Below are 72,089 nucleotides of genomic sequence, written 5' to 3'. Positions count from 1 at the left end.
AGGCCAAGAGGGGGATGGGGTAGGGGGTTTCCCTGGCGGTGAAGTGGAGGACCAGGAAAGGGGATAACATTCGAAATGTAAATAAAGAAAATATCAAATAAAAAAAGAAAAGAAAATGCCTCTAAATAATCAGATCCAGGTAAACCTGTAGAACAGTTTCTTAATTAGTGATTGATGGAAGATGGCTCAGTCCTTTATTGATAGTGCTAACCTCAGGCTGCTGATCCTTGGTTCTATAAGAATGCAGCTTAAAGTTATGAGAAACAAACCTGTTGGTGGCACTCCTTCATGCCTCTGCAAAAGTTCCTGCTTCCAGGTTCTGGCCCTTTGAGTTCTTGCTCTGAATTCCTTCAATGATGAATTAAAAAGTAGAAGCAGAAGCCAAAAAGAGGAAAAAAAAATCAATTTCCTCCACACCTTTTTTTGGCTATGGTCTTTCATGATAGCAAGAGTAGACCTAACAAAGAAGGATATCAAAGACTCAATTCCTATTTATGTGTCTATGCACCATTCTGTGCACCACTAGCTGCCTCACCATGCCTAAACATGGGATGCTAAATGTTCATGGTAAGGATTGAGTGTTCCTCATTCCTCAATTATGACCAAGACAGTGAAAGCAGATTCCTTCACAACCTCAGATTTTTGTCTCATCGGTTGTGATTCAACCTCTGATGCTCTACAATGCATTTCCTAGAAGACAAATATCCTACAACATTAACTATAACCATGTCAAAAAATATTCAAATTATCAAACAATGGAAAGTAAGACAAAACCCTAAATATGTGAAGTATGATGCTATTGTAAAGCAGTTGTTCTTGTCATTTTATGTAAGAGTTGCTTGGGAATTCTAACTGTATTTAATAAGACACATATGATTGATTGTATCTTAGGTATTTTTCTTTTTATAACGAGTAATAAAATGGTTTTTAAGTACTGACAGAAGTAGAAATGAGTATGTCACACAAAGAATATATTTCAAACTATAGATTAACTTTTAGAACAAAAATTAAGCAAGCTGATTTATTTCTGGTGATCGATTAAAAACTAAATTATAGTCTATGGTTTTATTGAATTTTAAGAAATGTTCCAGTTTATTTTAAATTCAATATGAGTCTTCCATTAGCAATTATTTCCATTGTAGACTCTAGAAAATTCCATATCTTTTACATTTTCACACACACACACACATACACACACACATACACACACACACACACACACACACACACACACACACACACACCGACCACACATATGCCATTACATGATAAGCCAGTGGTTTTACTTGCCTACAAGGTTTAATTTTTTTTTTTATTTTATCTATCTATTTACTTTATTTACTTATTTATTTACACTCCATATTCCCACCCACCCCAGTCCACCCTCTGACTGTTCCACATCCCATACCTTCTCCCCACACCCCTGCCTCCACATGGATGTCCTCACCCCCACACCACCTACCCTCTAAACTCTGTGGGGCCTCCAGTCTCTTGAGGGTTAGGTGCATCATCTCAGCTTGAACACAAACCCGGCAGTCCTCTGCTGTGTGTTTTGTTAGGGGCCTCCTATCAGCTGGTGTATGTTTTCACTTTGGTTGTCCAGTGTTTGAGAGACCTTGGAGGTCCAGATTAATTGAGACTGCTGGCCCTCCTACAGGATCGCCCTTCTCTTCAGCTTCTTTCAGCCTTTCCCGAATTCAAAAACAGGAATCAGCCACTTCTGTGCATTGGTTGGGGGCAAACAGCTGAAACAGCAGCTGAAAGAATCAATTATATTTTAAAAGTAATACACAGACATATCAATGATTTATAGTACAGGAAAGCATAACATATTTGATAGATGTGCACACCTTTTTCCCCTTTGGAAAAAAATTCATACTTTATATTTTAATTATGCTTTGCCCCCTTCTCAGATCCTCTTGGATCCTTGCTGTCCTCTCATCTCCCTCACTCCATGCTCTTTCTCAAAAAGGGTAAACAACAACAACAACAACAATAACCCAACCAAATGACAACAAAAAGCCCACAAGAAGTACAAACACACACACACACACACACACACACCTCAAACTATAAAAACACAAAGTTGGAAACCATAAATTATAGTCAAGCCGGATGTGGTGGCACACACCTTTAATCCCAGCACTCTGGAGTCAGAGGCAGGCGGATTTATGAGTTCAAGGCCAGCCAGGTCTACAAAGTGAGTTCCAGGACAGCCAGGGATATACAGAGAAACCCTGTCTCATCTCGAAAAACCAAACCAAACCAAACCAAACCAAACCAAACCAAACCAAACCAAACCAAACCAAACCAAACCAAACAAAACAAAACAAAAAAGTTATATTGAAAAGGAAAAAAAATGCGATATGACACAGTATACAAAAATAGTACAGAAATTTTCTGTATTTTGGCCATCTCCTGCTGAACGTGGACCTTCCCTGAAATGTGCGAGTCCACATGAGTTTCTTTGCAAGTAGGTATCCATTTTGCACAGCTTCTTAGTTAGGAATGAGGACCCATGTCTTTTTTCCAATCCCAATTTTTGAACCACTTTTTGCTTAAACATTTAAAGGCTCTGGTGTGCTGCTGCAGTTTCTGTGGGTTTGTGTGTGTATCACTCCAGGTTTCCCATGTAGAACTGCGTGTTTCAATATCTTTCACTTTCTGCACATGATCCAGTGTGGGTATCTGTCTTAGTTCCCACTTACCACAAGTGGAAGCTTCTCTGATGATGGCTGAGCAAGACATTTTTCTATGAGTATAGAAGAATGTCTTTAGGAGTCAGTTTATTAGTAGGCTCCTTTACAGGAGAACTATATTTGGGTTTCCTCTAGATCCATGGCCTATTTATCAGGTTTCTGGCCATCTCAACAGTGTCAAGCAGGAGCAAGCATTCAAGTTAATCGTAGAGTGGTTGGTTACTTCCACAATGCTTGTTCCACTGTTACAGCATCTTAACTTGCAGGCATTTCACTGTTGTATATAGCAGGCTTTGTAAGTGACTTTATGGTTACCTTTCTCCCTTGCTACCACACAGAATACCTTCCAGGATCACAGATGCTAATCAGGAGGGGGGAACGCTGCAGCTCATCTTCTCTGTGTTCAATGACATATGTAAGTAATTTCTTCAGCAACAGGGCCTTACCATCAGTTTGAGGAGAATTACCAATAATCTTGGCAACATTCTGATGTGTTGGAGGGTATCCATTGGGTCCCTTCAGCCAACAACTGAACTGGATACAGTCCATTTCTGGTACTGGGTATTTTGCTGGAGACATAAGATATCTAATAGGGGCATCATATGGTGATTACATTTAGATTGCTTTCACGAATGTACATATTTTAGGGTGCTTCAAAAGTAGAATTTAGAAAATATAAAGTACATAGATTTTATATTTTAACACCTTAAACACATTATATTATTTAAAACAATACACAGACATACAAATAGCTTACAGTAACAAGGAATGTATGACCAACCTGATACATATGCACAACATAAATATTCCCTTTATATTCCTTCAAATTAGTTTTCTCAAATCACTGGTTCCCTCATTAATGAATTGAATAAAATTTTTCAAATTATCCCTATTTACATAAGAATTGTGTTGTTAGCATTTTTAGAATTACATTTGACACATGATTGCTCTTGTGATATCAAATTCAAGGAGCAAAAGCCAGAATGAAAACTATCTCTGATACAGAACTCTGAATGTTATCTGTGTGTTAGACTCTTCCATAATCGTATCCAAACTGATACTTGCAAAATGTTCTTTAGGCACTTAAAAATGTTTTAGAAATCAATTTTGGGCAACCTAGTTTCTTGAAAATGTAATTACATTAGGATTCCAAATATTTAGGGTAAATAGTTATACTGAATTATAGACAAGGGACTTTCTGTGTAACATCTCAACTGCTTTGTGTGTGAGCTGTATCAGAAGGCAAGCAACGTAAAGTCCCTTGAGATAGAACACAAATAAAGGATAAAATGTTTTTTTCATCACTGAAATTCAAAGTGTCATGTCAAGCACTTGCATACTGTTAGCAATTATTGCTTTAGAAGTAAGCAAGTTTGTGACTGAAGCCACTTACAGTAAATACCTTTATAAACTAGATCATGAGAAAAGAGCTCACAAGTTTAAAAAGGTGTGTGATTATTTGAAAGCAGAGACCATGTTCACTACACAGGACAGCACAATTCTCACATTGTAAGATATAATATAAATCATGAAATTATGTTTTGGTAAACTAGCATTCATGCAAAATGTGAGTCTAGCAGGGGAAATGATAGTAAGAGAAAATCTAGAAGACACTGAGTTTTGAAAACAGCAAGCTGTTATGAAGAACTAAATCAAGAGTGGAATTTTGATAGTGTCAACACAAGCCCTGGACTTTGTTGGAGCATGAATAAACTACATACTATCTCTTCTTGGCTATCATTAGCTAGAAAATGTGAATAATAACTATAGTCATTATATAACATAATTAAAGATAGATTTCAATAATAAATATCAAATATTGTAAAGTAGTACTGGAATCAAATGTACCTTAGTATATATAAGTTACTGTTTTATTATTACATGTACATTGTTTATATAAAAGAATTGAAAAAAGAGGAATGATCATATCAGAAACAGGTGATATATTTGCTTCTGGGGTGAGAAAATTAAGATACAGAAATATGTATTCATATATAAATATGAATATATTTTAATAATCATAGATAGTTTAAACTGAGTTACACATGGAGCAATGATGCTTTATCCAATAACACTAGACTACCTAACAAAAATACAGTGTCTGGTACAGGAAACTCCCTTTGAGTTGTTCATGAGGTCTAAAGAGTATTAAAGCAATACAGGCTATTAAAGCAATACAGGCTATTGCTATTGTCCTTGTTACATCCCAGAATTTGGAATTAAGACCCTGTTTTAAAGAAAATGCACATATTTTGGACAAAGACTTCACCTAGAACAGACCTGCAATCCTCCTTCCTGAGGACTAGCTCTTGTTGTATGGAAGATACTGATGAAATTGTCAAGGGAGAAGAACAATGAATAGTTGTACCAAGGTAGAAAGCTTATAAACCACAACAATGACCGCTCCAGCAACATGTCACCAATAGTGTAATAGTGGTGCTTTTTTTTTTTTTTTTTTTGGCTGGCAGGGAACCAACGGCTGTCCCATGAGGTTTGTTAAATAAGTGAGGGTTTATGCCTGATATTATAAACTTGTCTGACTACTCATGCTTGTAGAGGTCATAAACCCTAAGCAGAACATACTTCTTCCATTTTCCTAATCCCTCATAATGAATGTTTAACTGTATTCTAAATATATAGCTACAGTCATGGGTGAATATAGCTCTTAAGTCTCAAAACAAAACAAAACAAATAGAAAACCCCCAAAACTTCTTTTTCAAGAAATTAGAGAGTATTACAGAGTTGTTAAACTAGTCAAAATACAAAAAATGTGATTATATGTCCCCAGCCACCACAGATATACCTACACTACAAGTCTTCTAGCTAAGGCTGAGACCACCATGGGGCAGAGCAAAGAATTAGAGGATTCTAATCTTTACTGCCAGCTATCATCTTTGAGACATGACAGAAATGATGCAGTCTTGAACTCTCATCAATATGGGTGCTTGTTAAGCCAGACCTGCACAAGAAAATGCTGTGACTTGCTGGGCATAGATGGGGAAATGTCACACAGGTTTCCAGCTTTGCATAAGGAGCTACAATCAATAGCTGTGGAGAGTTGGAAACTCTCTGAGAGGTTATTCAATCTCAAGTGGTCAACCCTAAACTTTTACACACACAAGCAACATTATGTTATATATGTTTTTGAGTGCGTGCGTGTGTATTTGCAAAATGAAAAAGTAAAGAATGAAGGGTCATTGACTTGAATAGAGGATGTGAGGACATGAGGCAAGCAAAGAGAAGGAGAAGGAGATGCAATTCAAATATGGTACTCATGAATAAAAGTCTCTAAAAAATTTAAATGACTGTTAGGTAAAATGGATTTTATAAAATAGTCAATGCTTTTCTCTTTCAGTGATGGTGAGATTGGTCTAAATAGATGTTTGGTGAGTTTGGAACTGGTGAAACTTTTAAACTCTTGTAACATAAAACTTCCAAATACATAGAAAGTCAGAATAGGAAGGATTCTAAAAATCCTTTATTAAATTCTAAATATTGGTTTGAATATGAATCAAAAACACAGTCTCAATCCTGGCGTGGTGGCCAACACCTTTAATCCCAGCACTCGGGAGGAAGAGGCAGGTGGATTTCTGAGTTTGAGACCAGCCTGGTCTACAAAGTGAGTTCCAGGACAGCCAGGGCTACACAGAGAAACCCTGTCTCGAAAACAAAACAAAACAAAAACAAAAACAGAAAACAACAACAACAAACCACCACCACCAACAACAAAAAACAACCAAACATACAAAAAAACAAAACCACAGTCTCTTAAAAGTACAGGTGCCTGGATAATCTACTTTCAAAATGACAAAAGCATGGAGCTGTCTTTTTCAAATTGTTGGAGTGTAGGTAAAATTTGAAGTTTTTTCGTTTAGTACATTGAAAATCGAACTAGATATGTATAAGAGGCCTTACACAAATGAAGATTCCCAGTGTCACCTTTGAGGCCAGATACCCTAGCCTCCTTTGTTCTCATGGGTGGCCCTCACTCCATATCACCATAGAGAATGTAGAGCACAAAGGTGACGTCATCCCTACCTTACACCCAGGTGGGTACAGAATTGAAGCATCCATAAGGATTCTGGTGGAATAGTCCTTATACCTTCTCATGCACCTGCAGCTTCCTAGACTATGTGTTGGTTAGCAATATCATTGCTGTGGATCTGAGAATCACTGCCATAGATACAAAGGGGGTGCCGGGGTACCCCTTACATCTCACTTCTGTGTTTCTTCCACGAGAATGCTTCACATTTAAATTTTCTACCAGTGAGAAAAGTGCATATGCTTGCAAAAGACAATTCTCACATGTTCCAACCGTCAGTTTCTAAAAACAGTTCCTTTGTGAGAACTGGGGAAAGGCAGATGATGAGGTATCAGAACATATGTTCCTCTTATTTATTTATTTATTTATTTTTTGTTCATTCTCATCAGAAAAAAATAAGACAGACCCTAGAAAATTGATGCACTTAGAAGCTATTTTCTGCCATTACTTTAAGTGTCCCCCCACTCTTTATTATCACTGTATTTGAAATCCCCTCTGCAGGGAATTCCACCCTGGGCTCCAGAAGACATCTGGCAGCAGTGCGGAGTCGGATTTGCCTTATGGACAGTCACAGGGATGATGTGATAATTCCATTTCCTGTCGAACAGCCGAGTGCATGTTGTTAAATGTCAAGCATTTCCACAAACAGCTGGAAAAATGAAGCCACAAAAAAGTCTTGTTTATTACCCTACCGTCTCTTATCCTTTACAGAAACAAGTTTGACCATGTGGTCAGAATATTAATAGCATTTCCATCCAGGAAAGATTTATTCTGTCTTTTAGCAGTAAAAATGTCTACTTTTTCTTTCTCTCATTTTTCTTCACACTATTTTAACCCGGCAATCATCTGAGGAGGGTTTTCCAAATCTGCCTTCAAACTGTCAGGGAGACAGTTGTCCTAAAGCTACTTCAGGCACAGAATGAGTTGTGTGTTCTATAGAAACTGATGAACAGTGTAACAAGACATTGAAGCTTGAATGGAGTCACCACCAAAGAGAGAATTGAACCAATGTTATGATAATGGGGTATCTCCTAAAATTTGGGAGGCAGACAAAAGGGGCCATTTCTAGAAATATCAATGCATCAAGTCTTAATTCTGTCTTAATGTTGTGATTTGCCTACCAGTCTGTAAGTTCTGAATACTGGTAAAAAGGACATTTCCAAATTTTCTTCTATATATGCTGTTTCATTTGGGAAAAAAATACTTCTGGAATAAGCAGCCCTTGACAAGTAAGATCATAATCAACTTTGAAAATTATTTATACATCATAACATTGAGATCTCAAGAAGTTTATTCCTGTGATAATATCATAGTCAAAGCTAGCAGAAGTTCCCCAGTTTAATCTCATGTTTTAATTCAGTCAGCTGAATGTGGTAAAATTAGCTAATTTAAGAGCAAGATCACTTGAGCAATGTGAACAAGAAGGAAAGTAAAAGGCCAGTAAGCTCAGATAGTCGAGGAAAGGGTGTTTGGCTTGGTCATGGAAACAAAGGGGCAACAAAGAAATAAAGAGAGACACCCAGGCAGATACACAGATACACAGAAAAGCTGGAGTCCGACTGGAGACTCCAGCAGCTACCAAGAAACTCAGCTGTGCTTTATTTCATAATCAGAATCGAAGAGATGATTTTATTGTACACAGGTGATAGAACAGGAGTGCTTGTGTTATACAGCTGCAAAAGAAGGCAGGTTTAGCTGGTCCTGATGGAGGACTCCTTAGAGGAGCAGTCTGAGCCTGCTGTCTTCTAGGAGGAAGCAGGAGTGGTTGATAGAAATGAGATGTCAGATTAAGAACCATTCGATATCACAGTTCTGTTTTCGATAGAGTTCTCTAAAACGAGTTACAGTGGTTATTCTGTTACGAAGCATAAAAATTTAGGGCAGTTGCTAATAAATCGAGGTAAAGAGCAGCATGCAAGATTCTTCAAGAGTAAGTTTGATATTTGGACATTCAGTCTGCCCCCTGTAAATATTATGTCACCTATAACTGTTCTCAAAGCACCTGGATTTATCCCCTCTTCCACATGCTAAGTTGTAAAAGTAGATTCTTGAGTAACACTGCATATAAATGGGTGATGGAGAAAGACTGCAGGTTTAAGCAGCTCTTAGGATCTGAGAGAATCTCTTTAGTTTAGCCTCCAAACGATGACACCATTGCATACACTAGCAAGCATTTGTTGAAAGGACCCTGATATAGCTGTCTCTTGTGAGACTATGCTGGGGCCTAGCAAACACATAAGTGGATGCTCACAGTCAGCTGTTGGATGGATCACAGGGCCCCCAATGGAGGATCCAGAGAAAGTATCCAAGGAGCTAAAGAGATCTGCAACCCTGTAGGTGCAACAACATTATGAACTAACCAGTACCCCGGAGCTCTTGACTCTAGCTGCATATGTATCAAAAGATGGCCTAGTCGGCCATCACTGGAAAGAGAGACCCATTGGACACACAAACTTTATATGCCCCAGTACAGGGGAACACCAGGGCCAAAGAGTGGGAATGGGTGGGTAGGGGAGTGGGGGGAGGGTATGGGGAACTTTTGGGATAGCATTTGAAATGTAATTGAGGAAAATACGTAATAAAAAAATATTAAAAAAAAAACCCAAGCAAAACTTTTTAACCTGGGAAGCACTTCTCTTCCTCTTATGGATAAGAATTTAATCAGAAAACAGCTATAGTTAGAAGCTCTTTAAGAAGGGCAGATATATTAATTCAGCACGGGGCTGGTGTGTGTGTGTGTGTGTGTGTGTGTGTGTGTAAAATAATGCAACAAATAAAATAAATCATGATTTAGTTAAAAAAAAATTTAGATTTTTTTTTTCTCCAGAATCCCTTCACTTTAAGATCATCATCAACATCAGCAATGTTTTAAATTCCACAATGAAATCTAGTACTGAGTATTATAGTTTAAAATGAAAACAAATTAGTAAAATATAGGTATACAGCTGTTGTGTGGTCTGCTACTTTGCCCCGCCCCCTCATGTCTGTTTCTTGAGGCAGTCATCACTCAGCCCAGAAAAGTAAGTTAGTACTAAACACATCGCTTGGAGATGCTCTGTGGGGTCTTGCCAAGGCCACCAATTACCAAAAGGGGAGAAAAAAAAGAAAACAAACAAATAAGATAACTAAGAACAATACCAACAAAAACCAACCAACTCCAATTCAACATAGTTAGGTGCTACATAGAACAAGCAACATCAACTTGAACTAAACATAGTTCAATCAGCTATTAAAACACGTGTTATTTTTATTTTTATACATTCGATTGAACCAAATGTTCATGTTAGATTCATAAATATGATTTTATTATAAATGTCAACAATATTTTGGATAGTTTGGTTTCTAATCGCATTTATTCACCAAAGAAAAAAATTCTGTTCTGCCTATACCCTGAACAGCTTTTCCCGACATCCCAAATCTTCATGGTTTGGCATGACAAGCATTCAACATGGAATCTGGAACAGAATGAAGACCCAGAGTGTATTATCTAAAACTCAATTCTCTCTATTCTAGTTCCAGGTAGAAAAATCATTATTTATTTGGAGATTCCTAAGCTGTTATCTAGAGTGACTGGTGGTGATCACAAGTTAGTGGAAGTCAGCTGTCTTTGTCAAGAGCACTTGGCATTGCTAAGTCTGTGCCAAGGGTGTCCAGGTGTGCATCATACTGAAGGGGCAACAACAGCTTCATACTGATCAGATTTATTTCTGGTTTTGCTGAGATGTTGCAGGAAAAAAAAAAAACCCGCCTTATGCCTCTGTCAGAGTTGAATTTCCTGTGAACCAGCCTTGGGTTCTTGCCAATGGACTACTGATTGAGATGGAAAGAAAAAGTCTTTATTATAAGTACAGAAAGAGAGAATGAAGTTAAATTCTCTCCCCATCCCATCTCTCCCCATGGAGGAACATTTCTAGGCACATTCCTTTTTTTTGTCAAAAAGATAGCTAACAGATTTTTGGGGCTATAATGAAATGAAAGGACATGTTGTGATATATCAATATATGTGTATACATTTTTATCAATCTATATATGTGTGTGTATGTATGTAACGGAATTTCATATAAAATATATACATTTATTTACATGTTATATATAAATTTTATTATATATAATAGGTATATAATTACATATTTTGGATATTCGTAGATATATATGAAGAGACAAAAAGTGTGTGTGTGTGTGTGTTTATGCACATGCATACATGTGACTATAGGTGACAACAGCATCCATAGTTACAGGCAGTTGAATGCTCAGCTCTTTGAAAGCACAGGATCAACTTTTAACCTCTGAACTATCTTTTAAGTCCTCATGAAAGAGATACTTTAAGGCAATTATTTTTTATTAGGCATTTTCTTCATTTACATTTCAAATGCTATCCCCAAAGTCCCCCATACCCTCCCCCCCAACTCCCCTACCCACGCACTCCCACTTCTTGGCCCTAGTGTTCCCCTGTACTGAGGCATATAAAGTTAAGGCAATTATTCTTAACTTATGATCCACGACCCTTTTGAGAGTGGAATGGCCCTTTAACTGCTGTCCTATTTCAGATATCCTTCATATCAAATATTTCCATTATGATACATAACAGTAACAAAATTACACTTGTGAGGGAGCATTGGAAATAACTTTATGGTTGGGGATCACCGCAATGTGGAGAACTGTATTAAGGGTGTGCAGCATTAGGAAGGTTGAGAGGTATTGTGAGGTTAGGGTTTTCCTCAAAGGCACCTGTTTCACTTACTCCCAGTTCCATCACCTGAATAAACCCTGCAACTTTTCCTATGAGCGTCTCAAAACTTTCACCACTCCTCTCATCGTGTTCCTATACATTGCCTAGTGCTGAAAGTCTTTTTAAAGATTTCCTAAAATAATCCCTTAAATGCCACTGTTTATAGAACATCCCCGTTGTCCTGTTGCTCTTCTTGTTGCCTATCAATGCTGCACCTAGATGAAACAGGCTCCTTCGAGCTCTCCCTGACTATACCCATGACCTGGATTTTCTTTCATATTTACAAAACTAACGCTACTGAGATGTCCTTCAACACATTTTAAACTCCCTCTTTTCACTGACGTTGGAGCAGTTTTTGAACAATTGGGTTTTTGTTGTTGTTGTTGTTTTTTGTTTGTTTGTTTTTGATACACATGTATGTACCTTTTCACGCCTGGTTGTATTGAAATGTTTCAAAAGAAGTAAGAATCATTTCTTCAAATCCATGCACCTATCTTTTGTATCTTGGAAATTCCTCTTCCTCTAAACATGATATTATGAATTTTGAATTTACCCATATATTTAAGTAGTTAATTACTGAGCTCTGTATGAGGCAGGGTCTAATTAAAATGATGATGATGTGTGTGGGTGTGTGCATGTTTATGTGTGTGTGTGTGTGTGTGTGTGTGTGTGTGTGCTCAAAGGCAGGCAGATCAATAATAATGTTTTGTTTTCCAGAAATGCTTACATCTTACCTAATCTAGGTAGTTTCATTTCTCAATTGTTAAATGTAACATTTGATATTTGATATGAAGTACACAGATGCTTACTAAAAGTCTTCTGCCATGAGACCCAATGAGATGTAATGATTCATACCCAATTGTTCATTTTCCAGATGTCTGTTCCCAGAGATTTCCAAAGGACTCACTCCCAGCTCTGATTTGATGAATTGAAGCAAAGTTATACATTTGTGGTTTCAGTGAATGCCTGTGCAGGGAGACACAGTGAGACAGCCCAAGGGAAGGGACTACTCATGTGGTTCTCATCTTGCTTTGGCTTAGATTGGTACATTATACATGTTATAATTAGTGCTGACATTGAAGTTGTGTAGTGGATGTTCTTGTCTTTATTTTAATGAAAACTTTAATCTTATTAAGATTAAGTAACTTGCCTGCAGTCACCTCTAGCAAATGACAGAGGTAAATTCCAAGTACAGATTTGTCAGGCTCCAAACATCGTGCTCATAAAAATATTACAGCATTGAAATAGTTGACCTATTGCAGAGATGAGAAAAGATAATTAATTTTTTGATCCAGTTTTAGAAAATTTCATTAATGGGTGAAGAAAAATTTTAAACTAACCTTTGAGGATGATTTTTAACCTATTTTATCTAACCTTGCATGTAGCTGGTTTTATCAACTATTTATATATTTATTAACTCACAAAACTTTTCTAAGGGTCTATTTAGAGACACTGTTCTCCGCACTGCTGGGATATATTAATATATATATATATATATATATATATATATATATATATATATATGAAAGAACTTTCCCTCACAGAACTGTCCAAACAGGAAATAAACACAAATCACAATTAATAGATGAATATTACGGCTACAACACACCAAATGATAAGTGCATATAAGCCTAGGTAAAAGAAGATAATCACGGTATAATGATACATGATACAGGTTGCATATTAAAATGCTAGATTAAGAGAATTCTCTTAATAGGAAAAACTGGAATCAAGGCATGTCTACACAGTGGAGGACCAAAAGGGAGCTAAACACAAGGAAAAAAATCTGGAAGACATCTAAGGAGATTCTAGAAAACTGCTGAACAGTGAAATGCATCCCAGATCATCCCTGGCTATCTCCTTTGTCCTACACAATCATGCATTGCATCAACTTTTGTCCTGTCAAGCTTTTGGTGAGGAAATAAATCATACCATATAAGGCCATTATTTCTTATAGTGTCAAGCACAAAACAGAAGTTTTAAGAAATGGTGAATGTCCAACTGTCAGATGACAGTATAGTAGTAGATTTCCTGAATTCCAATTTGATCTCTGAGTCCCCTTTCCTTGCATTCCACTAGATGTTTTATTGGTATTAGGGCCCTTTTAGTCCCTAGTGGTAAAATATTCCCACCTAAAACCAATGAAAGATCTGAACCCCTGGGCTTTCTAATTAAAATTAAAATACTTACAGAAAAGTATTCAAATTTCAGTTTCCGAAATGTCTAAGCTCATCAGCCTTAAAGGATATTTAATGCTGATGTTCTGTCCTCTGGTTTTCATTCCAATTAAACATTTTTTTTCCGAAAGCATTCTTCTGTTGAATGTTAGGATTTGTTATTGTGTCCTTAATGTTTTCTGTGTAACAAAGAATATGATAATTGCTCCATCACGATCGTGATCACTGAAAAGTCTGAAGTGAGCTCTGTTGATTGACATTCCCAAGTAAACAACGGTTTAAATCTTGGCCAGAATTGCTCTGTGATTATATGTAGAAGAAAACTCTGTGTGCATGCACATGCACACGCACACACATGCACATACACACACTCACATACTTTTCTCTCTTCTCATATACATATATATGTATATGTTTATTATACATTATTAAATTTCATATAACATAATTTGTATATAAAACATTTAAATAACTGCATATGTATTACATGTTTACATGTAATTTTTTATATGTGTGTGTATATAAATTTTTTTATCTGTTATCTATCTTCTTGGACAAAAACCAGAATGTGCCTAGCACTTGTTTATAGCCATTATTTTATTATCTCAGCCACATGCTCTGTGATGTTGAGCTTCAAACAACCAGATTTTCTTTCATCTTTCTTTCTGGAACTATACTCTTAAGCTATGATTCTTCAGTAATGACCATCTTAATTTAAGCATGGTCATGAATGTGTCCACCATCAAAGTGTTTTACTTTTTGGAATATGTGAAGGTTCCTAGAATGCAGTCCCAATGCATCTTTTGTTTGAGAAGCACATTATTTCAGACATTATTCTTGTGCTCCATTAATATTGTAAAGCTATGTATGTTCTTTAACTTAGTCTCTCCTCTCATTTTTTTAGGTGATCATTCAGTGTCAGCTATAACATATGGTCAGGTTCTGAAAGAAGAAAATCCAGGATTTGTCAGGAGGTTGCACTACATGTATAATTTCAAAGGCATATTGGGAGATTTGAAAGTACATTAACCCAGGAGGGAAGTTGCAGCACAAGATGAAGGCAGTAGCACAGCTTTAGTCTTGGAGTCAACATTGGCATGTTCATTATATCAGCACACCACAGGAAGCAATGACTTAGTGGAATTCAGGGATCAAGTTAAAAGATTTGGGATCTAGTCTGTAATTGAAGCTAAATAAAAACCCTAGAGTGAAGATCAGGTTTAAAGTAATTAATAATAACACTTTTTGCCAGAGGTCCTATTTTCATCAATACATATTAAACAAGATTATCAGAATAGTATATATTTTGTGATCATTGTGATTGCAATTAGTCTCTTGCATAATATTACTAGGACCAATTTTTCATCTATTTCATAAAATTCAGACTTGTTTACATTGAATATGTTTCTTCTGGACTTGACTCCTGCTTATTCTTGCCTTATTGCCTCATCTCTTGCCACTCGATGCTCATGCAACTTTTGAATCTCTAATTACATTTGATGCATAGTATATATTCTCTCACTACACATATTTTTTTCATATATGTGTTTGTGCATGTATATATATGTATATTACTGTATTTGTTATATATATATTATTTTATACATATTATATAATATGTATGTATATTACATATAATATATATGTATATATGTATATGTATATATACATATACATGCACACACACACACACATGGCCTTTAGTGATCTACTAAGCAGAACTACAAGAATATTCTAAACATATCTTACAATAGTTAATTTAATCAAAGTATCTTATACTCCCTTTGGGGCTTTTGACTTTTTTCTCTTGTTAGAGAAAGCCTTTTCTTCTCATTGTATGTGATGTTAGGTTATGTTAGGCTAACATGTTATACTGTTTTGATTTAAATATTATATGTGTTGTCATTTGAATGAAAAATGCCTTTCACAGACTCATGTATTTTAACACTTTGTCCCCAGTATGTGACACAGCTGGTGAGGGAGGGATTATGGAACCATTAGGAAAGAGAGAACATTGTCAGAGGAGGTATGCAACATAGAATGTGGTTTGAGATTTCATATTCTGTTCTACTCTGTTTTCTTTTTCTACATCTACCATGTAGATGAAATTTCATCAGCCAGCTTCCTGACTGTCAGGCTGCCATCACGTTCTCTCTTTCATGCCTTTGCAGACATGACAGATTACCTCTGGAACTGAAAGACAAAGTAATTCCATTCTTACCTAAGTGGATTTTGACTAACAGACTCTATTAAAGATACACCAAAATAACTATTAGAGTAAGATATTATATTTCATAATTAGAAGGATTCCATCTTTCCTTCACTATGGCTAAAATTAGTGTTAGGATCAGGGTTAAGGTTAGGGTTATGTTTGGTAATGTAATATGGAATCAATACAGTTATAGTTTAAAACAAAACTGTAGTTTTAAACTCCGGAGGAAATCTACTTCAGTAGTGGATATGCACTGTCCTTATATTGTGATGTACTTTTTTATTTATTCTACTCTCAAATATTACATCTGGACCACAGTTACCTCCCACTCCTCTCCTTGGCTTTCCCCCACAACTCCCTACTCTCTCAGATCCACAACTCTCTGGATACCTTTAGAAAAGTGTGAGCTTCCCAGGAGGATATTTCTTATTGTGAGGTATATTTTAAAAGGCGTACAGTACAATAACCATCTGTGTAGCATTTGCATCTCATTAATAACACTAGCTAATGAGTTAAAGTAAATGAGGAGATGTGTCTATAAGTGGATTTTTAGCTTTTAAGAACTCCTCCACCTAGTTCCTATGCATGCTAAGGGGCAATTACTCAAGAGTTGAAGAAATATATAGATAATTGTATAATGTTAAATATTTAGTTATGCAGAATATGCTTTTAAAACAGCAAAATATTCCTGAGATTTGCCAATTCCATTACTAGAAAAATACATACCTGTTCCAAAATACAGGGGAAGTTCTATCCATTTTCCAGAGAGTCATTCACCTAAAGATATCTGGATAAAATAACTTACCATGTTGATGTAATTTGTTTTATTTTTATTACATCAAATCATCAAATAGTCCCTCCATGCTTCCAGGAAATCCTGCTTCTCTAACGAATTCACTGGCCCACATTCCAGACTGGTAGTCCATATCGTCCTCAGTATCTCAGCTATTGCAGACCTCGTAACCTTTCTTCTAATACTGAGACTAATAACCTACTGATATCCTTCCTTCTAATTTTATTGAGAACATAGTCTTTCATATTAAAAATACCATGTCTGTACCTCTTTTCCACATTATCCATTTTTTCTTTATTCATCTCTAGAGTGCTTACAGATTCCAATATTCCACTGAATAAATTACTAGTTTATTTTGACTGTCACCATCCTAACCTACATGGTACTAGAAAGCAAAGTCACTGAGAACAAGATCCTTCCTAGGTTTTGTTCATTTCCGGGCTTCTTGTTCCTTGCCATACCCATGGAAAACCATCCAAATCCTTGATAGCATAAAATTATGAATGTCCCCATCGACAGATATGAAATTGTTTTCAGTTTCTGAAACTACACCAAGGTTTTGTCCATTCTATCTTAACAGGTTAACTACTTATTTTTAATGTCTAAGACCTATTTTCATTCTTATGATCCCAATATGAGGCCATTCTGCACAATGATGCCATTTATTCATAACACAACAGTGTGTGAACGAGAGGCCAAATGATAATTGAAATGCATCTACCCAGAGGAAAGGACGTTTACCGAATAATTGCAGTAGGCAAAAATTAACAGCTGTAATTAATTTTTATAATCTTTCATGTACTCAAGGACTTTTATGTGAAATTATTATAACAACTCCTATCATAGAACAAATAACTATCCTTGATTCTGCATTCTCTTCCAGCTATTGCTCCAGGTTTATGTGATCCTTCATAGGGAAGCATCCAGAGGGTGACATCATATTCATGCAGATGAACAAGTTACATTGTTGTAAAAATCAACATTCCAATATCAAATAGTAAAGAGTTTATGAGTGAGCGACATGTTCATAGAGTTTGAAATTCCCCTTTTATTGATAAAAGAAAAGAAGAACCTCAAGAATCAGATTGAGTGAGTTTCCTAAGAAAGGATGGTTAGTACTTTGGCTTATATTGCATTCACCAAGTCCTGTCACATGGTAATGCCGATGCCCATGGGGACAAAGAATTAAAATCATCATTTGTGTCTGAGAAAGCTGAAGTCAGGTATTATTGAACTATTATGAGGCATATTTACAGTGTTTCATTAGTTTATATTCTTTCAGTCTGTTATCTACTATAAACAAACTTTTTAATTTTTAGGCTGGATCTGCATCTTTTGTTGATGCTGTCTTTGCATAACTCTGCACTGACTGATTAATTTTTGAGTTAGGATCTAACTCAAAAAGTGTTTTTCTGACATGTCGAGAATTGGCTATGTAGGCTAAGGTAGTCCCAGACTTAAAGAGACCTTCCTTTCTCTGCCTCCAAGAGCAGAACTAATGGAGTGCAACATGAATCCCAGCCTGCAGCAATTTTGTAAATTAGCTTTAGTGAAGTTTACTTGTTGCAAACTACATAAAGTATAGTGTTTGACATATTTAATGTTTAGTACAGTTGACACAGTCTCAACACTTGTGCAGTTTGATTAATGCAAAGTGTGACTATTGCTCAGAAAATTAGTCAACCTAGGTAATTTGTTATCTCACTAAGACATGCTTCTCACACATTGCAGAGAGAAAGAAAAACATTGTTCTTCTTCACATTTCCTACTTGCACACATTTCTGTAGCGCTGGCTATTTTTATGTCCACTTGGCACAACTTGAGTTATCTGAAAGAAGGGAAAATTAATCGAGCAAATGCCTTCCTAAAATCTGGCTCTAGGGCATTTTCTTAATTAGTGACTGAAGGGGAGAGGGCCTAGACCTTTGTTGGTGGTGCCACTCATGGGTTAGTGGTCCAGAGTCCAATGAGAAAGCAGGCTGAGCAAGCCAGAAAGCATCACTCCTCCATGACCTCCCCATCATCTCCTGCCTCCAGGTCTCTTCCCTGTTTGAGTTTCTGTCCTGCCTTCCTCCTTCAGTGATGAATTTTGATATGGAAGTACAAGCTAAATATACTCTTTCTTCCCGAATTTGATTTGGTCATGGTGTTTCATCACAGCAAAAAAAGTCATAATTGAAACATCTGTCCACATCAGGGTTGATATTTATTCTTCTGACATATTTGGAAGTATGCAGGTCATCACTTCTTATACTAGTTGTAGCTCCTGCTTACTCTTTCTACCAACAATCAACTGTTCCACCAGTCTCCAATAACAAGCCTACTTTAAAATAAGGTACCTTTATCCTTTTCTTGAAGAAACTGAGCTTTTACTATGTCGTGTATTATTGAATTTGAAATAATAAAAAATCAACACCTCCATTCCTATTAGTGCTTGAAAAACCAAAACATAGATGTAAGAGTTTAATAGTCTTAGAATTAATGAACAATAAATCAGCAAATATGTTTTTATGGATAACAACATATTTTCTAGATTTTATCCCAACACACTTCTTAATATTTTGTAAATATAACTTCTCATATCTTATAATTCTTGAATGGGCTCTGTCTCAGTTGGCAGAGAATAAACAGGAATTTAGTCTTCTGTAGATAACAAAATCTGGGTAGGGCACCAAGAAGATTGGCCAAGCCTTGGAATTCTTCAAACTCTTGTGTAAGAGGGTTCTGTTTTGTCCCAAACAAAGAGAACTTGAGAGGTTAGGAAGAGAAAGTAACTTTCTGGTTACTCTCCCCACCACACACACCTGAGCACATGAAATAGGAGAATGGATATTTTCTGTCTAATAATGGAGAAAATGAGACAATCAACAGTTGAATAATTTCAAATGGTCTTCTATAAATTCCCTTTCCAGAGAGACACAAAGACAGAGACAGAGAAAGGCTGGAGAGAATTTCAATCCTGTTGCCCATATCACTTAGGTCATAAATGCCTTTAAACTCCAGTTTCCGTGTCTCTGATGTGCTCTTATGGACTTGTAAACATGTGGTATACATATATGCGTGCAAATACATAAATAAATTTTAAATTACAGTTATGGAATACACTTGAGATATCTAATTTTAGTGTTTTATTCTGAGTTTGTGATTTAAATTTACAGAAAAATAGTTCATGAATTATATAAATCATCTCATATAGTAAACAATAAAGTGGATAAGGACCTGTGTGTGTTCATAGGTTTATGCAACCACTACACTTTAACTTTAGCATTTCTTCCTCTAAAAGGAAATCCCAGTTGTCTGACCTGTAACACAAAGTAATCACTGATAGATTTGCCTATTCTATGCATTTACTGTATGTGTAATCCTAGCAGATATGGTCTTTTGTGGCTTTCATTTGACACTGTAATGCTGTTAGGACTCAATCATGTGGTAGCAAGTAACAGTTTACCCCCATTTCTACATCCTATAATACTCCATTGGATGCTTATACTATATTTTATTTACAAAGTTTATTAGTTTATGAACATTTGGTTTTTTACTACTTATTAGGTATTATGAATAGCACTATTGTGAATGTGCATTATACTTTCTTATGTATATACACAACATTTTTAAATCTTTTTTAAAAAATGGATTTATTTATTTAAGTTTTGTATTAATGTTTTGTCTACTTGTGTATCTATCCATCATGCATGTGACTGATGTCCATAAAAGTCAGAAGGTAGCACTGACTCCTTGGAACTGGTATTATGAATGGTTGTGAGCCACTATGTGGGTACTGGAAAGAGTCTATTTACTGTGCAAGAACAACACATGCTATTAAACCACTATGCCATCTCTCCCACCTCAAAAGTCTTTGCTCTTGAGAGAATGTGTGTGTGTGTGTGTGTGTGTGTGTGCTTTTCTATGACAAAAATTGATAGTGTTTCTATTTTAAATGTTTTCCATAATTTTGTTTTTGTTCACAATGTATCCCAATCACAGACCTTCCTTCCTCTCCTCCCAGTCCCACCCATGAAAATCCTTCTCCCATTGCCCCCTTCCCTTGAGGAGAAGGGAAAATCCCAACCCTTGTTTACCACTCCACCTCCCACCTGGGACATCTAGTCCCAGAAGGATTAAGCACCTTCTCTCTAATTGAAACCCAACCACACAGTCCAGGTAGAGGAAGGTTATCCAATGGCAGGCAAAAGAGCTAGAGACAGCCCTCCCTCCCTGCCCCCCTCCTTCTGCCACTCCAATTGTTAGGGGACTTATATGAAGGCCAAGCTGCACATCTGCTACAAATGTAGGGTGTAAAGGCTGGGTTCAGTGCCTGAATGCTCTTTGGTCAGTGGTCCGGTCTCTGTGAACCCAGTTTAGTTGACCCTGTAGGTCTTCTCGTAGCGTCCTTGTCCCTGGCCTCTCCAGATTGCTCAGTTCTATCTCCCACTCTTCCACAAGACTCCTGAATTCAACCTGATGTTTTACTGCTGGTCTCTGCATGTTTACACCGGATGCTGGATGAAGCTTCTCAGGAGACAATGATGCTAGGCTCCTGTCTGCCACCAGAGCAGAGTACCTTGTGTTTTCATGGTGATTATTATTTTACTTCAGCACTGAGGTACCTAAGGGTTGTGATCTTCTTAGTGGATGTGATTTAATCATTCCTGGGCTTATGATTGCCATTTCTTTAAGGACCAGGAATACTGAGCATCTTTTCATGTACTTGTGAATCTTTTTGGAAGAAATATTTATAGAACTTCTTTGCTCATATTAAAGATTTTAACCTTCCATTACTGAATATTATGTATTGTTTACACACATAGGGCACAAGTTATTCATCACACGAAATTATACAAACCTTTCCACAATCTGAAATTGATGCCTGCACATTCCTAATAATATCATTTGCAGCACAAACTATTTTGATTTTATTTAATCTGATTTATTTTCCAGTTGTCTTTTGTGCCATTAGCGTTCTAAGAATATGTGTGTGTGTGTGTGTATGTATGTGTATGTGTGTATACACATACACATTATTTCTGCCTAACATTCTTCCCTAACATTTTTGGGGAGTACAGAATGTACTTGGGGCTTTTAACTTTTTAACTTATTTATTTAACTTAATTATTTATGTTTGTTTCTTTCTTCATTTAAAGACATTAGCATTGATGCTTGAAATGAGGGGAACATAAAGGAAAAGACAGTGTTATGACTCTCAACTTGACATCATTAACCTACATGTTTACTCTTATACTACCTGGATTATTATATTGCTGAAATAAGGAAAGAGAGGGCTTTTGACTTTCTTCTTTTATGAGTGTGTGTGTGTGTGTGTGTGTGTGTGTGTGTGTGTGTGTGTGTGAATGTGTGGGTCATTTAAACATCCCCTGTTCTTTGAATAGGTACCAAGTCCTTGCAAGGGCCAGGGATTGACCTGACTGGGGCATAGAAGGAAGGAATGACAGACTGATAGAGACACAGAACAGTTTGTTTGGGGTAGAATGGGTTCTCTTATGGAGAAGTTTCAGCACCCTGTTAGCCTAGCATGTTTACTACATACAATGGAACAAATATACAACTAAATCAAAACAGGAAGGAGGGAGATTAGAGGGCAGAGACAAGAATATGGGGAGATTAATTAATTCTAAAGGCCTTTTGAAAATTCATATTAAAATGTACTGTAATAAATGCTTCCTAAAACCTATACATATATGAAATAGACCTAAATGGAGTTAAGCCTATAAGGGAAGACAGAGTTCTTCAAGTAGACTGTATATGCTATTAAGCAAAACTCCCAGAGCCAGGAATGGGTTAATTTTTTGAGTCATTGTCCAAAGTTGGCCCATAAACACTGCCTCAAAATATTATAGACTATCGCTTTCCTGCCTAGGTTTTTTTTCTCTCTTTTTTTTCTGACATCAGACATATTTTAAAGGTAACACATTTTCATCTTTACAGCAGTGATATTACTAATTATAAAAAAAACTCTTGAAAAATTATTTATACAGTGGATTTTATCTTCTGAAAAAAATATTTTGGTTTTTCTCATAATGAAAAGTGTTATCTTTTCTTTGACAAGACCATGCACCTCCCCAGGGTAAGTGTGTGTGTGTGTGTGTGTTTGTGTGTGTGTGTGTGTGTGTGTGTGTGTGTGTGTGTGTAAATAATACCTGTTATATGTGATGCTATCATTTTAGCATGTCTTTACACTTAAGTGTTATTTTTTTAAAGCCTCTTTGTCAAATTAAGCAAGCAACCTATGTATGTTTTAGCACATTAATATCTTAATTTTATCACATTAAAAATCATTGTGAACATTCCAACATCTAAAATTTAAATGGTGCTGAAATCCACTTAAATGGCCATGCTGAAACTTTTCTCAATTTGCTTTAAAGGTCTGGCTGAACAAGCTGTGCTGCTGCCATCGTTCATTGTCCACGGCTCAGGGCTACTGTGTGGAGGACCCTCCCCCTTTTCTGTTAGGACACTTTGAGCTTTACACAAGATATGAAATTGACGGGGCTCTCAGAAGTCCAAATAATTAGTTTTTAAGGTTAATTTTATTTTAAGATTAAAATTACCTGCAAGTTAATGTTTCCCAAATTCAGCCTGCATTTGCAAAGTATATTGAGTATAATTTAGGAAATGTGGGTCTTTTGTCGTCACCTCTTTATCTAGAGTGACCATAGCTGCCAAGACGTCGGTTTTCAGAAGCATTAAAGGATGGAAAAGTGTTGCCAAGGAGTTAAGAGGTGGATTTGGCTTACTTCGACTTGCTAGAATTCAGGGACACAGGTGTGATTTCAGGAAATTAAAGAAGCTTAATAAAATGAAGGAAAGCTAACAGGGCTTCAGCAAGGAGAAAGGAGCAGTTACAGGACAGGATACATACTTGTAAAACGAGGTAAGGACTCAGGCCAGGTGTTGGGAGTCATATGTAATGGTTAGAGGAGTTGCTTCTGCAAGCTGTTGTGTCCTGTTCTGCTCCAGGTGCATAGGTTGAAACCCCATTTTTCCTGTGACTGGATTTGGACATGAGGTCTTTGAGGAGGTAATTATTGTTAAATTAATTTCAAAGGTGGGAACCATAGAAAACGGAGTTGATGTCCTTTTAAAGGAGAAAAAGACATCTGAGCTCTGTAGTGTTCTACATGTTCCTGTTCTGTCTTTCTGCTGCACACATAAAGAGGAGGCCGGGAAAGAAACAGCAACAAGACTTGTCTGCAGCCAGGAAAACAAACTTCCACTAGAGGCTGAATATCCAGTTGTCTATGCCATCAACTTACTACTCCAGAATAATAATAATAATAATAATAATAATAATAGTAATAATAATAATAATAATGAGAGAGAGAGAGAGAGAGAGAGAGAGAAAGAGAAGAAAGAAAAGAAAGAAATGTGTTTAAATCATAAATCTGTGGCATTTAGTTTGGGGAGTTCCTACAGACCAATGTGAGCAATATCAATGAGGAAGGGAGTAATATGTAAACATTTGAGAAAATGGTAGTTGTTAAGCCAATAATTACTCAAAATTAGAAAACTGTTATTTTGTCTGTATAAGAAAAGCAGAGTGTGAGTGTAGGACAAGATATGGGGGCATTATGAACTTAATATGGGTTATATTTTCATAAGTTAGTGTTGCCTGTCATTTTTAAAACATGCTACCTTCTTGCCTGTTGCCTTGGTCCACTCTGACTCTCCAGGTTCCCCTTGCCCCACCTCAATCACAACCTTCCGCCAACACAGGAAATCCAGGAGTTGCTGTCTGCACTCCACTGGCTTCAGTTAGCTTCACCAAACCACCAGCTATTGCCCCAGATTCCCACTTTCTCCTGCCCACCTGAGCTCTGCAGAAGAAAAACACTAGATAACTTTATTATTTTAAAACTAGCCAGATGGCACAATTGCTGGGCAATTATTAGCTAACCTATTTCAGCCAAGTGACGTTTGAGACACCCACGCTCTTACATGGTTGTAACATGTCTCCCATTCCAAAACCTGTTGAAAAGCCTTCTCTTTCCCTGCGCCCCTTCTCTTCCTCCTGGGATCCAGAAATTCCCACCTTTTCCCCTTTGCCTAGCAAATGGCTCTAGCTTTATTTATCAACCAAATCAAGAACCAATTAGGGAGCCAGGTTTTAGTATCAGTTCTTCCTCCTACAAATTGGTGTTTGGGATAATACATTGGGAGAAAACAAATGTTATCAGAGCAGAATGAGGATATAGTTTTGATATTGGCAATCTTAAGTTTGGGATGATGAGATCAATAAATTCTGAGGAGGTCATATGGGACAGGATCATTAATTGGTCCTTTTTAATTTGGAAAAAATCCAAGATATGTGGCTATAAACTTGATGGTGTAAAAAATGACCCCAGTATTTTTCTCAGTTATTTTTAAACTGTAAGATTAGAAATGAAGGGTCTGTAAGATGAATGGATGGCCCAAAGAAGACAAAATTCAGGAAACATAATATTCTTGAATAAGATAAAAAAAATGAGGACTATAATATTGTTGAATATGATAATAAGCAATGGGGACTAACCATGTTTACAGTCTTGTAACTATAGATTTCATAATAAAAGAGAATAAACAATAACTAATGAAATATTTTAGTGGAGAGGTGGTATGAAACATCTTTCTCAAGTTTAAGAAAATGTTAGGAAAAAATTGAGTTGCAGATACACAAATAAATAAAAATGAGATAAAATCATCAGAAAGACTGAGGAATACCCACAACCATTGGGTTGAGCCGAGGAATCCCAATGGAAGAGTTAGGAGGACTAAAGGAACTGAAGGGGGTTGCAACCCCATAGGACAGACAACAATATCAACTAATCAACCCCCCAGAGCTCTCAGGGACTAAACCACTAACCAAAGAGTACACATGTAGGGAACCATGGCTTGATCTACGTATGTAGCAGAGGATCTTTCTATCTGGCATCAGTGGGAAGGGAAGCCTTTGTCCTGTAGAAGCTTGATGCCCCAGCTTAGGGGGATGCTAGAGGAGTGAGGCAAGAGGGGGTGGAGTGGGGAGCAACCTCATAGAGACAAAGAGGAAGGAGGTAGAATGGAGGGTCTGTGCAGGGGAGACCAGAAAGGAGGATAACATTTGAAATGTAAATAAACAAAATAACCAATAATTTAAAAAGCACAGCTAACAAGGATAGGAATTAAAACTCTAAAATTCAAGAAAAGCTAGGTATATGGTAAATGAATATATTGGATGGAATATAAGATGTTAAGTGGGACCAATGGTCAATACTAGTACCATGGCTGACTTAAATAGCATGTACTTAAAGTTCTATAAGTAAACATGTATTTCATCTTCTAATAATAAAATTTGGGGAAACTGACTATTGGTGCTTCCTCTGATGACAGTAAACAGATGCAAGCTTCTGTGATAGATACAAATCTGTGTAGAGAACGGGTGCAGATTTCAGAAAGGGAAAATTTTTGGCAATCAAGACAGGTTACTGTGTGCATGTAGCCGTATGCCTTTACTACAAGAAAGAGTTAAAGCAAAGATTTATACAAGGTGAGACATCAGATGAAACTCTTTGTTTGGGGATGTGAGCATGACGTGGGAATAATTATCTTGTAAGTTTTGAGGTTACAGAGGACATTGTCACAAGCAACTAAACAAAGGGAGTGGGGGCAACTGAGGTGATTGTAGCTGTTAATTTGCTTCCTCCCTCCCACCTGTTTGTCCAGTAAGCACCCAAGAAGACAACCCTTTGAAGAAGCACTGGGCTCTCCCAAATCTCAGGACCTACTTGCTTATTGACCTTGCACTTCCTAATGCTATGACCATGAGAAGTGGATGCTGTTTAAGCACAGACAAATACAACAATGTTCTTGATATAGAAGCCAAACTGACTACAACAATATGTTTCAGAGTATTGGCAGAAATTATGTCACATGAGATGTAAGGTAGAATATGAATGAAACCCATTGGATAGAATGGAGATCAACAAACTGCTTTGTAGATCTGCCTAAGCTCCTCACCTTATTATAGTTTCTATTCCTGTTCTCACTACAAGAAGCTCATCTTTGGAACCCCTTGAACTTGTACCTGAGAATTGTGAGGAATGTTCTAAGACTGAAAGCATCCCAAATATGTTTAAAGCAAAAATGTACTCCATAAAACTGAGCTAATTTACTGTGTAGCAAGCAGACAATCAGTTGGTGAAAACATCCTAATTCTACAAACATAGTATGAAAAGAACATATGTTATAATTATCTTTATGACTTACACCCATCTCCCATTATTAACAGTCAGTCACAACATAGTATCCTTGTGCATGGCTCAAATAATCTCTACCTTTGGCAATAATACATGTAACCTTAACCTCCAGGAGGCCTGATTTTGTCATAAAGAGGATACTTCCTAGCAAGGCAATGAGTACAAAGAGTTTGTGGTGAGAGTATCACCATGAGGTTAGCTGAATCTTCCGTGATGCCAGTGTGCTTAGGGAAGGGAAATTGGAATTTTTATGAAGTAACTCCCTTTTGATCCTGTCATTTAAAGCCCGAAAGATAAAATGACCCCTGTACTCCCCAAATCTCACCTCCGATGCCTGCTGAGTTTTACTGCTTCATAAAACTACAATAAAGCCCTACTACTTAAAAAAGATCCCTCGCTCCATCCCACGGTGTTTACAGTCTTTGATCATTTTAGAAAGGAGAGTTGGAAAGCTGCCAGCATCAGGAAACTTGCAGGCTTTTGTCCTCTCCCAGCGACTACAACATTTTTATGCATAAAAGGAAGAAAAGAATAGCACCCCAAACTAGGTACTTCTGAACTGTGTAAACGTTGTGATTTAATTTGCTAATTTCCAAATTTTCCATGGAAAATAAAAAGCTACCTGGGAGTTGTCAGCCTGGAGATAAGTCTTATTGTTAGTAAGCAAGCCTGTGAGCTCATGTCTTGAGATTACATCTGCTCATTACATGTGGCATGGCTTCTGCATATTCCGCGAGGAAAACACAGCATGATGCAGTGTTGACCAACAGCCAAAGATAGATAACTCAGGATTATTTTGTGGCTTCACTGAAAGGGGTTGGTTAGGGTAGGGTGTCATAGTACAGACATGTGATCTTTGCTTCCAGAAATCTGGAGGTAGGAAAGTGGTAACTTTATGAATCTGCCTGGGCTCCATAGAAAATCCTATCTCAAAAACACCTGGATGACTTAAAAGCATTTCGGAGTACTTGGTGGTAGCTTTTGAGTGCTAAGGACTTTATAATAACTGCACATGTCATAAGGTCAAAAAAACCATGGAAAACTTTTTTTGGACGTGAACATTGTCAAAATAAGCATGGTTTCTCACCCTTTTGAAGTAAGCAGATTATGTTTGGGGTTCCAAGGTCAGTGTCAGTAAATACTCTATTTGAAGAGAGGAACAAAAAGATTTTGCTTTTGTTTTGTTTATCTGCTTTTTTGTTTGTCTGTTGGTTGGTCCTAGCAGCTCTAAGGTTCCTATCTGGGGCTTTAGTAAGGCTGAATATATGTAAGGGGAAAATTATGATCATTTCAACTAAGATACATTTAGAAGCAAAGTATGCCATAAATAATGTTTAAAGTGCATTTTAAATTATTTTATCGCTCCCATTAGGTTTGAACGTTCTTGAATAAGATGATGCTAAGGCATAAGGCTTCTGGTGCATTTTTTCATACTTTATTGCTGTAAAAACACACTTGACTTGTCTCCAAGCATACGCATATTTTAATTTGCCCTGTTTAATCCATTTTTTTTCCATCAAGATGTCCTCCCCTTTTTCATCTTGATGAAGTAATCCCATTTTCATCATCTATCAACAGTGGTTGACTGCTTTTTCCCACCATGGCCCCTGCCTCTTTTCTTGCATAACACCAGGGAGAGTCATCAGCACATTAGTCTTAGTCCTCAGAGGGAGGGCTACGGAAAAAGGAATGCTTGGTAGCTACTGAATGCCCAGGCCCTGGGTCAAGCTGAATCACCGCTAGAAAGCCAGCACTACTCTTCCTGCAAGGTCCTGCCTGCTCATACCTGTTATTATGCACGGAGCCCTGGAGAAGATGGTCTTATTTCTGACAGTAGAAGATTCACTGTTCACCTATCCACATGACCAAGACCCAGAACAATGACATCGCCAAGTGCTACAGAAGATGAGGAGTTGGGGAAGAGTTCCTGCAATTGCATATGGAATAAAATATAGTCCAGCTCTTTAAAGGACAATAGGCAGTTATACCACAGCCTCGACCTATGCACCCCTGATGTTTTTCTAAATGAACCATTTTTTTTCCTCATAAAATCTCACACAAGGATGTCTGTAGTGACACCTTAATGCAGCAAAATTTGTTAGTGAGCATGATACCTTTTGACATGTTAATGGATAGATGAAATGTGGCATCTTCATGCAGTGTAATATTACTTATTACTAAAATAGAAATGAGCCAGATATGTTGGTTTATATCTTCAATGTTCTCTCACAGTGGCAAATGCAGGCAGACCTCTATGAGTTTGAGACCAGCTTTGTCCACAGAGGAAGGAGCAGAACAGAGAAGCACACCCTGTACAAAAACACAAAAAATATCAAATTAAAATAAAAAGGCATAGAAGAAACAAGTTAATATTATAAGATAATATAGCAATTAACAAGAAGTACACATTGTCAGATTTCAACTATTCAGCCCCTAATTAAATCTGTTCTTTTATAGAGGTTGCCTTGTTTTTATAGGGGTTTCTCTTCCCAACAATAGAACAGTGACTTAGACAAAGTTTTTTTTCAGAATTTAACTGTAAGTAGATTAATACATTATAGAACATTTTTGGTGGCCAAGAAAATATACACAGAAATTAATAATGATCAGTCAATAATTTTCTAATAATATGGTACTGAATAAGTAGTAGGATGGTTTCAAAAAGCACTCTTCTGGGTGTGGTGGCACACACCTTTAGTCCCAGCACTTGGGAGGCAGAGGCAGGCAGATTTCTGAGTTGGAGGCCAGCCTGGTCTACAGAGTGAGTTCCAGGACAGCCAGGGCTACACAGAGAAACCCTGTCTAGAAAAAACAAAAAACAAAACAAACAAACAATAAAAGAAGCATTTTGGCTAGGTGTGGTAGTTCACAGCCTTAACCCCAGCATTCAGGAGGCAGAGGCAGGTGCACTTCCATGAGTTGGAGGCCAGTCATTACCATACAAGGTGAGCTGTCCAAGGGAAAAGGATACCAGCTGAACTGACTGAAATAAGCAAAGACCAGCCCGGTTGTCTGAAAGGGGCTCAGGCAGTCCTGAGATTTGGGGACCAAGCCAACTTTGAGTCATTCCTGTTATTAGTAAACTCTTGTACATATTCCTTTTAGTAACCCAGTAAAAGTCATTGGTTCGCTGATTTGAATTTAAGATATATCTTTACTTTGGTCTGTCATTGTCTTTATGTCTCTCCAGGAAGAGTACCACATCAGACATTTATATACAGCTAGTTAGGTATTTATGAGAGAGAGGGAGATACTGTCTTGGTCTTTTATATTGTTTGTCTTATACCAATCAGACATGGGCACAGAGCCTTGTTTCAGGGGTGGTGTGTGTCATGTGAGATTCTATTCTGCCTCTCATAAGTGAATGTATGGTTCTGTGCTTATTGTTACCTGTGCTTTGGCCTTTCAAATGCTTTGTGTGTTACCCAATGATGCCAATTCAGGCATAACCAAGAAAGCACGCAAATGTGACCCTTAGCTGGGTCTGCTTGTGCAGACTGTAAGAGTAGCTCTAGTGGCCAGGGATCTATCTGACTTACTCACCACAGTGGCTTAGGTAAGAATGAGAGTGTAGAGATGAGGAGAGAAGATAAGGTCATGATTACTTATAAGGCCCGACTGTTTTACATGCTACCTGGCATGAGCTGGACCAGTAAGTATAGCAGAGGAATGGATGAGTGGTCATACTGAGTGCTCACCAAACTGGACATCTGTGACAGCAGGGAGACTCTATGCTAACCTGATAATATATAGACCCAGTGGTCCAGCCATGATCTAGGGTATTAACCTAGCTGGAATGGTCCTCAGCTGGGTGACCAAGCTATCTGGCAGTGAGATAATGGTACTGATAGAAGGGGATTGTGGGTAGTCACTTGTCTGGGTTGATGCTCAGTCTACAAAACCAAGCTAGTGCTAGACATTTGAGGACAGAACAGGGTAAGGTGTCTGATTCAGTACCAGGCTTGTCTGATGTGCTAGCTGTGAGACATGAGGGGCTCTGGAGAAATCACCTGGTTGGGTTGATGTTCTTGTTGCAGGAGCTGAGCCAGGCTTGGGGATAGAGACAGTGCATGCAAGAAAACTCACCAGGTTGATTTGGTATGGTGATTGTGAGACTTGATCTAGGCTTGGGATTGTGAGGACACCATGGATAGTCAAGGTTCTTGGGAAGTCACTAGACTGGGCTAGTGTGCCAACTGCAAAAGCCAAATATACCTGAGTGTAAACTCTGTGCAGATAGGGGGCTTGACATCAGTCACACAGCTGGGTTGGTGCACAGGCTGCAAAGACCAAGGTAGTCCTGCGAATAGGAGTTTGAAAGTACATGCCTGGAAGCAGAATTCCAAGTTTATACACACATTGAAAGATGGAATCTTGTATTTCTATATGTGAGAACATAAGCAAAGTTTTTCCATTTTTCTGTTATTGGTTACTTCAGGAAAATTGATTATTTCTAAATACATATGTACTTAGGAATGTATGGTTGGATCTTGTATTTCTATATGTGAGATGGAATCTTGTATTTCTATACGTGAGAACATAAGCAAAGTTTTTCCGTTTTTCTGTTATTGGTTACTTCAGGAAACTTGATTATTTCTAAATACATACGTACATCTGAACATTTCATGATTCTATTTTCTTTGACAGCTGAGTAACATTTCATTGTATAAAGGTACTATTTATCAAGTTGATGGACACATAGTGGGTTTCCATTCCCTGGTTGTTGTAAATAGAGGACAATGCACATGTATGAGAAGAATACCTCTGTAGTAGAATGTAGTATCCCAGTTTTATTGAAGTAGCCCAAGAATAGTATGGAAGGATGATATGGTCCATGCATTACAGCTTTTTGAGGAATGTACTTACTTATTTCCATAGTGACTTTAACAGTCAAACTAATAATGAATGAGTTCCCTTTGTTTACATCCATACCAAAATTTTGTTGTCTTGTAACTTATTTATTTATTTTAGTCATTTTTATTCAGATAAGAAAAAATTTCAAAGTAGATTTAATTTGTATTTCCCTGGTAGCTAAGGTCATTGACTATTTTAAAAGATCTTTTAAGGATCTATGCAGTTTTCTTTTGATAACTCTTTGTCTAGTTCCATGCCCCAATTAAAAATTAAAAATTGAATTGTTTACTTTCTTGATGTTTATTTTCTTTTATTTTTGGTATACTCCAGATAGTAACTCATTCGTAAAGGTAGGGCTAGTAAAGACATTTTCTGATTGTGTGGGCTGCTTGTATGCAAATGGAGTATCAGAAGTGGTCCTACTTCAGGTAAGACTAGGTATTGCTTCTGACTAGCCAGAGTTACAACACTCTGCCAATCCTCAGAAGGTTCACTTGGTCCTAAAGATATTCTTCTACCAGCATCATAGTAGGAACGAGTGGTACTTTCAGAAAGGCATATAAGGACTAAGGTCCTTTGGTAGTAAAACAATGTGGTAGTTGTATTTTAGAATGGCCTCACTTAGAATACGGTTTTCTCTAAATGATTTCAGGGGAGCAGGATACCATGTAGTCCTCTGGTAAATGAAAGAAAGCATTGTGTAGTTGCTCTAGGTGGGGTTCAAAAGGATTCACAATATTTTCTTTCTTAAGCATATATAATTTTCAGTACATGTTATAGTCTATAACATATAGCTAAATATTTGACCTTTCATATTTAAATGATATTTAATATTTTAAAATGTAAAATAGAAGTGTCTAGGATTGAAATGTGGATATTTGTCATCTGTAGAAAACTGGATCCGTTTCTGAAGCTAGAGATTGAAAATCATTACCTACTTGAATTATTTTAATGCAAGGTTGGGCAGATGATCCAAGCATAAACAAATTCACACTGATTCATAGCCCACAGGACAAGTAAGTGTCTGAATCTCTTCTTGGGGAGATCAGTACAAATATCTACTACCCCCATATTGGGAATGAATAGTAGACTAAAGTAAGGAGGGGAAGAAAATCCAACTAGCTGAACTGATGAGTTGTAATTAAGTGAATATGGAAAAGAGGTTACAGAGAGCAGAAATGCGTCAAAGAAGCCCAGTTGCTAAAACCCAACCCAGCATGAGTGAAATCTCATGCAAGTTGGGAAACCTGGGGCCCACTGCATGGCCTGCAAGAAAGGAGTGTTCTCTCCAAGTAGTTAAGTCAATCTGAAGCTTCCAGACATCTTGTCTGCTCTATGTTTCTTCAGGCAGTTCAGTTTATGAATGAGTGACTCTCATTAATACTTATTATATATACTTGAGGAGGGAAGCACCTAGTGAATCTGGTCAGGTTCAGGGACTTCCTGAGACTATTCTGAGTTGATTACTTTCTGAGCTTAACAAGTTTCCATGGAGCATAGAGCGTTGTGTCAGCTTTAATGTCACATACCTTAAGTTGTTTCCCGAAAAGATGGAAGGTTTTAATCTTAAGAAAACTATTACACAACACATCTTGTGCACAAGACATTGGGAAGATCTTCCTCCAAGATTTGGTTTCTACGCTGGCTTCCCTTTGCAACTCTAGAGAACAAAGTCAATGGTTGTGTTGTCACAAATGCTGCCCTTTCTCTGGGGTAGGTACACAGCTAATGTCTCACCTTTGTGGACCTCTTAATAGAACTATCACAAATCAGGCATTGACAAATGCTAGTTCAAGCACAGTGGGTTGATTGTAGTAGTTATCATAGTGTAGTTGATGACCTTGAGACTTAAGGACTTTTTAAAACACTGATCTCTATAGTGCCCCAAATAATAACTTTCAGATGTTAGAGCAAGGTAAGACATTTTCTGAAACAGAAGAAGAAGAAGAAGAAGAAGAAGAAGAAGAAGAAGAAGAAGAAGAAGAAGAAGAAGAAGAAGAAGAAGAAGAAGAAGAAGAAGAAGAACAAGAACAAGAAGAACAAGAAGAAGGAGGAGGAGGAGGAGGAGGAGGAGGAAGAGGAGGAGGAGGAGGAAGAGGAGGTCTATTCTGTCTATCCTTAAAAATAATTAGTATTCTGTATAAGGAGGTAAACACACATTAACACAGCTAAAAAGTGTGCTTGTGTGACTGTGTATAATATGTTTTTTGGGGTTTTTTTTTTTGAATGTGGGAAGGGCGAATTCATTCTACATTCTCTTAAATATATAATCATTAAATGGCAACTGGGATATGACACAGAGTTCAAACCTTTTTATGATATGGAAAACATTTGATGATGAATCTTTCTTCCTACTCTGCTCCCTAGTCATGTTTCCACAGGTTCTGCTTTTCAATTCCCTTCTGTTGCTAGGGGTAGAAAGCAGACCCTTAGGAATCCCAGATATGATGAATTCTCCTCCTGATCTACACTGGCAGAGGTTACAACCTTGAACAGAATGGTATCATCCTCTGAAGCCTCCACCCTTCCCGGAATGCTCACTGTGCCACATATACAAGGCCTTTAGATTGAACACTTCAGAATGTGTTAAGACGCTTTTCCAAAAAGAATTAATTGTCTTCGATTTCAATACACTTGGTTATTTATTAGCTGACACAGAGTTTTGTGCAGTCCTCTAGTTTCCAGAAATGGAGGTATTGTAGTCATATTTAATTGCAGAAGATAGCTACAACTAGAAATTAACTCACTATACCACTCAGACATGCAAAGAGCAATGGTGGAAAAATGATTCTTGCAATGGTGATTTCAAAGAAGTAGCCTGAGAGTTGTTTGGATCCTTTCTATTAAGCCATCCTAACTTAAGCCCTCATTCAGCTTTCCTAACAGTGAAATCTGCTTATCAGGCACATTCCACACACTTATTGTTGTATTTTAAAATGAGCTTCTTCTCCCTCACTTTCAAATGAATTGAAAACAACAACCATCAGATGAGGTCATCCCAGCAGGAAGCCCAATTAACTTAAAATAAAGTCTCAAATGGTACATGAACCAGAACTCATAATCAGCCTCCCCCCAGGGTACTGTACTTGCATTAAAATGTGTTAATGCGATCCTCCATCTTCTTCAATTCTGTTGCCCCTTTAACCAATATTTTATGTCTTTCATGTATAAATATTTAGATAAATGCATATGATTGGGATAATAGCCTAGGAATTGGCTATTCTCAATTTCAGTTCTACAGATATTTTAGCTACCTGTTTAGAAACATCTGCTTTTGCTTAAGTGGGATTGATATCGACTCTTTTCTAATTTGCCAATTTACATTTTTATTAGTGCATTTTTCAAAGAGTAGGTTAACCAAGAAAGAATGAGAGAGAAGAGAAAGAGAGGGAGATAGGGAGAGAAAGAGGGAGGGAGGGAGGGAGGGAGGAAGGGAGGGAGGGAGAGAGGGAGGGAGGGAGGGATGGAGAGAAAGAGGGAGGGAGAGAGAAAGAGAGACACAGAGAGAGAGACAGAGAGAGAGAGAGAGAGAGAGAGAGAGAGAGAGAGAGAGAGAGAGAGAGAGAGAGAGAGAATACCTAATTATACAGCAGATGCCAGAAGTGGTATTTATTCACCAAAACTGCATGGGTCATTCATTAAAATCTCAGTTTTAATTAGCAAACACCTGTTTTCTGTTTGATTTTACACTGATATCTACTGTCTGCAATTTGCTTTCCTCAGTATGCAATTAGCTAGCCCTGACAGTAACGGTTAATCTAATTAGTCCGGAGGTGCCCTGGGAGGTAGCGATCGACTTGTAGAGATTACAGATACAAGTGATCACAGCTTCATTCACATGGATAGAAAACATGTGCACACAATTATTGTTAGCCATAACTTTGGTCTTGGCCTTTCCTTTTGGACTGGGTTTGGAAGAATAAAAGGAAGGAAAGAAAGGAAGAAGGGAGAGAGGGAGGGAGGGAGGGAGGGAGGGAGGGAGGGAGGGAGGGAGGGAGGGAGGAAAGGAAGGAAGGAAGGGTGGGTTAGTTAATGCAAGTTTTCAACATGTTATATGTACTAGATGCTATACTAAGTTTAGAAAGCCTTGAGCTGAGAGGTAAACCTGTGTCTTTTAGCTTATAAGAGGTTAGAAACTGGAAAACTCCTTCATCAGGTATATAAAACAATTATTGTATACCCAAGGAGTTTAGAAGATCAGAGGATCCAAGGGCTATTCAAGTGTTTTCAGTCAAGAATTAAAATTTCCTCTAATGAAATTCAGTTGACACTAAAGAAACAGCATGATGACACTGCATTTTTTTCAAACAAGGAGGCTGTCCTTGTTTGCAAACTGGCAAAAGTACGTTTGCAAACATATAATCTATATGACTGTACCCACATGCTATCACAGCTTAATGAAGTTATCCGATGTCTTTTAACATAGATTATGGCAGAGAAGAAATTCTTTCTCCTAATTCTGAAATTAAGTCAAAATGAGTTTCCACTGAATTCTAGGGTCTAGAAAAATCTGCATCAAAGAAGCAGTCAGTCATTAGACTTAATTATGGATCACATTTCCATAATGGTGCAGTTAGTGATTGGAGTGAATCGTCTCCGAAGTAAAGCAAAGGTTAATAAATGTCACTACTAGAGATTCTTGGCAATGCTTCTCTTCTTCTCTCTGTTCTCCCTCTCAAATATTTATCTGGAAGATAAGGAACTCAAGGTTACTTGGCTCCACTCACACACTGCACATAGAAGGCGAAGACACATTCTTTATGCACATAAAGGTTGATACCCAGCCTGTACTGCAAACACACAGGCAAAACCTCTGACACCATTACTTTGTATGATATCAAATGCCATGAAAGACAATGAAAGAAATGGTCTACAAAGGAAGAATCATGAAAATCAAATTTTACTTTTCCTACCACTTTCCAAAGGCCTGTGAAACACACACCTATCGGTTGGTGTGCTGCAGGTGATGAGTCACTGGCTAGGAGTTAGTTGCTCCTTCGGGTAGAGCAGGCATATTGGACCTTTTCCTGAAAGGTGAGGTTTGATAGGCTGAATGATGGATATATCAGAAAGTTTCTTGCCTGTAATTGTTGCCCTGGCCATGACAGTGATCAGTGTTATTGATATTTCTGGGATACTGCATCTTAGACTGCTTTGCATATATAGTGAAAACTACAAAGGAATATAGGAAAGGGAGAGAGCGAATGGCAAGGGCCTATGCAACCAGCATTGCCACCAGTTCCCAAGTTGTCAGCTATTCCATGTATATCATGCCGGCCAGAGGTATACATTTTATAAGATATGGAAATAGGATTATATTACTAAGGCAAACTTTTAAATGCCATATAGTTTGGAAGTAGACACATTGTCCTGTCCAATGTCTTGATTCTTTACTGTATCTTAGTAATTCCATGGAAAACTAATACTGATATTATATCTCATTCTATCTTCCAAAGTAAATTTTTAATTACATATATTTTTCATAATTGGAACAGAGGCTGCCATTGGATCCTACTATGTGAATATTATAATAGCCATATGATATTGTTAGAGCAGGCCATATTTAAGAATAAATTAACAAGTAGCAAGTCTAGGAACTTCAGGAATATGATAATGGTGACTAATCACAGAAAATAAAGTTGAAATAATATCTATCCTTCCTATTACAACTCATCAGGCCAAGAAAAGACAGTTTTATAGCTTTAGACTATACAATTCAATACAGACAATGGGAAGGGTCTTCCAGAGATTTGAAATAGTGATTTGCCTTCAAAGCTTCAAAGTGGAACCATTTGTTATTTGTAAATTATCTGTGCCTAAAAAAAAATAATTTTTAAAGAATGCAGTAACGTGGGTTAGGATGCCCATGATAACATCTGTGTACATTATTTATAGCTAGTTGTAATCAGTCATACACACACATGAAAAGAGAAAAAGAAAAAGACTTGATTTGTAGCAGTTGTCAAATTCTGTGGTAGCATCCTTGTGCATCTGACCATGATGTCAATACTCCTAAAATGGAGTGTTTCAGAACTACTCTTTGGAGCTGGTGATAACCAGCAGAGTTACCACTGCAATGTCCCCTGTTTCTGTGGGAGCCCTCATTCCCTTTCAGTGCTCCTTCTACATACTGTGACAATTCATCTCCTTGGCACACACCCAACACTCATACATTCACTCACATCTTCTCCTTTCTTGGGACAACACTTACACTAGGGAAATAAATTAGTATTTAGGGCAAAAAAACTAAATAAGAAGGTAAGGTGTGGAGGCCTTTATAATTCCCCAATAATGAAAAATAATGGGATAAGCAAAAGAGAGTGAATCTATAAAGGCAACATCAATTGTAATGGGTTGATTAGATGCTGCCCAAGTTATTTCTAATTGATAAATAAAGATGCCCATAGTCAATACCTGGGCAGGAGAGAAATAGGTGCGGTTTAAGATTCCCATTCTTGGGATCAGAGGAGAACAATAAGAAAACAAGAAGGTGGAGGAAGAATGAGAAGCTACCATGGGTTAGGAGTCAAGAAAACATGGCCCTGAGGGCCGACCAATTGGACTTAAGAGCAGCCCAAATGAGACATAGTAAGTAATAACTCAGAGTTATCAATAGAAATGTAAGTTCTAATAGCATAGAGGGTAGGTTTCTGCCCAGCTCTTGTGTTGTTTAAGATCTATTCTAAATATAAAGAATATGTGTGTGTTTTATCTGAAAACAAATGGTCAGAGGTCATTAAGGTTTCTGTTAAAGTTTTTGTTGATGTTGTTGTCATTATTTTTTTTCTCTTCAGCATAAACCTCCTTTATACAAACAACTTAGTTTCTAGAACACTGTAGAATCCAAATTAGTCAACATATGTCATTCCTCTAGAAATGCCAAGGGTGGTGGTGGCATAATGAGTTACTTAGTCTATGGATCTGTTTAGCCTCTCCCCTCCCCACTACCACAGTGTTGTCTCTTGTTTTTCAAACAGATAAAAACAATGCTGGCTACTTTCCCATTCATATTTAATAGCTTGATTTGACTATTATTTTAACACTCAGTAGGAAATTATCATTTTCTTTTTAAAAGGTTTGCTGAATTTTAAAAATATCTTTCTGTCATATCTCAGGCTTGTATTTTTTTCTTTTTTTCTTTTATAAAACAAATAGATTGTCAATTTGATAGTACAGGTCACTGAGAGATATGCATTTTGAAATATACACTTCAGTGGGCTACATACTGAATAACAGAAGACACACATAGAATTTGGGAAAGAAATTTTTCACGAGGTTGTACATATGTTAAGTTCTATATTTCCTTTAGAATATTGCTAAGTATTGTTATTTCTTAATTGTCACAAGAAAATACATGAAAGCATGGAAAATCATAATGAAAGAATGTAGTGGAGCTAAGTCCTATGGACGAAAGAATAACAGAAACAACTGGCATGTGAAGCCTAAAAGAAAATCATGACTAAGAGGGAATTTAAGAAAGTACAATAACATTTGGGAAGATAAGCCACCCAAATTAGAAGCTTTGTGCAAGGCTTCCGATTTCTTGGCTTCTTTTACAATAGCAGGCCATATTGTGCTGATACAAGGAGATTGGCTTCTCATTTTAACACTCCCATTGTGACTGGTCAAAGGACTACAGAACTAGTGCAGTGTAGGTTTTATTGTGTACATGAAATGAGTAGAAACAAAACTTTCTTGCTGTTACTGGAGGCTTGCTAGAATCAAAGAGAGATTTACTCAGAAGTGTAGGTCATGTGGTTACTACACAACTAAATATTTTGCATGGAGGATAAGAGCATCATGAGACTTCCTTCAGCAGGAATATGTGCGACCAATACTATATTCAGAAATGTTGTATACAAATGAAATGTGTAAGAAGGGGGCAGAAAGGAAACAAAAGACAACTCTTCTAAAAATCCAGATATGGATGTTGGAATAAATGGGAGTCCAACTCATACTTCGTTTGGAAAGAAATCAGCAAAATAATCACTAAGAAGTGTGAAGAAGAAGAGGAGGAGAGAAAAAGCAGACAGAGGAGGAGGAGGAGGGGGGGGAGGAAGAGGAAGAAGAAGAAGAAGAAGAAGAAGAAGAAGAAGAAGAAGAAGAAGAAGAAGAAGAAGAAGAAGAAGAAGAAGAAGAAGAAGAAGAAGAAGAAGAAGAAGAGTAGTTATGGACAAAACTATTTGGCACCATGAAAGAATTGTAATGGTTGAAGCAATAAGGCTGAGATTCAAGCCACAGTTTAGATTTGAAAGTTTGATATAACAAAGATGGTGTGTGAGAAAGGACAAGTTCATGGAAGAAGTGGAAGAAGGCTTACTGAATGGATGCAAGCAGGAGGCACTTTTCGTAACTGTCAAACAGTGAGGCAAGACTAGCTCTCCAGCCCAGCTAGAGCTCTAGCTCACAAACTGAGTGGGGCAGGGGTTCATGTTCACTTGCCTCATCTTTTTAAAAAGACAAATCACTTTGAAATATTCAAATGTTGAATATGTTAGAAGGGAGTGTAGGAAATTGGCTAAGAACCATTGGTGCAAAAAAGAACTTTCTGAACAGGATATAGTTGGCAAGGCATTAATTACTATGTAGAACCTCATGAAGCTGAAAAAGTTTCTGTACAACTAAAGAACACCATCATTCCAGCAAGGGCAAGGTGGTACCCTACAGAATGAGAAGAAAGAAAAAACTTCACCAATTATACATCTGACAGACTAGTATCATATATATATATATATATATATATATATATATATATATATGCCTTCATATATGTGAAATAGAACAAGAAAACAACCCAATTAAAAAATGTAATACAGAACTAAGCAGAGATTTCTCAAAACATGAAACACACATGCCTAAGAAACATTTAAAGGAATGTTCAACACCCTTTCCTATGAAGGAAATACAAATTAAAACTACTTTAAGATTTCACCTTATATCAGTTCGAATAGAGAGCAATAAAAAACAAATATTTGTGCTCAGGAAGTTGCAAAAATAAAGAAAAATAAAGGAATATTTATTCTTTGCTGGTAGGATTGAAAATGTATACAGCTGCTATAAAAATCCATATGGTGTTTCCTTGGGAAGCTAGAAATTGATCTACTTCAAGAGTCAGCTCTATCATTCTTGAGCACATACTCAAAGGGCTTTCCATCCTACTACAAAGATACTTGCTCATCCATGTTCCTTGCTGCTCCACTCATAAGTCAAAAATTGGAAACAGCCGAGTTTAGTTGTCCAATGAAAGAAGAGTGAATAATGAAGATTGGGGTACATTTACCCAATGGAATATTATTCACCTGTTAAGAAAAAAATAAAATAAACAAATGCACAGGATAATGGACGAAGTTAGAAAAAAACTCTTGGATGAAGAAACCCAGACTCCACCCCCTAAAACATCATGTCTTATATTTGTGGGTATTAATTTTTAAGCTTTTTATACATGTGCTATAATCTGTGGTATAATCTGAATATCCATGGGGATTAGGTACCCAGTAAGGACAAGGGAAGTGGACAGTTTCTCCCAGGGAAGGGGAAGTAGAATACCTTGTCATCCATCAATCCTGGAGAGTTGAGCTTGTGCCCTCCTAGAAACTTCACTTTTAACCAGTGACTAGCATTCTTACTAATGAAAGGCACTCTGATAGCTATCAGAGGATATATTTAGTCATCTATATTATTCAGTTTCAAGTCTTGCATCCTACAACAATAACTTTACACACCTTCCATGTCTGTAAGAAATACAGTTGCAGTAGTGGCACAAATGTTATGGGAGCAACCAATGACTCTTATTTTCTTTTGGACAACCTCTTCTTTGTGCATTTGACCTTTGAGTGAGAAAGTGATTCAATGCAAACTTGTGAATTCATATTCCTGGGTATAGCCTGATTATGTGTCATAATACTTAGGGTATTAATAAACTATTACAAACACATAATTTTTTTACTAGCTTCTGTGCTTATTCACAGATGAGAAACACAGAACGTAAAATGAGTTTACTTTCAGTTCATATGTGACTAGTAATTTAGTTGCTCCTCATTCACTCATGTGAAGACAGTACTAGATAGTTGGGACACAAATACCTTCTCATAGCTACCCTTTGTTAGCACAAACCATTAATGGCATTTCTAATGGCCATTCTGACGATGTCTTCTCCTTAGAGCATGTTCAAACTTTCTGTATTCAAGTGGCAATGAGCACAGGATCCTCATAGTTCTTAAATACCTACCTATATACATTGGGAAAATTAAGAATTAACAAAACATCCATGGAAGGAGTTACAGAAACAAAGATTGGAGCTGTGACGAAAGGATGGACCATCTAGAGACTGCCATACCCAGGGATCCATCCCATAATCAGCTTCCAAACGCTGACACCATTGCATACACTAGCAAGATTTTGCTGAAAGGACCCTGATATAGCTGTCTCTTGTGAGAATATGCCGGGGCCTAGCAAACACAGAAGTGGATGCTCACAGTCAGCTATTGGATGGATCACAGGGCTCCCAATGGAGGAGCTGGAGAAAGTACCCAAGGAGCTAAAGGGACCTGCAACCCTATAGGTGGTACAACATTATGAACTAACCAGTACCCCGGAGCTCTTGACTCTAGCTGCATATGTATCAAAAGATGACCTAGTCGGCCATCACTGGAAAGAGAGGCCCATTGGACACACAAACTTTATATGCCCCAGTACAGGGGAACGCCAGGGCCAAAAAAAAAAAAAAAAAAATGGGAATGGGTGGGTAGGGAAATGTGGGAGGGGGAGAGGGTATGGGGGACTTTTGGGATAGCATTGGAAATGTAATTGAGGAAAATACGTAATAAAATATATTTTAAAAAAGGATAAAAAGAATATAAGAATTTGTAATTCTTAATTTCTGTAAAATGTTTTCACAAACTTTTAAGATGTGTTTAGTTTAAAGTATTTTTTTTTATATTTTACAGATTTTTGTGAAATTAATAATTTACAGTTATTTATATGTAAGAATATAGTATTGATTTTATAGAAACAGTGCAAAAGGCTAAGCACATTTGCTGGTGTGTCTATGAGTGCTTATTGGATGCTGAAGTGTGTGTGTGTGTGTGTGTGTGTTCATATGTGTATGTGTGTATGTGGGTTTGTATGCATGTGTATATATGTGTGTATGGGTGTGTGTCACTTGGAGGTATTTAATTCCTTATTATTTCAGCTTCTTTTTGAGGTTATAATCTGGCACGTCTTATCCAATGGCACAGAAATAACCCTTTGTAAGAATGAGTTTCATAATGTACATTCGATTGTTTTATTGCCATATGATGTTTCAGCTCATTGAACAGCTGGATATGGAAGCAATTTGTTCCATATCCTTCCCAGATAAGACCTGAGTATCTTTACATCAAGTTCTTACAAGTCCTCTACCCCATTCCTGTCTAAAACCTGGATTCCATAGTCAATTTCTGCAAGACTTTTGTCAGCTGTTAAGTTGATAATATTATTGTTTGTATGCTCAGTTGCAGTACTCCAGTTGTCTCTGCTGGATAGTGTGAGCACATGCTTTGATCATATTTATCCCAATCTACTGCTTCTCTATCTCTTCCACTTGCTTCCACTTATTTATATTTTTTATATTTGCTTATTATATACTTAATAAACTCATGCATTCAAAACTTCAAACAAGGGTATTATAGGCCACCCTCAGAAATTGTATACAACATCTACTAGCTCTGGTGGAAAAAAATTATTTCTAGTTCAGCTTAACATCATTCCACACATTGGACATCTCCCAAGAATCCCTCCATGGCTTCTGAACACTAATTTCTCTAATCTTTTCTCACTGAATTTGTATTTAATGCTTGGATCCTTCTTGGTTGGATAATAATAGTGATGATAGTGGTTTAACTGAGCTTAATAAGTGTGCAATTGGAGGAGAATTCTGACTCCTGCTGTCTGAATTATGTCTGCTGTGTCGACTCATATTTACGACTATGATATTGACTTAGTTCCAGTGCTGACAGCATTATACCATGGAGTACATGTGTTCAGATCTATAGCGATGAGCACCTCATATTCAGCTTTGGACCCTAAATATTATTTCTTCCAGAATTCAAGTGTCCAGTCCAACTAATCAGACAAGAAGCAGCCCCTATAAGATTCTTACAATTGGATACTATGTTATAGAAGAAGCCATTTGTCAAACTGAACACAATGGTTCACATTATTAAGCCTGAAAAACAGAGTGAAATTTTAAGTTTGAATTTCTCCTCAATGGCAATCAATGACTCTTGTGTCTTTCACAGAATGTTTCATGGGGAAAATGCTTTATCAATCAAGTTTTTGAGTTCTTAGGGAACAAAACCATGAAACCTCTTTTTAATCAGTTGAGAGTGAAGATATGTGCGTTGCACACAAAAATCTTGCAGCCTCCTTCCTCTAAATTGTTTCACCTAATTTGGGGTGAATTTGTACTTTCTGTATGTATTGGAAGCTAATGAATGACTGCTTGGCTTCGTGTTTTTAGTTATAGTAGCACCCACCCACATTATTATAAAAGAAATGTAGACTTAGCTGTCTCTATTACAAGCTCAAGTAAGATAAGTGGTCATAATTGTACAATTAAGTTCAAGCACCAACCCATCATCCACATTCTTTTCCTGAAATGAGCATCATATCCTTTATGTCTCATTCCCCTTGTAGCATCTTCCTGTGCTGGCTTATAGCTTTTCACTCAAATGCATTGAAACACAACACTAGATTTTCCAACCATGATCACAGATGGAAATGCCTGGTTATGTGATCCCACGTAATCATGACCGAAGCATTCTGTCACATATGATTCAGTCATTGGCTTTCTTCTCTCTCAAGCCCAGCACATCTGCCAGGCTTCCTAAGGCTTAACCAAGTGACACTCTCCATAGCATTGATATTCCATTCCTGAAGCTCCTTGTTTCTTTTCACATCTGGATTCACTCTTCATGTGCTCTAACTGGAGATGCAGGGGAGTCTTTATGCATGTAGCTTGCATGGCTGCTTCTCTGACTGTGATTTGTACATTGGCTGTGGAAGATGAGAGATCAGGTGAAAGACTCTAGCTGCACCAGTCAAATATAACATCAAAGGCATATTTTCTCCCCAACAGAAGAAAAAGATCACCTGGAAAAAAAGAATCTATTAACAAAGCTAAGTTGTACAGTCTTGGGAAGTTGAGCAGTGTATTTAATATTAGTGCTTTTATAGTACCCATGGGCCTCCTTTCTCTATGTTTTGGATGGAGTTTGGTGAAGAAAATAGAAACAATGTCAATTTCAGAAACAAATATGTGAAGTGGATCTTGACTAAGTAAGTTAATGAGGACCAGAAAGGAGAAGAACCTACTGTGCTTTCATTGTTTTTTTTTTTTAATAAATTTCAAATTAATGCACGCCGTGTCTCTCTCACAGACCAGGAAGATCAAAGTTTATGAGACATCTCAAGATTGTGCCCAAATGCTGCAGTTTTTCTCTGCTTCATTAACACATCAACGGGCAATCTAACATCAAGTCTAATAAGGAAACCCCTTAGAAGTACATTCCTTTCATTTACAATTATATAGAAACTGCATGTTATATGACAGACATAGTTCTAGATGATGAAAATACATGTGAATTAAAGAAGGAAAAGGATCTCTTTTTCTCATACAAATGGCCAAAATGTCAGAAATAGAGGAAGTGGATGAAACATGCACTAGATGGAAAGCCATCAAATAATAGAAAAAGAGTATAATCGTCCATGACAAGAAGTTTGATGTTATGGAAAGGGACACTACAGTTTTCATTGGTAGAAACATAAAAGTGATGTTTAAATTAAAAAATAATGAAGGAAGTAAAGACTTAGTCCAAAATGTAGCTAAGGTTAGATCACACCAAGAAACAGCTCTGAGAGTACACACGTCCCTTACTAGGAAGGAGTGGAAATAGAAGAGAAGGTGTATGTAGATACAGTGAGCTAAAAGTAGATCATTAGTATGAAACCTGTGTGGAGTTAAGGGCTTAAGCAGCATAGGGAGGAGCAATGGCTATACTTCCCATTAATAGGATGGGTTTTACCCAAGAGTATGATGATTTGATGGACCAGGTAGTTTCTATTCAAAATAAGTTTGAGCAGAAACTTATATAGACAGAATAATGCTTGAACCCTGTGTTAGTCATTGGAAGCTTGGGCCACAAAAACTTCAACTGTTTGAAGGCTTGTTCTCCAATTGATGGTGCTGTTCAGGAAGGATTAACCCTTAAAAAGATGGAACCTTGACTGAGAAAGGAGGTTGGATGCTTTGAGGACTTAGATCCTGACCCTAATTCCAGCTTATTGTTTCTGCTTTCCTTGTGAAGTTGAGCTGTGATTGTTGGTATCAGGATCTGCTCATGTTGTCTGTCTGGTGCTGCACTTCTAACACAACAGTGATCATGCAACTTCCTTCTCCTGTGTCCTTGCTCTCTGCTACCTCTGATGCCTCCCTAGCGTGAGCAACTTATATCTTGGAAACATAACCCAAAATAAATGTTTTGTTTTGTTTTGTTTTGTTTTGTTTTTTTCCCATATAGATTGCTTTAGGTCATGGTATTTTGTCATAGGACCAGAAAAGTAATTAATACAAAAGTTGATACCCTGCTGCAAAAAGCCTGTTTTTTTCTTTTTCTTTTTTTCTTTTCTTTTCTTTTCTTTTCTTTTCTTTTCTTTTCTTTTCTTTTCTTTTCTTTTCTTTTCTTTTCTTTCCTTTCCTTTCCTTTCCTTTCGTTTCTTTCCTTTCCTTTCCTTGCCTTGCCTTTCCTTTCCTTTCCTTTCCTTTCCTTTCCTTTTCTTTTCATTTTCTTTCCTTTTTTCTCTCCCTTTGGAAAGTTGAAGATTTTGGATATTGTGGCTAGAAAAGAGCATGAGCACTGTAAGAAGAGCATAATGGGCTATCCAGGCAGGAGCATAAATGACAGTGCTGCTGAGAGAGTTAGAGATGATGGAGACACAACTTCTGAGATACCAGCATGGAACAATATTGACAACCGGCCTTATAGAAGGCCGTCAGAGGCCCTCCTGCCATGTGTAGCCTGCCTGTAGCTGGAGCCACTACAATTTGAAAGTAAAAATTTTGGAGAGATGAGAGAAATAAAGATAGACAGAGATAGATATCGAAGCCAAATGGTTTGAGCACTATGAAGAGAGTCAGAACTGGAGACAGGAGGGTGGAGAAGATTAGTATTATGTGAGTTGCCTCCCATGCCACCAAAGACCATGGAGAAGTCCAAACCCTTATTGCTGCTGAGGGCCATGTCTGGGTCCATGGCCATGTAGCAGTAGGGGGTCTATGTCAATGTGCATGACTCATATTGCCACCTAGTGTGTGTCTCTGGTCTGAGCTGCTGCCTGAGACCCTGTTGATATCCAAGGGCTATGAGAAGCTGATTATGACTCCCACTGCCTGTTGCATTCAGGAAAGGTAGCACAACTCCTTTCCAGATTCAGCACTCAGAGAAGCAGGCCTTGCCCTTTGCCTGGGTACCACAGTAGAGCTGACTCTTGTGACAGGCCAGAAGATCCCAGAGGGCATGAGAGAAAACGTGGGTCAGATAGGTTTCTACCCCTTCCTATCTGAGGCATTGGGTGAGCTAGCTGAGAAAGTGATGGTGGTGTGGGTTAGGGAGAGCTGGCTGGCTGAGCAGATGAGGGTTATTCCATCATCTATCTCATCTATGATATAGTAGAGCACTTGAAGGGACTGGTCCTACAGACCCAAAGCTGCAAGATTTTTATGACACAAGGTATCAACAGGATATCCAAAAGGAGTTCAGGTAAGGATCCATTATTGATAGTGTAGCAGAAGCCAGAGGCCTTGAACCAGACCAATGACTCATTGCATTGAGCATTTGCAAGTAAAGATGTGTGAACAGGCTGGTGCACAAGTCCCTTCCAGCCCACTTGAGTATCTGGGTGCCTTGCCAGAGGAGTCTTCGGACACCCACAAGGACCCGCAGAGGACTCCCCACGGGATCCTAAGACCTCTGGTGAGTGGAACACAGAGTCTGCTTCAATCCAATCATGCAGAACCTGAGACTGCATTAACTAGGGAAGCAGGCAACCCGGCCTCTGCTGGGGCACAAGTCCCTTCCGGTCCACTCCAGCACCAGGGTGCCTTGCCAGTGGAGTCTCCGGACACCCTCAAGGACCCACACAGGATTCTCCACGGGATCCTAAGACTTCTGGTGATTGGAACACAACTTCTGCCAGGAGGCAGGTTCGAACACCAGATATCTGGGCACCATAACTGCAAGAATAGAGCTTGCCTGCAGAGAATACTCTGATCACTGAAACTAAGGAGAGAGCCAGCCTCCCAAGTGTGCTGATAGAGGCTAACAGAGTCTCCTGAGGAACAAGCTCTAATCAGAGACGACAACTATAACAGCTAGCTTCAGAGATTACCAGATGGCGAAAGGCAAACGTAAGAATCCTACTAACAGAAATCAAGACCACTCACCATCATCAGAACGCAGCACTCCCACCCCACCTAGTCCTGGGCACCCCAACACAGCCGAAAATCTAGACCCAGATTTAAAAGCATATCTCATGATGATGGTAGAGAACATCAAGAAGGACTTTCATAACTCACTTAAAGATATACAGGAGAGCACTGCTAAAGAGTTACAGGACCTTAAAGAAAAACAGGAAAACACAACCAAACTGGTAGAAGTCCTTAAAGAAAAACAGGAAAACACATCCAAACAGGTGATGGAAATGAATAAAACCATACTAGACCTAAAAAGGGAAGTAGACACAATAAAGAAAACCCAAAGTGAGGCAACACTGGAGGTAGAAGCCCTAGGAAATAAATCTGGAACTATAGATGCGAGCATCAGCAATAGAATACAAGAGAAGGAAGAGAGAATTGTAGGTGCAGAAGATTCCATAGAGAACATCGGCACAACAATCAAAGAAAATGCAAAATGCAAAAAGATTCTAACTCAAAACATCCAGGAAATCCAGGACACAATGAGAAGACAAAACCAATAGATAATAGGAGTAGATGAGAATGAAGATTTTCAACTTAAAGGGCCAGCAAATATCTTCAACAAAATAATAGAAGAAAACTTCCCAATCCTAAAGAAAGACATGCCCATGATCATACAAGAAGCCTACAGAACTCCAAATAGACTGGACCAGAAAAGAAATTCCTCCCGACACATAATAATCAGAACAACAAATGCACTAAATAAAGATAGAATATTAAAAGCAGTAAGGGAGAAAGGTCAAGTAACATATAAAGGCAGGCCTATCAGAATTACACCAGACTTTTCGCCAGAGACTATGAAAGCCAGAAGAGCCTGGACCGATGTTATACAGTCATTAAGAGAACACAAATGCCAGCCGAAGTTACTATACCCGGCCAAACTCTCAATTACCATAGATGGAGAAACCAAAGTATTTCACGACAAAACCAAATTCAAACATTATCTGTCCACGAATCCAGCCCTTCAACGGATAATAATAGGAAAAACAAACAAACAAACAAAAAAAAAACAACAATACAAGGACGGAAATCATGCCCTAGAAAAAGCAAGAAAGTAATCCCTCAACTAAACTAAAAGAAGACTGCCACAAGAACAGAATGCCAACTCTAACAATAAAAATAAAAGGAAGCAACAATTACTTTTCCTTAATATCTCTTAATATCAATGGACTCAATTCCCCAATAAAAAGACATAGACTAACAGACTGGCTACACAAACAAGACCCAAGATTCAGCTGCTTTCAGGAAACCCATCTCAGGGAAAAAGGCAGACACTACCTCAGAGTGAAAGGCTGGAAAACAATTTTCCCAGCAAGTGGTCTGAAGAAACAAGCTGGAGTAGCCATTCTGATATCGAATAAAATCGACTTACAACCCAAAGATATTAAAAAAGTCAAGGAGGGACACTTCATACTCATCAAAGGTAAAATCCTCCAAGAGGAACTCTCAATTCTGAATATCTATGCCCCAAATGCAAGGGCAGCCACATTCATTAAAGACATGTTAGTAAAGCTCAAAGCAAACATTGCACCTCACACAATAATAGTGGGAGACTTCAACACACCACTTTCATCAATGGACAGATCCTGGAAACAGAAACTAAACAGGGACACAGTGAAACTAACAGAAGTTATGAAACAAATGGGCTTACAGATATCTACAGAACATTTTATCCTAAAACAAAAGGATATAACTTCTTCTCAGCACCTCATGGTACCTTCTCCAAAATTGACCATATAATTGGTCACAAAACAGGCCTCAACAGATACAAAAATATTGAAATTGTCCCATGCATCCTATCAGACCACCATGGACTAAGGCTGATCTTCAATAACAACATAAATAATAGAAAGCCAACATTCATGTGGAAACTGAATAACACTCTTCTCAATGATACCTTGGTCAAGGATGGAATAAAGAAAGAAATTAAAGACTTTTTACAGTTTAATGAAAATGAAGCCACAACATACCCAAACCTATGGGACACAATGAAAGCATTTCTAAGAGGGAAACTTATAGCTCTGAGTGCCTCCAAAAAGAAACTAGAGAGAGCACACACTAGCAGCATGACAACACATCTAAAAGCTCTAGAAAAAAAAGAAGAAAATTCACCCAAGAGGAGTAGAAGACAGGAAATAATCAAACTCAGGGGTGAAATCAACCAAGTGGAAACAGGAAGAACTATTCAAAGAATTAACCAAATGAGGAGATGGTTCTTTGAGAAAATCAACAAGATAGATAAACCCTTAGCTAGACTCACTAGAGCGCACAGGGACAACATCCTAATTAACAAAATCAGAAATGAAAAGGGAGACATAACAACAGATCCTGAAGAAATCCAAAACACCATGAGATCCTTCTAGAAAAGGCTATACTCAACAAAACTTGAAAACCTGGATGAAATGGACAAATTTCTGGACAGATACCAGATACCAAAATTAAATCAGGATCAAGTTAAGGAGCTAAACAGTCCCATATCCCCTAATGAAACAGAAGCAGTCATTAATAGTATCCCAGCCAAAAAATGCCCAGGACCAGATCTGTTTAGTGCAGAGTTATACCAGACCTTCAAAGAAGATCTAATTCCAGTTCTGCACAAACCATTCCACAAAATTGAAGTAGAAGGAACTCTACACAACTCATTCTATGAAGCCACAATTACTCTGATACCTAAAACACAGAAAGATCCAATAAAGGTAGAGAACTTCAGACCAATTTCCCTTATGAACATTGATGCAAAAATACTCAATAAAATTCTCGCTAACCAAATCCAAGAACACATTAAAGCAATCATCCATCCTGACCAAGTAGGTTTTATTCCAGGGATGCAGGGATGGTTTAATATACGGAAATCCATCAATGTGATCCATTATATAAACAAACTCAAAGACAAAAAACACATGATCATCTCCTTAGATGCAGAAAAAGCATTTGACAAGATCCAACACCCATTCATGATAAAAGTCTTAGAAAGGTCAGGAATTCAAGGCCCATACAAAAACATGATAAAAGGAATCTACAGCAAACCAGTAGCCAACATCAAAGAAAATGGTGAGAAGCTTGAAGCAATCCCATTAAAATCAGGGACTAGACAAGGCTGTCCACTCTCCCCATACCTATTCAACACTGTACTTGAAGTCCTAGCCAGAGCAATTCGACAACAAAAGGAGATCAAGGGGATACAAATTGGAAAAGATGAAGTCAAAATATCACTTTTTTCAGATGATATGATAGTATATATAAGTGACCCTAAAAATTCCACCAGAGAACTCCTAAAACTGATAAACAGCTTCGGTGAAGTAGCTGGATATAAAATTAACTCAAACAAGTCAATGGCCTTTCTCTACACAAAGAATTAACAGGCTGAGAAAGAAATTAGGGAAACAACACCCTTCTCAATAGTCACAAATAATATAAAATATCTTGGCGTGACTCTAACTAAGGATGTGAAAGATCTGTATGATAAGAACTTCAAGTCTCTGAAGAAAGAAATTAAAGAAGATCTCAGAAGATGTAAAGATCTCCCATGCTCATGGATTGGCAGGATCAACATTGTAATAATGGCTATCTTGCCAAAAGCAATCTACAGATTCAATGCAATGTCCATCAAGAGTCCAACTCAATTCTTCAACGAATTAGAAAGAGCAATCTGCAACTTCATCTGGAATAACAAAAAACCTAGGATATCAAAAACTCTTCTCAAGGATAAAAGAACCTCTGGTGGAATCACCATGCCTGACCTAAAGCTTTACTACAGAGCAATTGTGATAAAAACAGCATGGTACTGGTATAGTGACAGACAAGTAGACCAATGGAATAGAATTGAAGACCCAGAAATGAACCCACACACCTATGGTCACTTGATCTACAAGGGAGCTAAAACCATCCAGTGGAAGAAAGACAGAATTTTCAACAAATGGTGTTAGCACAACTGGTTGTTATCATGTAGAAGAATGCGAATCAATCCATTCCTATCTCCTTGTACTAAGGTCAAATCTCAGTGGATCAAGAAACTTCACGTAAAACCAGAGACACTGAAACTTATAGAGGAGAAAGTGGGGAAAAGCCTTGAAGATATGGGCATAGGGAAAAGATTCCTGAATAGAACAGCAATGGCTTGTGCTGTAAGATCGAGAATTGACAAATGGGACCTCATGAAACTGCAAAGCTTCTACAAGGCAAAAGACACTGTCAATAAGACAAAAAGACCACCAACAGATTGGGAAAGGATCTTTACCTATCCTATATCAGATTGGGGATTAATATCCAATATATATAAAGAACTCAAGAAGGTGAACTCCAGAAAATCAAATAACCCAATTAAAAAATGGGGCTCAAAACTGAACAAAGATTTCTCACCTGAGGAATACCGAATGGCAGAGAAGCACCTGAAAAAATGTTCAACATCCTTAATCATCAGGGAAATGCAAATCAAAACAACCCTGAGATTCCACCTCACACCAGTCAGAATGGCTAAGATCAATAATTCAGGTGACAGCAGATGTTGGCGAGGATGTGGAGAAAGAGGAACACTCCTCCATTGTTGGTGGGATTGCAATCTTGTACAACCACTCTGGAAATCAGTCTGGCGGTTCCTTAGAAAATTGGACATAGTACTACTGGAGGACCAAGCAATACCTCTCCTGAGCATATATCCAGAAGATGCCCGACAGGTAAGAAGGACACATGCTCCACTATGTTCATAGCAGCCTTATTTATAATAGCCAGAAGCTGGAAAGAACCCAGATGCCCCTCAACAGAGGAATGGATACAGAAAATGTGGTACATTTACACAATGGAGTACTACTCAGCTATTAAAAAGAATGAATTAATGAAATTCTTGGGCAAATGGATGGACCTGGAGGGCATCATCCTGAGTGAGGTAACACAATCACAAAGGAACTCACACAATATGTACTCACTGATAAGTGGATATTAGCCCAAAACTTAGGATACCCAAGATATAAGATACAGTTTGCTAAACACATGAAACTCAAGAAGAATGAAGACTGAAGTGTGGACACTATGCCCCTCCTTAGAATTGGGAACAGAACACCCAAGGAAGGAGTTACAGAGACAAAGTTTGGAGCTGTGACGAAAGGATGGACCATCTAGAGACTGTCATATCCAGAGATCCATCCCATGATCAGCTTCCAAACACTGACACCATTTCATTCACTAGCAAGATTTTGCTGAAAGGACCCAGATATAGCTCTCTCTTGTGAGACTAGCCAGGGCCTGGCAAACACAGAAGTGGATGCTCACAGTCAGCTAGTGAATGGATCACAGGGCCCCCAATGGAGGAGCTGGAGAAAGTACCAAAAGAGCTGAAGGGATCTGCAACCCTATGGGTGCAACAACATTATGAACTAACTAGTACCCCGGAGTTCTTGACTCTAGCTGCATATGTATCAAAAGATGGCCTAGTTGGCCATCACTGGAAAGAGAGGCCCATTGGACATGCAAACTTTATATGCCCCAGTACAGGGGAATGCCAGGGCCAAAAAAAAAAAAAAAAAAAAAATGGGAATGGGTGGGTAGGGAAGTAGGGGGGAGGGTATGGGGGACTTTTGGGATAGCATTGGAAATGTAATTGAGGAAAAGATGCAATAAAAAAAAAAAGATGTTTGAACAAAATGGTACAATGAGTGACACAATGTGACACACTACAGTTTCCAAGATGAGATTTTGTTGTTCTTGTTGTTTTCCTCTGTTTGTATTATTTTTATTTTTTATTTTCATTTGTGTGGGCAAAGTGTAGATAAGAAGGGATGAGGAGGTACATGGATTTGGAGTGAATGATGTGAAATTCACAAATAATCAAAATAAAATTTAAAAATAGCAACAGGGTTAAATACATTTGTCTGACACTTTGGCACAGAATGTGGCTCTTTTCTGCACATCTGAAATATTTACATGATGCTGAATTAAGATAATCAGATGATTTCTTTGGTAAAAGAAATTTCAAGACAGTATAATATCATTTGTGGGATAGTTATCCTTGAAAACTTTTATGCATGCTTATAGTAATAAAGGACAAATGGGATCAGAAATGATGTGATATGCATTTTGCAGAGAAAGAGAACTAGGGAGCTTAATTTTGCAGCCAAACCTTGTACTGACAAGCTCTAATCGTTATAAAGATGAGTGGCTTCAAGGAGAAGCCTTATACTACACACAGCAACACAAAAATTGTACCTCCATTGCAATACTCCTCCATCTGAGTTTCTCCTTTTGAAAGGAAAAGGTCTAAGAAAATACTTGATGCCAGAAAGCAATTATTAAAACACACAAATACTGGTGTAAAACAGGTAAGGGGGACTAATGGTCTATCTCAAGCTCCAACCTGAAATCAACAGTGTTACATTTGCTGCTTACTTTACAACTAAGAGATCCACTTAGGCCAGACAACATGTGCCAGTGCTGGAATTGCTCCAAACATGACCTGAGTGGTCACTTATGTGCAACCATGAACATGAAAGCTGTCCTGCAGTGGAGACTCCATGATGGTGTATATGTCAGAGATGTGAAACATTGGCTGAGGATTCCTGCAAACAGAGAGTGGAACTAGCCAAAGGCAGATGTGTGTTGCAGGCAGCAAAGCTGCAGTGGGAGAGTCATTTAAAGATTTTGAAAGAAATTGGTAATTTCAGGCATAGAGCTAAAGGATTTTGTGCTTGCCCTGACCTTGCTTTGGTCTAGTAATTCCTCATTAGGTCATCACCCCTCCTCTTTAGAACTGGAATGTGTATTATGGGTCATTGTATCTTGGAAATATGTAATTACAGCTTTTAACTTTATAGCTATCAAAATTAAAAGATGCCTCGATTCTCAAAACCAAAGAAAGAAAACAAAAAGAAAAGGAAGAGGCAAAGAAGAAAGTAAAAGAAAAAAAGAGCAAGCTTTGGAACTTTAAAGTGTTGAGGGTAGATTGCCAGAACATCTGCAGGAGCCATCTTCATTCCTGGATCCTGCCAAGACTAGTCTGCACAGGTGAGAGTGTGGACTACAGAAGCTAACAGCTTCTGGGACAGGTGGGAGCCACAGAGCTTCTGTGGAAGACCCCATTTCTGGGCACCTTCCCTGCCAGAGGAGAGGTGTCCACCCTGCCAGGGAGGGCTTTGCCACAGCATCTGTGGGAGCCATCTTCATTCCCGGATCCTGCAAAGACTAGTCTACACAGGTGAGAGTTTGGATGACAGAAGCTAACGGCTTCTGGGACAAGCCCTGTTTCGGGCCTTCATCTTCTGCCAGGAGGCAAGTCCGAAAAACAGATATCTGTGCATCTTCTCTACAAGAGGAGAGCTTACCTGTAGAGAGTGCTCTAACCACTGAAACTCAGGAGAGAGCTAGTCTCCCAGGTCTGCTGGTAGAGGCTATCAGAATCACGAAAGGAACAAGCTCATCCCAGAGACAGCTATAACAACTGACTCCAGAGATTACCAGATGGTGAAAGGCAGACTTAAGAATCTTACTAACAGAAACCAAGACCACTCACCATAATCAGAACACAGCACTCCCACCTCAGCCAGTCCTGGGTACCCCAACACACCCGAAAAGCTAGACGCGGATCTAAAGACATATCTCATGATGATGGTAGAGTACATCAAGAAGGACTTTAATAACTTATTTAAAGAAATACAGGAGAACACTGCTAAAGAGTTACAAGTCCTTAAAGAAAAAGAGAAAAACACATCCAAACAGGTGATGTAAATGAACAAAACCATATTAGAACTAAAAAGGAAAGTGGACACAATAAAGAAAACCCAAAGTGAGGCAACACTGGAGGTAGAAACCCTAGGAAAGAAATCTGGAACTATAGATGCGAGCATCAGCAACAGAATACAAGAGAAGGAAGAGAGAATTGTAGGTGCAGAAGATTCCATAGAGAACATCGGCACAACAATCAAAGAAAATGCAAAATGCAAAAAGATTCTAACTCAAAACATCCAGGAAATCCAGGACACAATGAGAAGACCAAACCTATAGATAATAGGAGTAGATGAGAATGAAGATTTTCAACTTAAAGGGCCAGCAGATATCTTCAACAAAATTATAGACGAAAACTTCCCAAACCTAAAGAAAGACATGCCCATGAACATACAAGAAGCCTACAGAACACCAAACAGACTGGACCAGAAAAGAAATTCCTCCCGACACATAATAATCAGAACAACAAATGCACTAAATAAAGATAGAATATTAAAAGCAGTAAGGGGAAAATGGTCAAGTAACATATAAAGGCAGGCCTATCAGAATTACACCAGATTTTTCAACAGAGACTATGAAAGCCAGAAGATCCTGGACAGATGTTATACAGACTAAGAGAACACAAATGCCAGCCCAGGCTACCATACCCATCCAAACTTTCAATTACCATAGATGGAGAAACCAAAGTATTCCACAACAAAAACAAATTCACACATTATCTTTGCACAAATCCAGGCCTTCAAAGGATAATAACACGAAAAATCCAATACAAGGACAGAAACTATGTCCTAGAAAAAGAAATAAAGTAATCCTTCAACAAACCTAAAAAAAAGACAGCCACAAGAATAGAATACCAACTTTAACAACTAAAATAAAAGGAAGCAACAATAACTTTTCCTTAACATCTCTTAATATCAATGGACTCAACTCTCCAATAAAAAGACATAGACTAACAGACTGGCTACACAAACAGGACCCAACATTCTGCTACTTACAGGAAACCCATCTCAGGGAAAAAGACAAACACTACCTCAGAATGAAAGGCTGGAAAACAATTTTCCAAGCAGGTGGTCTGAAGAAACAAGCTGGAGTAGCCATTCTAATAGCTAATAAAAATCAACTTCCAACCCAAAGTCATCAAAAAAGACAAGGAGGGGCACTTCATACTCATTAAAGGTAAAATCTTCCAAGAGGAACTCTCAATTCTGAATAACTATGTTCCAAATACAATGGCAGCCACATTCATTAAAGAAACTTTAGTAAAGTTCAAAGGACACATTGTACCTCAAACAATAATAGTGGGAGACTTCAACACACCACTTTCATCAATGGACAGATCATAGAAACAGAAACTAAACAGGGACACAGTGAAACTAAAAGAAGTTATTAAACAAATGGTCCTAACAGATATCTGCAGAACATTTTTTTTTTTTACAAGGAAGGGTGGGTTTATTTTGACTAGGTTTGTGAATACAGTCCATCATGGCAGGAGCTTGAGCTGCCTGTTCACATTGAATCTGTAGTCAGAAAGCAAAGAGAAATGAATTCTGGTGCTTAGCAGCTCATTTTGTCATCCCCATGCACCCATACCCTTTTTATTCTTTCTAGGACTGCAGTCCATGGTACGGTTTTTCTGACATTCAGGATGAGTTTTCCTTGGTCACTGTAACCTCTTTCTGGAAGTATCCTCTTAGAAATGACATGAAGTGTGTCTCTTAGGTGATTCTAAATCCAGTCAGTCTTATCATGAAGATGAGCTGATTAAGCATCTCAATCACACTCAGAGTGCTTCTAATAATCCTATTCATTTTGGGGAAAGGAAAAGTACAGTTTACAATTCCCAGATTTGGGTCTCACTCACCCCCACCCTGACCCACACCCCCATCAGTCATAGCAAAGTTTTTCTCTTGTGCCTCTACATACTCCTCATTTGGTCTGGTGGTTGTAGTTGACCTTCACTTATTTTTTTTTTATTACATATTTTCCTCAATTACATTTCCAATGCTATCCCAAAAGTCCCCCATACCGCCCCCCACTTCCCTACCCTCCCATTCCCATTCTTTTGGCCCTGGCATTCCCCTATATTGGGGCATATAAAGTTTGCAAGTCCAATGGGCCTCTCTTTCCATTGATGGCCGACTAGGACATCTTTCGATACATATGCAGCTAGAGACAAGAGCTCCGGGGTACTGGTTAGTTCATCATGTTGTTCCAACTATAGGGTTGCAGATCCCTTTAGCTCCTTGGGTACTTTCTCTAGCTTCTCCATTGGGAGCCCTGTGATACATCCAATAGCTGACTGTGAGCATCCACTCCTGTGTTTGCTAGGCCCCTGCATAGTCTCACAAGAGACAGCTATCTTTGGGTCCTTTCAGCAAAATCTTGCTAGTGTATGCAAAGGTGTCAGCATTTAGAAGCTGATTATGGGATGGATCCCTGGATACGGCAGTCTCTAGATGGTCCATCCTTTCATCACAGCTCCAAACTTTGTCTCTGTAACTCCTTCCATGGGTGTTTTGTTCCCAATTCTAAGAAGGGGCACAGTTTCCACATTTTGGTCTTCATTCTTCTTGAGTTTCATGCGTTTAGCAAATTGTATCTTATATCTTGGGTATCCTAAGTTTTGGGCTAATATCCACTTATCAGTGAATACATATTGTGTGAGTTCCTTTCTGATTGTGTTACCTCACTCAAGATGATGCCCTCCAGATCCATCCATTTGCCTAGGAATTTCATAAATTCATTCTTTTTAATAGCTGAGTAGTACTCCATTGTGTAAATGTACCATAATTTCTGTATCCATTCCTCTGTTGAGGGACATCTGGGGTCTTTCCAGCTTCTGGCTATTATAAATAGGGCTGCTATGAACATAGTGGAGCATGTGTCCTTCTTACCGGTTGGGACATCTTCTGGATATATGCCCAGAAGAGGTATTGCTGGATCCTCGAGTAGTACTATGTCCAATTTTCTGAGGAACCGCCAGACTGATTTCCAGAGTGGTTGTACAAGCTTGCAATCCCACCAACAATGGAGGAGTGTTCCTCTTTCTCCACATCCCCGCCAGCATCTGCTGTCACCTGAATTATTGATCTTAGCCATCCTGACTGGTGTGAGGTGGAATCTCAGGGTTGTTTTGATTTGCATTTCCCTGATGATTAAGGATGTTGAACATTTTTTCAGGTGCTTCTCTGCCATTTTGTATTCTTCAGGTGAGAATTCTTTGTTCAATTCTGAGCCCCATTTTTTAATGGGGTTATTTGACTTTCTGGAGTCCACCTTCTTGAGTTCCTTATATATATTGGATATTAGACCCTTATCTTATTTAGGATAGGTAAAGATCCTTTCCCAAACTGTTGGTGGTTTTTTTTGTCTTATTGATGGTGTCTTTTGCCTTGCAGAAGCTTTGCAGTTTCATGAGGTCCCACTTGTCAATTCTCGATCTTACAGCACAAGCCATTGCTGTTCTATTCAAGAATTTTTCCCCTGTGCCCATATCTTCAAGGCTTTTCCCCACTTTCTCCTCTATAAGTTTCAGTGTCTCTGGTTTTATGTGAAGTTCCTTGATCCACTTAGACTTGACCTTAGTACAAGGAGATAGGAATGGATCAATTCGCATTCTTCTACATGATAACAACCAGTTGTGCCAGCACCATTTGTTGAAAATGCTGTCTTTCTTCCACTGGATGGTTTTAGCTCCCTTGTCGAAGATCAAGTGACCATAGGTGTGTGGGTTCATTTCTGGGTCTTCAATTCTATTCCATTGGTCTATTTGTCTGTCACTATACCAGTACCACGCAGTTTTTATCACAATTGCTCTGTAGTAAAGCTTTAGGTCAGGCATGGTGATTCCACCAGAGCTTCTTTTATCCTTGAGAAGAGTTTTTGCTATCCTAGGTTTTTTGTTATTCCAGATGAATTTGCAGATTGCACTTTCTAATTCGTTGAAGAATTGAGTTGGAATTTTGATGGGGATTGCATTGAATCTGTAGATTGCTTTTGGCAAGATAGCCATTTTTAAAATGTTGATCCTGCCAATCCATGAGCATGGAAGATCTTTCCATCTTCTGAGATCTTCTAGAATTTCTTTATTCAGAGACTTGAAGTTCTTATTATACAGATCTTTCACTTCCTTAGTTAGAATCACGCCAAGATATTTTATATTATTTGTGACTATTGAGAAGGGTGTTGTGTCCCTAATTTCTTTCTCAGCCTGTTTATTCTTTGTGTAGAGAAAGGCCATTGACTTGTTTGAGTTAATTTTATATCCAGCTACTTCACCGAAGCTGTTTATCAGGTTTAGGAGTTCTCTGGTAGAATTTTTAGGGTCACTTATATATACTATCATATCATCTGCAAAAAGTGATATTTTGACTTCATCTTTTCCAATTTGTATCCCTTTGATCTCCTTTTGTTGTCGAATTGCTCTGGCTAGGACTTCAAGTACTATGTTGAATAGGTATGGAGAAAGTGGACAGCCTTGTCTAGTCCCTGATTTTAGAGGGATTGCTTCAAGCTTCTAACCATTTACTTTGATGTTGGCTACTGGTTTGCTGTATATTGCTTTTATCATGTTTAGGTATGGGCCTTGAATTCCTGATCTTTCCAAGACTTTTATCATGAATGGGTGTTGGATTTTGTCAAATGCTTTTTCTGCATCTAACGAGATGACCATGTGGTTTTTGTCTTTGAGTTTGTTTATATACTGGATTACGTTGATGGATTTCCGTATATTGAACCATCCCTGCATCCCTGGGATGAAACCTACTTGGTCAGGATGGATGATTGTTTTAATGTGTTCTTGGATTCGGTTAGCAAGAACTTTATTGAGTATTTTTGCATCAATAATCATAAGGGATATTGGTCTGAAGTTTTCTATCTTTGTTGGGTCTTTTTGTGGTTTAGGTATCCGAGTAATTGTGGCTTCATAGAATGAGTTGGGTAGAGTACCTTTTGTTTCTATTTTGTGGAATAGTTTGTGAAGAACTGGGATTAGATCTTCTTTGAAGGTCTGAAAGAACTCTGCACTAAACCCATCCGGTCCTGGGCTTTTTTTGGTTGGGAGACTCTTAATGACTGCTTCTATTTCTTTGGGGGATATAGGGCTGTTTAGATCATTAACCTGATCTTGGCTCAACTTTGGTACCTGGTATCTGTCTAGAAACTTGTCCATTTCATCCAGGTTCTCCAGTTTTGTTGAGTATAGCCTTTGGTAGAAGGATCTGATGGTGTTTTGGATGTCTTCAGGATCTGTTGTTATGTCTCATTTTTCATTTCTGATTTTGTTAATTAGAATGCTTTCCCTGTGCCCTCTAGTGAGTCTGGCTAAGGGTTTATCTATCCTGTTGATTTTCTCAAAGAACCAGCTCCTTGATTGGTTGATTCTTTGAATAGTTCTTTTTGTTTCCACTTGATTGATTTCGCCCCTGAGTTTGATTATTTCCTGCCGTCTACTCCTCTTGGGTGAATTTGCTTCCTTTTGTTCTAGTGCTTTTAGGTGTGTTGTCAAGCTGCTAATGTGTGCTCTTTCTAGTTTCTTTTTGGAGGCACTCAGAGCTATGAGTTTTCCTCTTAGAAATGCTTTCATTGCGTCCCATAAGTTTGGGTATGTTGTGGCTTCATTTTCATTGAACTCTAAAAAGTCCTTGGTTTCTTTCTTTATTCCTTCCTTGACCAAGGTATCATTTAGAAGAGTGTTGTTCAGTTTCCACGTGAATGTTGGCTTTCTATTATTTATTTTGTTATTGAAAATCAGCCTTAGTCCATGGTGATCTGATAGGATGCATGGGACAATTTCAATATTTTTGTATCTGTTGAGGCCTGTTTTGTGCCCAATTATGTGGTCAATTTTGGAGAAGGTACCATGAGGTGCTGAGAAGAAGGTGTATCCTTTTGTTTTAGGGTAAAATGTTCTGTAGATATCTGCCAGATCCATTTGATCCATAACTTCTGTTAGTTTCACTGTGTCCCTGTTTAGTTTCTGTTTCCATGATCTGTCCATTGGTGAAAGTGGTGTGTTGAAGTCTCCCACTATTATTGTATGAGGTGCAATGTGTGCTTTGAGATTTACTAAAGTTTCTTTAATGAATGAGGCTGCCTTTGTATTTGGAGCATAGATATTCAGGATTGATAGTTCCTCTTGGAGGATTTTACCTTTGATGAGTATGAAGTGCCCCTCCCTGTCTTTTTTGATGACTTTGGGTTGGAAGTCAATCTTATCAGATATTAGAATGGCTACTCCAGCTTGTTTCTTCATACCATTTGCTTGGAAAATTGTTTTCCAGCCTTTCATTCTGAGGTAGTGTCTATCTTTTTCTCTGAGATGAGTTTCCTGCAAGCAGCAAAATGTTGGGTCTTGTTTGTGTAGCCAGTTTGTTAGTCTATGTCTTTTTATCAGGGAGTTGAGTCCATTGATATTAAGAGATATTAAGGAAAAGTAATTGTTGTTTCCTGTTATTTTTGTTGTTAAAGTTGACATTCTGTTCTTGTGGCTGTCTTCTTTTAGGTTTGTTGAGGGATTACCTTCTTCTTGTTTCTAGGGCGTGGTTCCTGTCCTTGTATTGGTTTTTTCTGTTATTATCCTTTGAAGGGCTGGATTCGTGGAGAGATAATGTGTGAATTTGGTTTTGTCGTGGAATACTTTGGTTTCTCCATCTATGTTAATTGAGAGTTTGGCTGGGTATAGTAGTCTGGGCTGGAATTTGTGATCTTTTAGTGTCTGTATAACATCTGTCCAGGATCTTCTGGCTTTCATAGTCTCTGGTGAAAAATCTGGTGTAATTCTTATAGGCTTGCCTTTATATGCTACTTGGCCTTTTTCTCTTACTGCTTTTAGTATTCTATCTTTATTTAGTGCATTTGTTGTTCTGATTATTATGTGTCGGGAGGTATTTCTTTTCTGGTCCAGCCTATTTGGAGTTCTGTAGGCTTCTTGTATGTTCATGGGCATCTCTTTCTTTAGATTTGGGAAGTTTTCTTCTATAATTTTGTTGAAGATGTTTGCTGGTCCTTTGAGTTGAAAATCTTCATTCTCATCCACTCCTATTATCCGTAGGTTTGGTCTTCTCATTGTGTCCTGTTTTTCCTGGATGTTTTGAGTTAGGATCTTTTTGCATTTCCATTTTCCTTGATTGTTGTGCAGATGTTCTCTATGGAATCTTCTGCACCTGAGATTCTCTCTTCCATCTCTTGTATTCTGTTGCTGATGCTTGCATCTATGGTTCCAGATTTCTTTCCTAGGGTTTCTATCTCCAGTGTTGCCTCATTTTGGGTTTTCTTTATTGTGTCTACTTCCCTTTTTAGGTCTAGTATGGTTTTGTTCACTTCCATCATCTGATTTGATGTGTTTTCCTGCTTCTCTTTAAGGACTTCTACCAGTTTGGTTGTGTTTTCCTGTTTTTCTTTAAGGACTTGTAACTCTTTAGCCATGTTCTCCTGTAGTTCTTTAAAGTCCTTCTTGATGTCCTCTACCATCATCATGAGATATGCTTTTAAATCCAGGTCTAGCTTTTCAGGTGTGTTGGGGTGCCCTGGACTGGGGGAAGTGGGAGTGCTGGGTCCTGATGATGGTGAGTGGTCTTGGTTTCTGTTAGTAGGATTCTTACGTTTACCTATCGCCATCTGGTAATCTCTGGAGTTGTTATAGTTGTCTCTGTTCAGAGGTTGTTCTTCTGGTGATTCTGAGTATCGTCTGTCAGCAGACCTGGGAGACAGGCTCTCTCCTCTGAGTTTCAGTGGTTAGAGCACTCCCTGCTGACAAGCTTTCCTCTTAAAGGGAAGGTGTACAGATATCTGGCATTTGGACCTCCTCCTGGCTGAAGAAGAAGGCGGAAAACAGGACCTTTCCCAGATGCTGTGTTGCTTTGGCAGGTCACAGTAGCTGTAGGCTTCTGTGGTGCACTCTCTCAGCTGTGCAGACTAACTTCCTAAGTTCAGTGGAGTCCTGGATCCAAGATGTGATCCCTGCTCCTGAGGCAGAGGGCTCCTGTGCAGGGCAGACCACTGTCTTCCAGCTGGGAGGGTGCCGGATGTCTGCGGCCCCAAAAGGGTGCTGCCTCAGTGGCTCTGTGGCTCCCGCCTGTCCCAGAAGCTGTCTGCCTCTGTGGTCCTCACTCTAACCTGTACAGACTAAGTTCGGCGGAGTCCCGGAGCCAAGATGGCGCTCCCTGCAGGGCAGATCACTGTCCTCCGGCTGGGAGGGTGCCGGATGTCTGCGGCCCCAAAAGGGTGCTGCCTCAGCAGCTCTGTGGCTCCCACCTGTCCCAGAAGCTGTCTGCCTCTGTGGTCCTCACTCTCACCTGTACAGACTAAGTTCGGCGGAGTCCCGGAGCCAAGATGGTGCTTCCTGCAGGGCAGATCACTGTCCTCCGGCTGGGAGGGTGCCGGATGTCAGTGGCCCCAAAAGGGTGCTGCCTCAGAGGCTCTGTGGCTCCCGCCTGTCCCAGAAGCTGTCTGCCTCTGTGGTCCTCACTCTCACCTGTACAGACTAAGTTCGGCGGAGTCCCGGAGCCAAGATGGCGCTCCCTGCAGGGCAGAACACTGTCCTCTGCAGAACATTTTATCCTAAAACAAAAGGATATACTTTCTTCTCAGCACCTCATGGTACCTTCTCCAAAATTGACTATATAATTGGACAAAAAAAGGCCTCAACAGATACAAAAATATTGAAATTGTCCCATGCATCCTATCAGATCACCATGGACTAAAGCTGATCTTCAATACCAATATAAATAATAGAAAGTCAACATTCACATGAAAACTGAACAACACTCTTCTCAATGATATCTTGGTCAAGGAAGAAATAAAGAAAGAAATTAAGGACTTTTTAGAGTTTAATGAAAATGAAGCCTCAATATACCCAAACTTATGGGACACAATGAAAGCATTTCTAAAGGAAAACACATAGCTCTGAGTGACTCCAAAATAGAAACTAGAGAGAGCACACACTAGCAGCTCGACAACACACATAAAAGCTCTAGAACAAAAGGAAGCAAATTCACCCAAGAGGAGTAGAAGGCAGGAAATAATCAAACTCAGGGGCAAAATCAACCAAATGTAAACAAGAAGAACTATTCAAAGAATCAACCAAACAAGGAGCTTGTTCTTTGAGAAAATCAACAAGATAGATAAACCCTTAGCTAGACACACTAAAGGGCACAGGGAAAGCATCCTAATTAACAAAATCAGAAATGAAAAGGGAGACATAACAACAGATCCTGAAGATATCCAAAAACCATCAGATCCCTCTACAAAAGGCTATACTCAACAAAACTGGAGAACCTGGATGAAATGGACAAATTCCTAGACAGTTACCAGGTACCAAAGTTAAATCAGGGTCAGGTTAATGATCTAAACAGTCAAATATCCCCTAAAGAAATAGAAGTCATTAATAGTCTGCCAACCAATAAAAGCCCAGAACCAGATGGGTTTAGTGCAGAGTTCTATCAGACCTTCAAAGAAGATCTAATTCCAGTTCTTCAAAAACTATTCCACAAAATAGAAGTAGAAGGTACTCTACCCAACTCATTCTATGAAGCCACAATTACTCTGATACCTAAACCACAGAAAGATCCAAAAAAGACAACCCTCTTCCAGTCAGACCAGCACCGGGGTAGCTAGAGCGCAGGGTTGGCTGACACCCACCAGCTACCCACGACAACCGCCACAGGATTTTGAGACTTCTGGTGAGTGGAACACAGCTTCTGCTCCAGTCCAATCTCGCAGGACCTGAGACTGCTTTGGTTGGGGAGGCAGAAATCCGGCCTGAGTAGGGACACAAGCCTCTTCCTGTCAGACCAGCACCAGGGTAGCTAGAGCGCAGGGTCAGCTGACACCCGCCAGCTACCCACGACACCCGCCACAGGATTTTGAGACTTCTGGTGAGTGGAAAACAGAGTCTGCTCCAATCTTTAAACAGTGACAATAATAACAACTAACCCCAGAGATTACCAGATGGCGAAAGGTAAACGTAATAATCTTACTAACAGAAACCAAGACCACTCACCATCATCAGAACCCAACACTCCCACTTCGCCCAGTCCAGGGCACCCCAACACACCGGAAAAGTTAGACCCGGATCTAAAAGCATATCTCATGATGATGGTAGAGGACATCAAGAAGGACTTTAATAACAAACTTAAAGAAATACAGGAGAACACTGCTAAACAGGTAGAAGATATTAAAGAGGAAGCACAAAAATCCCTTAAAGAATTGCAGGAGAACGCTGCTAAACAGGTAGAAGACATTAAAGAGGAAGCACAAAAATCCCTTAAAGAATTGCAGGAGAACACTGCTAAACAGGTAGAAGACATTAAAGAGGAAGCACAAAAATCCATTAAAGAATTGCAGGAAAACCAGACCAAACAGGTGATGGAATTGAATAAAACCATCAAGACCTAAAAAGGGAAGTAGAGACAATGAAGAAAACCCAAATTGAGGCAACACTGGAGATAGAAACCCTAGGAAAGAAATCTGGAACCATAGATGCGAGCATCAGCAACAGAATACAAGAGATGGAAGAGAGAATCTCAGGTGCAGAAGACTCCATAGAGAACATCGGCACAACAATCAAAGAAAATACAAAATCCAAAAAGATCCTAACTCAAAACATCCAGGAAATCCAGGACAAATTGAGAAGACCAAACCTACGGATAATAGGAGTAGATGAGAATGAAGATTTTCAACTCAAAGGACCAGCAAATATCTTCAACAAAATTATAGAAGAAAACTTCCCAAACCTAAAGAAAGAGATGCACATGAATATACAAGAAGCGTACAGAACTCCAAATAGACTGGACCAGAAAAGAAATTCCTTCCGACACATAATAATCAGAACAAAAAATGCACAAAATAAAGATAGAATACTAAAAGCAGTAAGGGAAAAAGGTCAAGTAACATATAAAGGCAAGCCTATCAGAATTACACTGGATTTTTCACCAGAGACTATGAAAGCCAGAAGGGCCTGGACAGATGTTATACAGAAACTAAGAGAACACAATTTCCAGCCCAGGCTACTATACCCAGCCAAACTCTCAATTACCATAGATGGAGAAACCAAAGTGTTCCACGATAAAACCAAATTCACACATTATCTTTCCACGAATGCAGCACTTCAAAGGATAATAACAGAAAAAAACCAATACAAGGACGGGGACCACGTCCTAGAAAAAGCAAGAAGGTAATCCCTCTACAAACCTAAAAGAAGACAGCCACAAAAACAGAACACCAACTCTAACAACAAAAATAAAAGAAAGCAACAACTACTTCTCCCTACTATCTCTTAATATCAATGGACTCAACTCCCCAATAAAAAGACATAGACTAACAGGCTGGCTACAGAAACAGGACCCAACATTTTGCTGCTTACAGGAAACTCATCTCAGAGAAAAAGACACTACCTCAGAATGAAAGGCTGGAAAACAATTGTCCAAGCAAATGGTAGGAAGAAACAAGCTGGAGTAGCCATTATAATATCTGATAAGATTGACTTCCAACCCAAAGTCATCAAAAACGACAAGGAAGGGCACTTCATTCTCATCAAAGGTAAAATCCTCCAAGAGGAACTATCAATTCTGAATATCTATGCTCCAAATACAAGGGCAGCCACATTCATTAAAGATACTTTAGTAAAGCTCAAAGAACACATTGCACCTCACACAATAATAGTGGGAGACTTCAACACACCACTTTCACCAATGGACAGATCATGGAAACAGAAACTAAACAGGGACACAGTGAAACTAACAGAGGTTATGAAACAAATGGATCTGACAGATATCTACAGAACATTTTATCCTAAAACAAATGGATATACCTTCTTCTCAGCACCTCACGGTACCTTCTCCAAAATTGACCACATAATTGGTCACAAAACAAGCCTCAACATAGACAAAAATATTGAAATTGTCCCATGCACCCTATCAGATCACCATGGACTAAGACTGGTCTTCAATAACAAAATAAATAATAGAAAGCCAACACACACGTGGAAACTAAACAACACTCTTCTCAATGATTCCTTGGTCAAGGAAGGAATAAAGAAAGAAATTAAGGACTTTCTGGAGTTTAATGAAAATGAAGACACAACATACCCAAACTTATGGGACACACTGAAAGCATTTCTAAGAGGAAAACTCATAGCTCTGTGTGCCTCCAAAAAGAAACTAGAGAGAGCACACATTAGCAGATTGACAACAGACCTAAAATCTCTAGAACAAAAGGAAGCAAATTCACCCAAGAGGAGTAAATGGCAAGAAATAATCAAACTCAGGGGTGAAATCAACCAAGTGGAAACAAGAAGAACAATTCAAAGAATCAAACAATCGAGGAGCTGGTTATTTGAGAAAATCAACAAGATAGATAAACCCTTAGCCAGACTCACTAGAGGGCATAGGGAAAGTATTCTAATTTATAAAATCAGAAATGAAAAGGGAGACATAACAACAGACCCTGAAGAAATCCAAAACATCATCAGATCCTTCTACAAAAGGCTATACTCAACAAAACTGGAGAACCTGGATGAAATGAACAAGTTTCTAGACAGATACCAGGTACCAAAGTTAAATCAAGATCAGGTTAATGATCTAAACAGTTCCATATCCCCTAAAGAAATAGAAGCAGTCATTAATAGTCTCCCAACTAAGAAAAGCCCAGGACCAGATGGGTTTAGTGCAGAGTTCTATCAAACCTTCAAAGAAGAACTAATCCCAGTTCTTCACAAACTATAACACAAAATAGAATCAGAAGGTAGTCTACCCAACTCATTCTATGAAGCCACAATTACTCTGATACCTAAACCACATAAAGACCAAACAAAAATAGAGAACTTCAGACCAATTTCCCATATGAATATTGATGCAAAAATCCTCCATAAAGTTCTCGCTAACCGAATTCAAGAACACATCAAAACAATCATCCATCCTGACAAAGTAGGTTTCATCCCAGGGATGCAAGGATGGTTCAATATATGAAAATCCATCAATGTAATCCATTATATAAACAAACTCAAAGACAAAAACCACATGATAATCTCGTTAGATGCTGAAAAAGCATTTGACAAAATCCAACACCCATTCGTGATAAAAGACTTGAAAAGATCAGGAATTCAAGGCCCATACCTAACCATGATAAAAGCAATATACAGCAAACCAGTAGCCAATATCAAAGTAAATGGTGAGAAGCTGGAAGCAATCCCACTAAAATCAGGGACTAGACAAGGCTGCCCACTCTCTCCCTACCTATTCTACATTGTATTTGAAGTCCTAGCCAGAGCAATTAGACAACAAAAGGAGATCAAGGGGATACAAATCGGAAAAAAAGAAGTCAAAATATCGCTTTTTGCAGATGTTATGATAGTATACATAAGTGACCCTAAAAATTCCACCAGAGAACTCCTAAGCCTGATAAATAGCTTCGGTGAAGTAGCTGGATATAAAATTAACTCAAGCAAGTCAATGGCCTTTCTGTACTCAAAGGATAAACAGGCTGAGAAGGAAATTAGGGAAACAACACCCTTCTCAATAGTCACAAACAATATAAAATACCTTGGCGTGACTCTAACTAAGGAAGTGACAGATCTGTATGACAAGAACTTCAAGTCCCAGAAGAAAGAAATTAAGAAGATCTCAGAAGATGGAAAAACCTCCCATGCTCATGGATTGGCAGGATCAACATTATAAAAATGGCTATCTTACCAAAAGCAATCTACAGATTCAATGCAATCCCCATCAAAATCCCAACTAAATTCTTCAACGAATTAGAAAGGGCAATCTGCAAATTCATCTGGAACAACAAAAAACCTAGGATAGCAAAAACTCTTCTCAAGGATAAAAGAACCTCTGGTGGAATCACCATGCCTGACCTAAAGCTGTACTACAGAGCAATTTTGATAAAAACTGCATGGTACTGGTATAACGACAGACAAGTAGACCAATGGAATAGAATTGAAGACCCTGAGATCAACCCACATACCTATGGTCACTTGATCTTTGACAAGGGAGCAAAAACCATCCAGTGGAAAAAAGACAGCATTTTCAACAAATGGTGCTGGAACAACTGGCGGTTATGATGTAGAAGAATGCGAATTGATCCATTCCTATCTCCTTGTACCAAGGTCAAATCTAAGTGGATTAAGGAACTCCACATAAAACCAGAGACACTGAAACTTATAGAGGAGAAAGTAGAGAAAAGCCTCGAAAATATGGTTACAGGTGAAAAATTCCTGAATAGAACAGCAAAGGCTTGTGCTATAAGATCGAGAATAGATAAATGGGACCTCATAAAGTTGCAAAGCTTCTGCAAGGCAAAAGACACCGTCAATAAGACAAAAAGACCACCAACAGATTGGGAAAGGATCTTTACCTATCCTAAATCAGATAGGGGACTAATATCCAATATATATATAAGGAACTCAAGAAGGTGGACTCCAGAAAATCAAATAACCCCGTTAAAAAATGGGGCTCAGTACTGAACAAAGATTTCTCACCTGAGGAATACTGAATGGCAGAGAAGCACCTGAAAAAATTTTTAACATCCTTTATCATCAGGGAAATGCTACTCAAAACAACCCTGAGATTCCACCTCACACCAGTCAGAATGGCTAAGATGAAAAATTCAGGTGACAGCAGATGCTTGTGAGGATGTGGAGAAAGAGGAACACTCCTTCATTGTTGGTGGGATTGCAAGCTGGTACAACCACTCTGGAAATCAGTTTGGCGGTTCCTCAGAAAATTGGACATAATACTACCAGAGGATCCAGCAATACCTCTCCTGGGCATATATCCAGAAGATGTTCCAAACGGTAAGAAGGACACATGCTCCACTATGTTCATAGCAGCCTTATTTATAATAGCCAGAAGCTGGAAAGAACCCAGATGCCCCTCAACAGAGGAATGGATACAGAAAATGTGGTATATTTACACAATGGAGTACTACTCAGCTATTAAAGGAATGAATTTATGAAATTCCTAGGCAAATGGATGGATCTGGAGGGCATCATCCTGAGTGAGGTAACATATTCACAAAAGAACTCACACAAAATTTACTCACTGATAAGTGGATATTAGCCCAAAAACTTAGGATACCCAAGATATAAGATACAATTTGTTAAACGCATGAAACTCAAGAAGAATGAAGACCAAAGCGTGGACACTGTGCCCCTTCTTGGAATTGGGAACAAAACACCCATGGAAAGAGTTACAGAGATAAAGTTTGGAGCTGTGAAGAAAGGATGGACCATCTAAAGACTGCCATATCCAGGGATCCATCCCATAATCAGCTTCCAAACGCTGACACCATTGCATACACTAGCAAGATTTTGCTGAAAGGACCCAGATATAGCTGTCTCTTGTGAAAAAATGCCAGGGCCTAGAAAACACAGAAGTGGATGCTCACAGTCAGCTATTGGATGGATCACAGGGCCCCCAATGGAGGAGCTAGAGAAAGTATCCAAGGAGCTAAAGGGAACTGCATCCCCATAGTTGGATCATTATTATGAACTAACCAATACCCCAGAGCTCTTGATTCTAGCTGCATTTGTATCAAAAGATGGCCTAGTCGGCCATCACTGGAAAGAGAGGCCCATTGGACTTGCCAACTTTATATGCCCCTGTACAGGGGAATGCCAGGGCCAAGGGGTGGGGTGGGTGGGTGAGGGACTGGGGGGGGGAGTGTATTGGGGTCTTTTTGGATAGCATTGGAAATGTAATTGAGGAAAATACCTAATTAAAAAAAATTGAAAAAAAAAAAGATCCAACAAAGATAGAGAACTCCAGACTAATTTCCCTTATGAATATTGATGCAAAAATACTCAATAAAATTCTCGCAAACTGAATCCAAGAACACATCAAAACAATCATCCATCCTGACCAAGTAGGTTTCATTCCAGGGATGCTGGGATGATATATTATAAGAAAATTCATCAACGTAATCCATTATATAAACAAACTCAAAGACAAAAACCACATGATCATCCCGTAATATGCTGAGAAAGCATTAGACATAATCCAACACCCATTCATGATAAAAGTCTTGGACAAATCAGGAATTCAAGGCCCATACCTAAACATGATAAAAGCAATCTACAACAAACCAGTAGCCAACATCAAAGTAAATGGTGAGAAGCTGGATGCAATCCCACTA

Source organism: Mus caroli, unplaced genomic scaffold (assembly GCF_978045245.1).
Source record: "Mus caroli unplaced genomic scaffold, Mus_caroli_1 scaffold_10, whole genome shotgun sequence".
Classification (NCBI taxonomy): Eukaryota; Metazoa; Chordata; class Mammalia; order Rodentia; family Muridae; genus Mus; species Mus caroli.
The sequence above is the reverse complement of the archived record's forward strand: the minus strand, read 5'-3'. Positions refer to the sequence as shown.